The sequence below is a fragment of the Moschus berezovskii genome, chromosome X (genome assembly GCF_049115385.1).
Source record: "Moschus berezovskii isolate FMDL1 chromosome X, NW_MosBer_1.0, whole genome shotgun sequence".
Taxonomy (NCBI): Eukaryota; Metazoa; Chordata; class Mammalia; order Artiodactyla; family Moschidae; genus Moschus; species Moschus berezovskii.
Window position 1 is genome coordinate 43,247,270 of NC_142488.1, and position 72,089 is coordinate 43,319,358.

Sequence of the window (72,089 nt, forward strand, 5' to 3'; positions counted from 1 at the left end):
GTAGTGATGCTTCCTAAGGCCCACTTGACTTCGCATTCCAGGGTATCTGACTCTCGGTGAGTGATCACACCATCGTGGTTATCTGGGTCATGAAGATCTTTTCTGTATAGTTCTGTGTATTCTTGCCACCTCTTCTTAATATCTTTACCAAAATAATATCACCAAAATAAATGATAATGATACACTATAACCATTGAATAAAATAAGAATCTCCAAGTCCATATGTATATAAATGTATTAATAAGTAAGTAGGAGGGAAGAAAATTTTTTTAAAAAACAATAGAATGCCAGCTAATAAATGTGAAAGGAATAATAGAATTTAAAAAATCACCATTTGGGAACTTCCCTGGTGGTCCAATGGTTGAGTCTGCCTTCCAATGCTAATGACACTGGTTTGATCCCTGGTTGTGGAGCTAGGATCCCACATGCTGCAGGGTCACTGAGTCCAAGCACCACAAGTAGAGAAGCCCATGTGGCAATGAAGAGCTAGCACAGCAAAAAAAAAAAACAATCACCACGTGGCAACCATCACAGTAATAATTGATTCAGGCAAGAATCATCAATGGATGTTAAAATGACTGCGTGTGAGTTTGATGAATACAGGACATTTACATAGTCTCAAAGTATTTCTTATCCAATTACAGAGTAAATGTACAGTGGAGAAACCAAGTGAATATCACCCAAAATAGGACAAATTGACCTTTTGTATCTTTTGATAGGCTTCAATGAAGAGAGCACAGCATCACTTCTGAGGCATTTCTGCCCAAGATGAAAAAAAAAAAAAAAACTAAACTGAATCATGAGGGAACAACAGACAAATCCAAATTGATGGAAATTCTACAAAATAAACAGCCTTTCCTCTTCAAAGATGTCAAAGTGATGAAACACACACGCACACAGATGCTGAGAAACTGTTCTAGATTAAAGAGAGTAGAGAGATGTGCCAATTAAATGCAATATATAAACCTGGGTCAGAAAAATTTTTTTCTATGAAGGACATTATTGGAGAAATTGACCAAATTTGAATAAGGCCAGTAGGTAGATAATAGTGTTGTATTAATCCCCTGATTTTCAGAATTGTACTGTGGTTATATAAGCATTTACTTTATTTTTAGGATGAAAACTCTGAAGCATTTAGGGGCATATCTGCAATTTACCTTAAAAGTGTTCAGGAAATAAATGGAGAAAAGGGGTGGTGGGGGAGAGAGAGAGAGGGAGGATGAAGAGGGAGAAAATGATAAAGCAAACATAGGGAAAAATTTAACAGTTGGGAATATGAACACAGGGTATATGGGAGTTATTTGTACTCTTCTTTCAACTTTTCTGAAAGTCTTAAATGATTTAAAAATAATATTAGAAAAAAGAGAAAGAAATGAGGAACTAAAAAGATGACCGGATGCTCTGAACAGCCAATGAATCTGCCAACTGTGACCTCATGTGGCTGGGTGAGGTAGTTTAGGGGCTTTCGATGTTGGGATCTTTTAGCCTTTTCCCATGAGGCTCACTCTTCAGTTCTTCTGCCTTGGGGGAAGTGCACAGCCTCTGTGCACACATGCCCTTGAGCCCCAAGTTTTCAGGATGACCTGCTGTGCTAGTCTTTCTGCAGTCCCTGAAAACCCTTGGATTGACTCTCTTCAGGGAAGAAGCTTCTGATCTGTTGGAGCTTGGCCATCACCTGGCCAATACCTGGCTGTGAAGTGTTGGGGTGAGGGTAGAAAACTGGGATCCAATTGCTTCTTAAAATGGCCTTTTAAGACTCACCCATATTTCAGCCTTCTCCTTCACTTTCTGAGAGATCTAGAGCCATCAATTCCTCAACCTTTTGAGAGATTTTGTGATGTAAATTGAAGGGCTTCTCAAGTGGCGCTAGTGGTAAAGAACCCACCTGCTAATGCAGGAAACCTAAGAGTCACGGGTTCAATCCCTGGGTCGAGAAGTTCTCCTAGAGAGGGAAATGGCAACCCACTCCAGCACTCTTATCTGGAGAATCTCATGGACAAAGGAGCCTGGTGGGCTACAGGAGCCTGGGTGGCAAAGGAGCCTGGGTGGCAAAGAGTCAGACATGACTGAGCAACTGAGCACACATACACATGATGTAAATTGGGATGGTCATCAGCATCCTTTGCTGCCAGCTTAGGATTCTGTTCTTTTGGTCCTGCCAAGTTATTTGCTTTCCAGCTTTCAAAATTTTGTTTCTGTTTTTCTCCTCTCTCATTTCCCCCTGTGTGGTAATTTATACCTATTAAAAGCTCCAGTTACTCTCACTTTAGTAGGAGTTGCTTCCCTGGTGGCTCAGATGGTAAAGAATCCACCTGTGATGCAGGAGACCCAGGCTTGATCCCTGGGTCAGGAAGATCCCCTGGAGAAGAAAATGGCAACCCACTCGAGTATTCTTGCCTGGGAAATCCCGTAGACAGAGGAGCCTGGTGGGAAGTCCATAGCTTTACAAAGAGTTGGACACAACTGAGCAACTAACACACACTTCAGTTCAGTTCAGTTCAGTCCAGTCATTTAGTCGTGTCCGACTCTTTGTGCTGGGCCTCACTGTCCATCACCAACTCCCAGAGTTCACTACTTACCAAGTGTTTAATCCATGGTTTTTAACAATCTGTGCAGAAGTCATTCTGCATTCTTGGTTGCTTCCTTTGGATATTGTCCCAGAAGTGAAATTATTGGGTAGAATGTGCAGTCCTTTTGAGGCTCTTAATGAACATTGCCTAATTGCTTTTTGATAGGATTATATTTTCACCAAGTTCCCACGACTTGTCTCTTTTCCTGAAATTTTGCCTGCCTTGGGTAGCATTATTTTAAAAGCACCAAAAATGTGTGATTTTGACATGGGGAATATTAACTCATTTTTGGCACAGTTCCTCCTAAAGAATGATTTTTTTTTTTCAGAGAGAAGCTCCAGGTAAGGGCATGAAATGGAAAGGTGGATTTAGGTAAATGGCCGGGGGCTCGGGGTACTGTGTGTGGGGTGGGTGGAGGGAGATTTCAGCTCTCTTCATGAGGCACCAGGGTTTGTATGTAGAAGGAAAGGAATCAGAAGTGAACGTGTGAGCCCCAGGTCTCTACTGCCTTCCAGTGTGGTAGGGGCAGCCCTACTTCTAGTACAGGTATATTCATTCAGCTGGGCAAACTGAACAATGGAAATGGTGCAATGGTGCTTCTACTCAATGTGCATCACCCTGGAGTAAGCCCTAAATGGGAGACCTGTATCTTCTTTTTATTGATTTATTTATTTTTTTGAAGTATAATTGATTTACAATATTGTGCCAATCTCTGCTATACAACAAAGTGACTAAGTTATATACACATAGGTAATCTGAATCTTCCTTTTAATCCAGCTCAGTTTCCCTTCTGAGTTGGGACCATCTTGTCGCACATGTAATCCTTTTGTTTTGTCTTTTGTGTTATATTACACAGCCCCAGTATGCAAGGCAGTTTCTTCACCTAGTGCTAAACAATTTCTGCTTCACACACTGAGTTGTTTTTTTGGTTTTTTATTTTGGAATAATTTTAGACTTACAAAAATGTTCCCAAATCATATATAGAGTTCCCCCATCTGACATCCCTTAATGTTGACATCTTATATAACCATAGTACTATTGCTGCAACTAGGAAAGGAACACTGATAAAATACTATGTACTAATATAATTCAGTTCAGTTCAGTTCAGTTGCTCAGTCGTGTCTGACTCTTTGCGACCCCATGAACCACAGCACGCCAGGCCTCCTTGTCTATCACCAACTCCCGGAGTCTACCCAAAGCTATGTCCATCGAGTTGGTGATGCCATCCAACCATCTCATCCTCTGTCGTCCCCTTCTCCTCCTGCCGTCAATCTTTCCCAGCATCAGACTCTTTTCCAGTGAGTCAACTCGTCACATGAGGTGGCCAAAGTATTGGAGTTTCAGCTTTAGCATCAGTCCTTCCAATGAACACCCAGGACTGATTTCCTTTAGAATGGACTGGTTGGATCTCCTTGCAGTCCAAGGGACTCTCAAGAGTCTTCTCCAGCACAACAGTTCAAAAGCATCAATTCTTCGGCGATCAGCCTTCTTCATAGTCCAACTCTCACATCCATACATGACCACGGGAAAAACCATAGCCTTGACTAGACGGACCTTGGTTGGCGAAGTAATGTCTCTGCTTTTTAATATACTATCTAGATTTCTATCATTACTTATTTAAGATTCAGATAGTCCCAAATTTGGCTACAGGAGCCCCTTTGAGTTGGTTCCTGTGTCCTTTTAACATGCCCCCAATTTTTTTTAGCATGTCCTCCCTTTCTGGCAGCACAAGAGTATTACAGGCTCATCTTATACTTTCCCTATCTAGTCTCAGAATCAGCCATTTCTCCAAAGAGCTCTGGTTTCTCTTACTGAAGAAACCAAGACCTAGGCACTATGTACTGGAGTATCACTACTTATAGGCCATCTCAGAGAATAAAACTAGGAAATGTATTTCTATACACTTCTCTACACTCACATCTCTATCCCTATATCTATCCATCTGTGTATATATACCTAAAAAATCCTGAGTTCAGGGACTTCCCTGGTGGTTCAGGGGTTAAAACTCTATACTTGCACTGCAGGGGTCTTGACTTTGATCCTTGGTCAGGGAACTAAGATCCTACATGCCTTGATTTGTGGCCAGAAAAAAAAAATCGTGAGTTCATAGTGATACTTCCAATTCCAATCTAACATCACACTATTCAAAATTGGAAGGAGCACAAAATTCTGTATTTCCTGACTTGTAACTTTTTTCTCCAAGCAATACTTGCTCAAGACAAAGTAGTTTCAAAACTGCTAACCCAGATTCTCATAGGAAAAATATTCACTAACCAGAGCACAGTTTTTGTGAATGGATTTTCCCCCCTCTTTTTAAATTGAGGTAGAATTCACATACTGTAAAATTAACCATTTTAAAGTGTGTGTAGACTTCTGTTGTTTGTTGTCTTATGTAGTCAAAAGGCTTACTTTCCAAGTTACCTAGGTTAGTTTCTCCGTGTAGTTATTTTATTCTTTTTTTTAAAAAATACATTTGTGTCCACTTGTTATTCTTTGTATTTCATTTTAGTTCAACCCACATCCTGGCTGATCTTGATTCTTTATTTGTGGATTGTGTGAGGTATTCTCATGATTCTAAAAAAAAAAGGCACACTCAGAGAAGTTTCACTCCCTCTTCATCCCTTTGGCTCACTCCCATTCCTCTCTTCTTTCCACTCCATTGACATCCATTTCCTGTAGGGAACCAATCTCATTACCTTCTGGTTTATTCTTTATTTTATTTTATATCCACAGACACATACACACACGTGTGTGTGTGTATGTATATATATATTTTTTGCATCACAGGTGAGCAGACACATAAATGTTTTCTTGTATCTTTTTTCTTACATGAAAAGTAGCATTCTATAAACACACCTCTGTGCTTTTTTTCCCTCGCTTCATAGTATAGCTTGCAAATCACTCCATATCCGTTCCTAGAGATCTTCCTGATTCATTTGTAGAGCTGCATAGCACTCCTTTGTGTGGATGTGTGCTGTGGCGTATTCAACCACTCTCCCGTGGCATTGTTTTTGATATTTGCAATTATGAACAACGCTGCAATCAAAATAACATTGAGGCACTGAGTTTTGTGAGAGGGGCTGGCACAAGATCTGAAGGCAGATGATTCAGCTTCCAGAGCTGCCACTCTGTCTGCGGGGCCGCACTGCCTCCACAGGCAGCTCAGGCCTGAGATGATGCCCTGGTCACCCTAGTGGGCTGGGTCTTTTCCTTCTCCTTGTCTGCTTCTATGATGAGCTCCAATAGGTGGACCCCTGGTTGCTCAGTTCCCCTTTGCTGGCCTATTCCTCTAAGTTGCCTTCTTAGAGGGTCATTATATCTGCACATTTGGGGCCCCCTGCCTGGGTGTTAACCCTCCCTCACAACCCACAGTCACAACCACTTTTAAACAATGACACAAAGTTATTGCAGATAGACCAGAGTATACTTGTGTTTATGTGAGCTCAGCTGTGCCAATATTTGTGGACAACAGGCCTGAAGTGGGCAGAAAAGCCATATCACCATGCATAGATGGTGAGCCAGGAGCTTTCAATGGGCCAAGAGGGTACTTGAATTTCCTGAGCATGGATGGACTTCCCAAGGCCTCCCAAATTACCTGCTTGAGGAGGATTCCCTCCTGAGCCTGGTGGAGGGCCAGGCTGGGGAGGCGAGCGTATTGGTTTCCCAGCTGCCTTTCAAGATCAACCCAGAGTCTGGAGAGTGAGAGGGAAGAAAAATGACCCCTGTCACACTGTCTGGCAGCCTGCAGCACCCTCATGATTCCTCTGGTCTGGAGCAGAGCCTTGGGACAGAGGTCAAGATCCCTCCCAAGAGGCTACAGCACTCACTTCGGCTGTGTGAGGAGCCCTTTCTGCCAGGAAACCCTCTGCCCTTTCCTAAGGAAAGGCCATCAGATACAGTATGCCCATACGTGCCAGGCCCTTGAGAAATAATCAGTTATTTAAATGGGATAATAACCCTATAAAGGTAAATCTTTTCCTTACCATTCTATGGGTGAGAAAAGTGAGACTTGGAGAGGTTAAGCAACTTGCCCAAGGTTACGAGTAACCAGCAGAGTCGTGATTTGAAACGGGTCTGTCTGATTCCAGGGCTCTACTTTTTTCCAAAATGAACACAAATCCCACAACGTATTTATTTGAACTCTAGAGGAAACATTCAGGCTCCTGCAATTGCTTATCAGCAGAAGTCAGATGCTACACGGGAGGACTAGGAAAGCAGGAGACCTGAAAATTGTTGCCTTGAGCAAATCACTGAACCGGTTTCCTTGTTTGAACAGTATGACTTGCCCACAGGGCTGTGGGGATGCCGACCTGACAACTGCAGCCAATGGAGTCTGTTCTCCTAGGTCAGTTCCTTTGCCATGATAAGACTTCCCTGATGGCTCAGACAGTAAAGAATCTGCCTGCAGTGTAGGAGACCCAGGTTCAATCCCTGGGTCCGGAAGATCACCTGGAGGAGGAAATGGCAACCCATTTCAGTATTCTTGCCTGGAGAATTCCATGGACAGAGGAGCCTGGTGGGCTATAGGCCATGGGTACTCGACTGAGCGACTAACATTCACTCAGTTTGCCATGATGGTTACTAAATATTTTATATCACCTCTGGTTCCACAGATACTCCTTTTGCTTGTGGAGGTCAAGTGAGACCCCAGTAAATCCCAAGAACCCACCACACAGAGGTTAATCAGCATTCTCAGGCACTCAGAGCTGGCTGCGTGGGCAGGCAACATAGAGTTACACAGGACCTGCACTTAGTTTAACGCTCTGCTGGTGCCATCTTGCATTTCTCAGTGACAGGAGGCCCCATGTTTCCATTTTGCACTGGGCTCCACAAATTATGTAGCTGGTTCTGCAGGCAAAAAGACAGTGGCTGATGAAACCCAGAAAAATACTCTATTGTCTCCAATCAGATTCCAGTACAATGATTTTATTCTGACTGAAGTCTCTAAAGTGTTGACTCACTTGTCTCCTGGCTGTTGAGGGGAAAGAACTGTTCTTGAGGAAGTGGCTGTATCCTGTATATGTCCAGCATGCTGTCTTTGTCTGTTCTGGCTGCTATAACAATACCACAGACTGGGTGGTTTATAGCCAATAATTATTTCTCACAGTTCCGGTGGTTGGGAAGTCCAAGATCATGGTGCTAGCAGATTTGATGTCTGCTGAGAGCAAGCTTCTTGGTTCACAGCCAGGACCAGATCTTCCTGCTGTGTCCCTACAAGGCAGGAGTGATGGAGCTCTCTAGGGTCTCATTTATAATGGCACTCACCCCATTCATGAAGGCTCCACCCTCATGACCTATTAATAGTTAACTCCCCAAAACTCTACTCCCAAATACCATCACATTGGGAGTTAAGGTCTCAACCTATGAATTTTGGAGGGGGACACAAATAATCAGTTTAGAGCACATGGTGTATGAAAAACACCAGACAAAAAGGGTTGAAAAACATAGTCATTATTCTTAGCAAGAACATTTTCTGAGCACTTGCTCTGTGCTCAGCCTGGTGCTGGTTGTGAGAGGGAACACAAAGAGCTCTGTGCCACTGCCACCTTCAAGGAGTGCTCAGCTGGATGGGAAGGAGGGGCATATATCTCTCTGGAATACCCTTGGGATTAGCCTCATATGGGCACAGACTTGGGGTTCAGGGGTACAGAGGAGGGATTCAGAAAGGGCTTGATGGAGACTGGGCTGTCAGGAAAAGCTTAGGGTCCAGGTAGGACTCAGGTCTAGTTAAGATGCCTGGGGCTTAGTAAGTGGAGAAACAGAATGGTCCAAGCCTCACACCTGGATATGGACACATAATAACTCCCTCCTGGTGGGTCTGGCTTTTGAATCCATCAGAATAGACTGGAGTTGGGGAGTATTGCAAGTTGGGTTCTCTGCAAGCAGACATTAAGATGAGTTCAACACATGTGTTTGTCTCCTGTCGCTGCTATAACAATTATTCCAAAGTGGGTAGCTTAAAACAATAGAAATGTATCTTCTGAGAGTTCTGAAAACCAGAAGTTTAAGATCAGTTTCACTGGGCTAAAAAAGCAAGGTGTTGGGAAGGGTGGTCAATCACCCTCCAGACCAAGCCAGGAAGTAACTGTCTCAAAAATTCTCAGGCAGTCCAAACCTGCCCTTCCAGAAGCTTGTCTAGGCATCCTCATTGTCATGGTTGCCCCAGAGGTAGTAAAGGGAGACCCCCAACTGCATTGCAGTGTACCACAAAATATGACTTTCCTTGGCTCATCTTTAAATGTCAACAAAGAGACCAAAGTTGGGCAGGACAGAGGTTGAAGGGGACTTCCCAGGTGGCACTAGTGGTAAAGGACCTGCCTGCCAATGCAGAAGACTAAGAGACTTGGGTTTGATCCCCGGGTTAGGAAGATCCCCTGTAGAAGGAAATGGCAACCCACTACAGCATTCTTGCCTGGAGAATCCCATGTACGAAGGAGTCTGGCGGGCTACAGCCCATAGGCTTGCAAAGGGTCGGACACGACAGAAGCAACTTAGCATCCACACACAAGGCTGAAAGGGAAGGCAAGAGGAGCCTGGACTGATCACTGGAGTTCTGAAACTATCCGGCAAGTCACTCTGCCTCCCTGGGCCTCAGTTTCCACATCTGCTGCATGAAGCCTATTACGCCAGGCATTTTATCTTAAAGGTGGTGACTCAGAGGTAAAAAAGAGGAGGCCAACTGAGAGGTCTCTGAGGGTAGAGGGCAGGCAGGGAGACTGGGCAAAAGTCCAAGGAACCCCCGTTAATGTTTGTGGCCTGGGCAAGAGGATACATGGAAACCCACATACCACGTGGCTAATCATTTGAAAGGTATAAAACAACCAAGCTGCTGAATAAAATATATTCTGTTGGCTGACCTTGAAAAAGTATTTTTAGAATGACCCATAAGGCCAAGTTTGAATGAAAATTCTCAGACTCCTTAGAGTCCTGCCCTGAAGGAAGTTATGTAGAGAGACCTGGCCCTGATCCCCAGCTGTGGCTAGAAAGAATGTTCTACTCACAGACCTCCTGCTCCAGGGAGCTCAACTGGCTAAGTGCCCTGCACTGTGCTTTGAAATCCATCTTTGTGGTTGGGCTAAGGCCACACTTCCCATGGGCTGTTCCCTGCAGCAGGAATATAAGGGCCGTCCATCCTTGGGAAGCTCCTCTGATGACTGGCTTTACCTCAAGGACACCCTGACAGCCCTGCTGAATCTTATTTTGGTTGAGCAGAGGGGAGTCTGGGATGCTCTCACCTGATCTTCTTGCCTTCACTCAGGGGAGGGGGCATCAGCCTTCCAGCCTGGCCTCATGGTTCTCCCCACGGTCTTTGGCTCCACCCTCCTTTCCACACAGCCATCTTCCTCAATACAATCCTTGCCCACTTAATCCTGTCTTGACATCTGGTTCTCAGAGGATATGGACAAACATGTTGGCCCCCAGCCCAGCACTCTTCTCTTCTTACCCCTGCCTCCTTCCCACGCCATTAAGTGCCTCCTGTGCCCGTGTCCCCTTGGCCCTCAGTCTCCTCACCCCATGGTAGTATGAGGAGTGTGGCAGGAGGGCTAGCACCGGGGCCGAGTCTTTCCTCCATGTCACTCTTTTGACCTCCATGGCTCTGTCTCATTTGCTCTGCCTGTGCATGCATGCTTCTGGAACATTCTTTGTAACCAACTGGGTTGGGAGAAGGAAGTGTGTGTCCTAGGCCCTTCGTATCTCTGGCATTTTTCACTAACTCAAGAGTCTTGTGGAGAAGAGAGAAAATTGAGGCTCAAAGAGGCTGAGTGAGTGTCCACACCTGGGTCTTCCAATGCCCAACCCTGGGCTCTTCCATGATGTCCCAGCTAGGGGTGGAGGGGGCAGGTAGCAGTCATACCGCCCTGTGGCCCAGCTGTCCTCTGGTGGTTGGCATGTTCCTCTGTCTCTGGGACACCAAAGTGCCTTTCTCCCAGTGGCTAAAAGGGAGCAGCTTCTTTCAACCATGCAGTGAGCCGAGTGGGCAGTGGAAGTTCCAAGGAAGTGGGTCGGCAAGGCTCCAGCCCCTCAGAACTTATCATTATACTTGCAGTCTGGGTAGCGGTAGGCGAATCTGGGGTCACAGGTTCTCAGGGGTCTCAAGATGTCCTTCAGCCGGCTGGCGGCCCCGAGGACCTCCGGGTCTGGCCGGGTTCTGTCTGCGCAGCGAGTGAGCTCGGCATCAATCTGCTCCCGCACTGGGGATGGGAACTTGGCCTGGAGAAGCAGGGGCAACACCTGGCTGCACACCAGCACCAGGTTCTGCTTCTCAGGGATGGTGTCACAGGAGGGCAGCTCTGTCTGGCAGCCAGAGACCAGGCAGCTGAAGATGTCTTTATTGTCTCCTGCGCCGGAGGCTGCTTGGCTGCCTACACAAGAGATGGAAGATGTTATATACCCTATAGCCCCTGTTCCCTGGGGGGAGGCGCCCCTAATGAGAATTACTGGGCTACGTGATTCAGGCTCCTAGCATCTCCAGTCCCCAGGAGATTTAGGGTTCAGAGACACGACAGCCCCTGTTGAGAACCCCGGGGAGAGGGGGAGCTCCTTCTGCTAAAATAAGATGAGCTGGCCAGGGAAATGCACTTCTCCATACCAGAACTTGGCCTTCTCATTATAAAACTCTTGGAAGACTCTTGAGAGTTCCTTGGACTGCAAGAAAATCCAACCAGTCCATCCTAAAGGCAATCAGTCCTGAGCATTCATTGGAAGGACTGATGCTGAAGCTGAAACCCAATACTGTGGCCACCCGATGTGAAGAGTTGACTCATTTGAAAAGACCTTGATTCTGGGAAAGATTGAAGGCAGGAGGAGAAGGGGACAACAGAGAATGAGATGGTTGAATGGCATCACGGACTCAATGGACATGAGTTTGAGCAAGCTCTGGGAGTTGGTGAAGGACAGGGAAGCCTGGTATGCTGCAGTCCCTGGGGTTGCAAAGAGCTGGACATGACTGAGTGACTGAACAACAGGTGTAAGGCAGACATACATGCTGTGATTCTCCCATGATTACTACTGAATTAGGGAACACTGAGGAGATTCCTCAGACCAGTTCCATTTGCTCTTTTTAAACACAAAGTCAGGAGAAAGAACAGGTAATCCAGAATATGCCTTCAACCAATTGGAGTGGGACTGACATTCAGTGAGTCACATCACTGAATATTCTGGAATTACCCTCATTTCTTCTCATTTGATTCTTTTTATCCAAATCAGGAAAGGAGTAAGTGTGGCTTAATTGGTCTATCTTTGTAGGCCTTCTCATATAAATAAAATCAGAAATTTGAGATTAAAATCCTCTATCCTACTACAGGGCTCAGAATATCTGGTCGCCATTAAGGACTGGGATGTTCAAAAGGTTCTAGAACCCCTGCTGAACCTGTGCACATTATGAGAAACACAATTCACTCATACTCCTCAGCTGGTGCCATGCTTTTCAATTTGAAGACTCTTTGCGACCACATGGACTGCAGCCCACCAGGCTCCTCTGTCCATGGGATTCTCCAGGCAAGAATACTGGAGTGGGTTGCCATGCACTTCTTCAGGGGATATTTCCTACCCAGGGATCGAACCCAGGTCTCCTGCACAGCAGGCGGATTCTTTACCATCTGAGCCACCATGGAAACCCTTACACAAACAAAGGGTCCCAAATGGATTGTGAAATGTACCAGTGAATCTGCCAGATTGTTCAGATAAAGGCTAAAAGCATTGATGGGAGAGGCTCTGAAGGGGAGCTGGATGTGGGGTGGGGGGTTCTCCATGTGTGAGGCGGGGCTGGGCAGGTCCCCGCACCACACAGACCATGTTGGGCAATGGCAGTGCCCACAGAGGGTGCCGCTGGGGCCATACCTCCATGACCAACATGCAAATCTTCCTCTCCTGCATTAAAAAGGTCAAGTCCAACTCTGCTTTGGCACTGGAGCAGAGACTTAAAAGGGGGAAAGGGACCCTTCCTCTTCCCAAACCTGGGCTGCTCTCAATATGACACCCTGGTCAAGCCCAGTGATGTGATACCCTTCCTCCACCGCCCATCACCCCCACCAACTCCTGTCACCCTGACTTTCCCTCTGACAGTTGCTCAGCCAGACCCATGCTGGGTACCTTCCTGCCTGTCGATCACGCCGAGTGCACTGGCATCCCGGATGAACAGATGCCCGTTGCTGAAGATGCCAAACATGCCTGCATCCACGTGGGTGAAGTAGAAGAAGTAGTTCAAATCATTGCTCCTCAGAGATTCCAGGACACCCAGGAGCTGGTAGGCCAGGTCAGCCGCCTGGTCTGGCGGCGCACCATAGAATTCCTGCAGCGGACTGGTGCTGGTACTGACCAGAAATCTACCACAGGAGCCCAGGTACTTGGGAAGCGGCCAACCCTCAGCGCCCGGGAAGATCTGCCAAGCCAAGAGGAGGAAAGATGAGAGGATTAGAGAGAAAAAATTCCTGGAGGCAGCTCCCTCCTCTCTTTCTCTCTCACCAAGAGCACACAGAAAAGTCAGCCTTACATGGGTACCTACTGTCTCAAGACATCAGCAAAACATCTCTTAACCTTGTTTATACCTCTTGGAACACAGCAATTCCTTGCTGCCCCACCACCCCCCACCAGTTATTATTCTATTCTTGATGGAAGGATTTGTAAAAGGGAGCTCTTTCCATATGGTGGATTATATTTCAACATAGTTGCCCCAAGCGAGGTAAGAGTGCCGATGTGCTTGCCATGATTTTAGAGGGTATTCAGGTGTCAGGGGAGCTTCCCCAAAGGCTCAGTGGTAAAGAACCCGTCTTCAATGTAGGAGACACGGGAGACATTGGTTCGATCCCTGGCTCAGGAAGATCCCCTGGAGAAGTGCATGGCAACCCACTCCATTATTCTTTCCTAGGAGAATCCCATGGACAGAGGAGCCTGGTGGGCTACAGTCCGTGGGGTCACAAAAGAGCTGGACACGACTGAGTTCGCATGTATGCACTCAGACGTCAGGGGAATGTGTTTATTTTCAGAGTTGTATATTTGAAAAAATATGACTAGCATTTCAGATTTCACAGATACGTCTGCTTAGGAAGAGGCTATGGAGGGAAAAAGGGTCAACTTAAGACTGATTTAAAGAAATATATTTTAAAAAATAACAGTGCAGTTAGTAAGTTCTGGGATAGGGCAAAAATGATGAAGATGACCCTTGGGTAAAAAGTTTTGGGAACCACTGCACTGGCCCTGGGTGGATCTGCCTGGCTAGGATAATTACATATTCACAGAGACTCCACAACTGACTGGAATGTTCTGACAGCCTAACTGGTCCAGGGAAGCATAAAGCTCCAGCCAATTCCCTCTGTCTCCTTGTAGGGGCTCCTGGAGTATGAGATTGACATACACACTAGTGTATATATATATATATATATATATATATATATATATATATAATAGATATCCAACAAGGACTTGCTGTATAGCACAGGGAATGCTACTCAATATTTTGTAACAACATATAAAGGAAAAGGATCTAAAAAAGAAATACGTGTGTGTGTGTGTGCTCAGTCGTGCGTGTGTGCGTGTGTGTGTGCACTCAGTCGTGTCTGACTCTTTGCAACACCATAGTACTTCAGGCTCCTCTGTCTATGGAATTCTCCCGGCAAGAATACTGGAATGGGTTGCCATTTCCTACTCCAGGGGATCTTCCCGATCCAGGGATTGAACCTGCATGACTTGCATCTCCTGTATTGGCAGATGGATTCTTTACCACCGCGCCACCTGTCCATATATATATATGTAAGTGAATCACTTTGCCATATATTTGAAACTAACACAACATTATAAATTAACTATATCTCAATAAGGGGGAAAAAAGGAGGAGAGAATCCTGGCTTGTCTTTTTTTTCCTGACTATTTATTGAGGCAGCTATATCTAGGATGGTGTTTCTTTATGGGAGAAATGACAGAAACTATAAATACTTGGCACTTTTCCTCTTATTTTCCTTCTTTAAAAAAACAAAGTCATCCCCCTTTCTGATGATGTTCTGTGGCATCCTGCCATTTTAGCCCACTTGCCATGTTGTGAAACCTTTTCTTGTTTTCTCTGTCCACCGGGACCTCTCCCACTGTGTGCCACAGAGGAAGGTCCCCGGTCCCCTGGAAACGTCTAAATGTGTGGCCACGGAGTCATCCCTGTGTTGCAGGCTTGTCAGGAGCTAGGGCTGGAAGTAGTCAGATCGTCTGCCTCAACCACCAACAGCAGGACAACAAGAGAAGAAGACCTCTGAGGGTGCAGGAACCAGCAATTCCTTCTTCTCTTCTAGGATTTGAAATGCCAACATTACTAGGTGGTTTTTAGCAGAACGGGCATGGACTCTGACATCAGACAGCTCTGGGTTTGGGTTTCATTGCTGATACTGGCTAAGGTACTGTAACCAAGTCACTTCACTGCTCTGAGCTCCACTTACCTCATCTGAAAGAGGGGACAATAATAATATCCCTGTGGGGTTTGTCCTGAGCATTAAATGAGATCATGATGTACAGCATTCAACACAATGCCGAGAAATGAGTTGTTATTATGTACTTAGCCATCATCCTTTGGCCAATAATATATAATTACTGTATCATACATAAAAAGAATATATAATTATCTTATGTAATATCTCATAGTTATAATAACATATATATTATATATAATATTAGTATATATAATATATACTATATGATTATATAGAGGAAATAATTATATATTAGTATATTATATACTAATATATACTATATAATAGTATATATTATACTATATTAGTATAATCTGGATAAAATATATCATAAATATAATACAAATCATTATAATATAATATAATTAATTATAAGTATTAATATTAATACAGTACTATAAAAATTAAAATATAATAACATAATATCAATCATAATATCAATGTAATATATAATTATTATAATCATCAATATCACTATATTATGTAATAAATAACTATAATATACTTAATAAAAATACTAGTCATTATTAATTGTTATGGTGCTTATTCTTCCTCCACGCCCTCCTCTCCCTGCCCCTTCTCCCTCTCCTCTTCCTTCTCTTCTCCTCTTTCCCTTCCCTCTCCTCCTCTCCCACTGCCTCTTATTCTTCTTCCTTTTTCTTTTCCTCCTCTCCTCTCTCTTCCTCCCTCCTTAATCTGCTACTCCCTCCCATTCCCTAGTTTCCTCTGTGCCCATTAAGTAAGTGTCCTGATTCTTGGGATCGGGGAGAAATGGGTGTCCTATAGATGTTGACTTGTTAAAAACTGTATCACTGGACTGAAAGCTGCATGAAGGCAGGGACCAGCACATCTGCCTTGTTGACCAGTGTTCTAGAGCATCCTTAACTATTTGACCATTCCCTTTTTGACGGAGGTTTAGGTTACTTCCATCCTTTCATCTTTTCCAAGCACAGCTGCATAGCACACCTCTGAGTGGGTCATCCTTTGGTTTTCCCCCAACTCCCGAGCTTGCTCATACCTTTCTAATCTTTAAGACACCTGGTCAAAATTGCCCTCCTCCACAAAGCCCTTCAGGGCTTTCTCTGGCCATGAAATGTCCACTCCTAGCTGTGCCCCTCCCCCCTAGCTCCCACACTTCTTTCCTCTAAAACAACAACACATTTTTACTGAGTGCCACAGAGGTTCTATTATAAGATGGACTGGTGGCCCCAAGGTGTCCAGTGATCAGAGAAAGCTCAACCCAGGGCCTACCCCCTCATAGCCTGATGTGAATCCCCTCCCTGGACGGGCTTTCCAGGGCAGGGTCACTGCATACCTGTAGAAGGACAGGATGTGTGTTGACAGCTAGCGTGTAGAGGAGACGCAGCTTGTCCCGGTCCGTGAAGTGGTCCATGAAGATGCTGCCAGCGTCAACCACCTCTGCATAGCGCCGGACCACGCGATCCAGGAGTCGCTGTGATGGGCAGCGCAAGAGAGGGGTGGACAGGCCCTGCAGTGGGGCAGAAGAGATCCAGAGAGGAAGAAAATGTGCTGAGTGCTCGTGGGGAGCTGGCAGGACTGGGTATGGGCAGGCTCTGCTGTAGGGGAGATCCCTGGGTTGCGGGGGTCAAGTGGGCCTTGGGGTGGGAAAAAAGCCCTGGGGGGTATGGAGCAGAGTACCCTAGGCGGTGGAATGAGAGGGGCATGAGTGGGGTACATGGGTGAGAGCTGGCATTGAGGAGAAGGGACTGAGAGATCCTGGGGTCATATAACAGGGTGCTAGGCAGGAAGTGCATCCCTAGCAAACTCCTAGTAGGAGTTTCAGAGCCTCTGTGTCTCCACACACATTTTGCAACTCAGAAATTGGAAGTTTGCAGGCTTAGTGTTAGAAGGGTTGGATTCGGGATTTGAACCTGTTATGAACTGCATGTTTGCCCCTCTCTTGCACCTCATTCATGTGTTGTAACCCTAATCCCTAATGTGATGGTATTAGGAGGTGAGGCCTTTGAGAGGTAACTAGGTCATGAGGGTGGAACCCTCATGAATGGGATTAGTGACCTTATAAGAAGAGACCTGAGATAACTTGCTCCCTCTCTCTGTTCTCCATCACCATGAGGAGAACATGAGGAGATGGCTGTCTGCAAACGAGGAAGAGAGACTTCACCAGGAATCAATTGGTTAGCACCTTGAGTTTGGATTTCCCAGCCTCCAGAACTATGAGAAATACAATTTTGTTTTTAGCTCACCTAGTCTATGGTCTTCTGTTACAATACCACAAGCTAGGACAGAACCCAACCTGATAGATGCTAACATCCAGGCCTTTTCCCCCGTGGTAGGCCTTGCCCCTCCCTCAACCTGATAAGCTACCCAGGTGGAGACCATAGAAGATGATTTGAAGCTATGAGACAATCTCTTTGCTTCTGATAATCTTTTCGTACACAGCCTGAAATTCTGCCATTAAAGATAGCCATTGTTGGGGCAGGGGTGGTGGTTTGGGTTGTGTGTGTGCATGTGTGCTAAGTCGCTTTCAATTGTGTCCAAATCTGTGACCCTATGGACTGTAACCCACCAGACTCCTCTGTCCATGGGATTCTCCAGGCAAGAACACTGGAGTGGGTTACCATGCCTTCCTCCAGGGAATCTTCCAATCCAGGAATTGAACCCGTGTCTCTTATGTGTCCTGCATTGGCAGGCGGGTTCTTTACCACTGAGACACCTGAGAATCCTGGTGGTTAGGGTTAGAGGTAAGTAATTTCTTCTTCTCTTTTCCAAGACCTGATTTGCAAATAAAAAATACCTCTGGGAGAAGTATTGGCCATAAAACAATGATAATCAGTCAGTCAGTTTAGTCGCTCAGTCGTGTCCGACTCTTTGCGACCCCATGAATCACAGCACGCCAGGCCTCCCTGTCCATCACCAACTCCCGGAGTTCACTCAAACTCATGTCCATCGAGTCGGTGATGCCATCCAGCCATCTCATTCTCTGTCGTCCCCTTCTCCTCCCACCCCCAATCCCTCCCAGCATCAGACTCTTTTCCAGTGAGTCAACTCGTCGCATGAGGTGGCCAAAGTATTGGAGTTTCAGCTTTAGCATCAGTCCTTCCAATAAACAATGATAATAGTAGGTAATAATTATTGAGTGCTTACTATACAACAGGAGACGTTCTAAGACCGTCACAGGTAGTGTGTTATTTCATTTCCTTCTTCCAAGAACCTAATAAGGTAGGTACTACTATTGTTCCCATTTTGTGGATGGAAATACTGAGATTTAGAGAGATTAAGTGAGTTTCCTCAGGTCACACATACCTAGTATTTGTACTAAGACAGACAGTATACCAGGTGAGAGGTAAATAGGTGGGCCGGGTAGGACCTGCATCCTTATCTTTACTGGGGTTGTAACTCTGTATTTGAGTAAGCTCAAAGCACTCATTCATTCATTCACCTACCAATGTTTGCTGAGAATCCACCAAAGACCAGGCTGTATTCTAGGCACTGCGGATGTAAGGGGGACCACAGCAGACATTGCCCTTCCAGGCCTGTCAACTGGGCAGTTGACAGTAGTTAGTTTCTCAGTCATGTCCTACTCTCAGTGACCCCCATGGACTGTAGCCCGCCAGGCCCCTCTGTCCATGGAATTCTCCAGGCAACAATACTGGAGTGGGTTGCCATTTCCTTCTCCAGGGGATCTTCCTGACTCAGGGATTGAACCCGGGTCTCCTGCATTGCAGGCAGATTCTTTACTATCTGAGCCACCTAGTAGGGGAGACCGTCAAATGCCCAGCAGTTACTATATGGTGCAGGGAGTGCTAATGACCAGCCGGAGGTCAGGGAGCCGTGGGAGCCCATGGGTGCAGGGCTACACTAAAGCTTTTGGAGGCATTGGTACAAAATCCTTTGTTTTCGTGGGCCCCGTCCTCCAGCAGTTCAGTTCAGTTCAGTTCAGTTGCTCAGTTGTGTCCGACTCTTTGTGACCCCATGAATCACAGCACTCCAGGCCTCCCTGTCCATCACCAACTCCCGGAGTTTACCAAAACTCATGTCCATCGAGTTGGTGATGCCATCCAGCCATCTCATTCTCTGTCGTCCCCTTCTCCTCCTGCCCCCAATCCTTCCCAGCATCAGAGTCTTTTCCAATGAGTCAACTCGTCGCATGAGGTGGCCAAAGTATTGGAGCTTCAGCTTTAGCATCAGTCCTACCAATGAACACCCAGGACTGATCTCCTTTAGAATGGACTGGTTGGATCTCCTTGCAGTCCAAGGGACTCTCAAGAGTCTTCTCCAACACCACAGTTCAAAAGCATCAATTCTTTGGTGATCAGCTTTCTTCACAGTCCAACTCTCACATCCATATATAACCACTGGAAAAACCATAGCCTTGACTAGACGGACCTTTGTTGGCAAAGTAATGTCTCTGCTTTTTAATATGCTGTCTAGGTTGGTCATCACTTTCCTTCCAAGGAGTAAGTGTCTTTTAATTTCATGGCTGCATAAAAGATGCTTAAAATGATATTTTACAACTGCATTGGTATAAAGACAAATACATTAATATTATACATTCAAACATGTTCTTAGACCTAAAAGATTATTTTTCTTCTGATTTTGAAAGAAATCAAAACATTTTTGTGGGTCCGTCAAAGGCTTCTTGGAAGACAGTGAACTCTGAGTGGAGGCCTGAGGCAGTGTAGAGTGAGCCTGCAAAGAGGAGGGGCGGGTATCTGTGCAGAAGGAACAAGATGTGCACAAACCTTAGTGATGCTGTGACCACGTGGAATGAAGATTCCATTCTCGGAACTTCCAAGAATTTTTTTTCACACTTTAAAAACTTAAATAAATAAAACTTAAATAAAGTTTTAAAAGTGTGAAAAAAAATTCTTGGAAATTCCAAGAATGAAATCTTTATTTCAGTGGCATTGAAACATATATATTATCATATGTGAAACGAATTGCCAGTCCAGGTTCAATGCATGATACAGGATGCTCGGGGCTGGTGCACTGGGATGAACCAGAGGGATGGGATGGGGAGGTAGGTGGGAGGGGAGTTCAAGATGGGGAACATATGTACACCGGGGGCAGATTCATGTCAATGTATGGCAAAACCAATACAATAATGTAAATTAGTTAGCCTCCAATTAAAATAAATAAAAAAATAACAAAAAAACTTTATTTATTTAAAGAAATTCATTTTTTGAATTGAAAGATAATTGCTTTATAATATTGGGTTGATTTCTGCCATACAGCAATATGAATTAGCCATAGGTATATGGAGAGAATAGCATGGAAATACATACACTAACCTATGTAAAATAGATAGCCAGGGGAAATTTGCTGTATGACTCAGGGAACTCAAACTGGGGCTCTGTAACAACCTAGAGGGGTGGGAAAGGGTGGGAGATTGGAGGAAAGAAATTCATTAGCTTTTAAAAGTATTACCAAGAGAGAAAGGAAAACAGAAACGGTTTGGAGCAGAAGACAAGCCCCTTAGTAGTGTTTGGTGGGAAGGTGGGATTTTTGGTTCTCTAAAATTGAATGTTTATTGTTTTTATAAATGAAAAGGAAAGAACAAAACAGTTAAAGGTCCCCCAAAGCCCATGGTTGTTCTATTACCCACACCCCACTGACAAAAAGAGCCCCAGGAAAGAGCAGAAGACAAGAGAAACCAACAGTGGAGCCAGGTCCTGGATGGGGGTGATTTCCCTTGTGCAGAACACTCATAGAGTCACAAAGAGGAAAAGGCTCATTTTTACCAGAAAACGAGTAGAAAGGAATATGAGGGGGAAAGGGGGTAAATGAGGAATTTTAATGCATAGGGGAAGGGGGGTGATGGATTGTACAGTAAATAGAAACTTTTGAGAAAGGCCTTTAAAAGGAGTGGGCGTAGTTTTCCTTACTCTTTTTTCCTTTCCTGACTGTGGAAGTGATGGCTGGTGCTTGTGCAATCATCTTGGACCAGGGCATGCTAAAGGTCATGGAGCATCAAAATGAAAGTAGGCTGGATGCCTGACAATCACAGAGCCATTATATCTGCCCTGGACAGCCATGTATCCATTTCTTTTATGTAAAAGAGATGTATATTTTGATCTTGTTTAAGCCACTGTTACTTGGATTTTTCTCACATGCAGCTGAACCTAATCCTAAATATCATAGAAGAAAAGAATGGAGGTAGCAAGGTTGGTTAAGAAGGTGCAGTGGTCCAGTTGTGTGATGAGAGAATGAAAAGATTTGAAGGTATTTGTAGGTAGTAGAATTCACAACTCTTGGTGATTGGCTGAGTGGGAGAGGGAGGCCAAAGAAAAGGGAGGTGTCAGAGTTAGTAGTCAACATGAGGTTGGACCCCAGAGGTATTGTTTGTGGAGATGATTTTAAAACAGGTTCACAAACTCTTAGACATGCCTCCCATCCAAGTGGAGTCTAGTTCTCCTCCCCTGGAGTACGGACTGGCTTTGGTGACTCACTTCCAGTGACTGGAAAGTTGATGGGAGTGATGTTATATGGTTTCTGAGCCTTGGCCATAAAAGGAGATAAAACTTCTACTTGGCTCTCTCTTGTACCCAACCATCATGCTGTACAGAAACCCAGGCTACTTGGAAAAAAAGCAAGATCCTTAGCCCTCATTCAATGAGTACCTAGTAGACAGCCAGCCCAACTTGCCAACAAGTGACTGAGCCATGTTGGGAATGGCTCCTCCAATGCTGTATTGAGCATCCTAGATGATGCTGTGTGGGGCCTTGGGAATTTTCCTACCAAGTGCTACCCAAATTGAGTATTCATGAGGAAAACATGACTGCCGTTGTTTTAAGCCCCTAGTTTTGAAGTGGGTCATTATTCAGCAATAAATAACTGATATATTTGCTGCAAAGGTTCAGGGCCACTTCTAGAATTATCACCAAAAGAGGCTTTAAAACCACCTGGTACCCAATATCCCTTAAAGGTGGAGGCAGCTGCTTCCCAAGGTCCCACTCACAGAGTGGGGCTCTGTAAACTTCTGTTTGTTGTTTGGTGGCCAAGTGCAAGCCCACAATGATATTGGCCAATGGGAAACAGAAGTAGGACACTAAGTTCAGTTCAGTTCAGTTCAGTTGCTCAGTTGTGCCCGACTCTTTGTGACCCCATGAATCACAGCACGCCAGGCCTCCCTGTCCATCACCAACTCCCGCAGTTCACTCAAACTCATGTCCATCAAGTCAGTGATGCCATCCAGCCATCTCATTCTCTGTCGTCCCCATCTCCTCCCACCCCCCAATCCCTCCCAGCATCAGACTCTTTTCCAGTGAGTCACCTCATCGCATGAGGTGGCCAAAGTATTGGAGTTTCAGCTTTAGCATCAGTCCTTCCAATGAACACCCAGGATTGATCTCCTTTAAAATGGACTGGTTGGATCTCCTTGCAGTCCAAGGGACTCTCAAGAGTCTTCTCCAGCACCACAGTTCAAAAGCATCAATTCTTCGGCGATCAGCTTTCTTCACAGTCCAACTATCACATCCATACATGACCACGGGAAAAACCATAGCCTTGACTAGACGGACCTTGGTTGGCAAAGTAATGTCTCTGCTTTTTAATATATTATCAAGGTTGGTCATAACTTTCCTTCCAAGGAGTAAGCGTCTTTTAATTTCATGGCTGCAATCAGCATCTGCAGTGATTTTGGAGCCCAAAAAAATAAAGTTTGACACTGTTTCCACTGTTTTTCCATCTATTTCCCATGAAGTGACGGGACCAGATGCCATGATCTTTGTTTTCTGAATGTTGTGCTTCAAGCCAACCTTTTCACTCTCCTCTTTCACTTTCATCAAGAGGCTTTTTAGTACCTCTTCACTTTCTGCCATAAGGGTGGTGTCATCTGCATATCTGAGGTTATTGATATTTCTCCCAGCAAGCTTGATTCCAGCTTGTGCTTCTTCCAGCCCAGCGTTCCTCATGATGTACTCTGCATATAAGTTAAATAAGCAGGGTGACAATATACAGCCTTGATGTACTCATTTTCCTATTTGGAACCAGTCTGTTGTTCCATGTACAGTTCTGACTGTTGCTTCCTGACCTGCATACAGGTTTCTCAAGAGGCAGGTCAGGTGGTCTGGGATTCCCATCTCTTTCAGAATTTTCCACAGTTTATTGTGATCCACACAGTCAAAGGCTTTGGCATAGTCAAGGAAGCAGAAATAGATGCTCTCCTGGAAATTTCTTGCTTTCTCCATGATCCAGCGGATGTTGGCAATTTGATCTCTGGTGCCTCTGCCTTTTCTAAAACCTGCTTGAACATCTGGGAGTTCACGGTTCACATATTGTTGAAGCCTGGCTTGGAGAACTTTGAGCATGAATTTACTAGCGTGTGAGATGAGTGCAATTGTGCGGTAGTTTGAGCATTCTTTGGCATTCCCTTTCTTTGGGATTGGAGTGAAGACTGACCTTTTCCAGTCCTGTGGCCACTGCTGAGTTTTCCAGATTTGCTGGCATATTGAGTGCAGCACTTTCACAGCATCATCTTTCAAGATTTGAAATAGCTCAGACCACAGTCCCTAACAGTCTATAAAACAGTCAATGAAATAGAATGGGTGTATCATTGTGATGGTCAGTTTTATGTGTCAACTTGGCTAGGCTGTGTTTCCCAGTTAGTGAATCAAACTCTAATCTAGGTGTAGGTGTTGCTGAAGAAACTTTGTACAGGGGGTTAACATCTACAGTCAGTTGACTTAAAGGAGGTGAGATTATATTTGATAATGTGAATGGGCCTGATCCAAGAAGTTGAAAGGCCTTAAGGGCAAAACTAACATTTCCCTGAAAAGGAAGAAATTCCACTTGTGGACTATAATATCTGGTCCTGCACAAGGGTCTCCGGCCTGCTGGCCCGTCCTATGGATTTTGGACTTGCCAGTCTCCTCAATCTCATAAGCCAATTTCTTAAAATAAATCTGATTATATATATGTGTGTGCGTGTGTGCACAAATATATCCTATATGTCATATATAATTATATTATATATAATTAGTTTGTATAAAATTTATTATATTAATTAATAATTTATACATGGGGGTCTCAAAGAGTCAGACACGACTGAGCGACTGAACTGAACTGAACTGTATTAATATTGGTTAAAATTTATTAATATTGTATTTTGTATAATATACTATCATAATACAATATATGCATTACATATATATAATATATACACACACACATATTATACACCAGTGCCAAGGGAAAAGCACTTGCTCTCTGCGGAAACAATAGCAACTGAGAAGGAAATCTAGATTTGCTTTCACTTTTGAAGCTTCTAGCGAAATCTGAGTACACCAGAAGTAACTTCCCCAATGAGCTGTTTGATCTTCAGTTGGCTTAAATCCACATCCTTGCCTGTGCTTGCTCAACAAAATCACCAGCAATCAGCGGTTTGTACCAGAAAAAAATCATAAAAGCGACATTGCCAGACAAATGACTCTGTGACTCTGATGGAGGTCCTTAAAAAGTTAAAAGAGTTGTGCTTGTTGTTCCTCCCTAGGAGCCAGAGATAAGAGAGTCAAAGGAGCAGGAAGGAGGTTTCCTCAAGGCAGACCACGTCTTAGAAGTTATGTGGACCTTCAATAACCTTGCCAGAATTGCCCTAGGACTTAAGTTCCAAGCCAAGGTTGGTGGGACACAGTTCGGGAAAGGAGGGTAACACTTTCTGGAAGTTCTAAGTGTCAGGCCATATGGCAAGCCTTTTCACAGACATTATTCCGGCATACGAGGACTCTTAGCCTTTATTTCTCTCTTGCTCTGTGATGCTCCTGGAAATTTAAAGTGATTGATTTTGAAAAGAGCTTAAAGGATTTGTTGGACATGCAGTAACATTGATTTTTGCAGCTTGGGCTGGTCAGTGCAAATGGTAGACTGCATTATCAAGGGATCTGGTAAAATATTCCCATTTTTCAGATGAGAATACTAAGGTAAGGAACAAGAAAGGGAAGTAGCTTGTTAAAGACCATGTTGCTTATAGGTGCATATTATCCTCAAGTTCATTTCCCATATTAATGATCTCACTTGGTTCTGGATGGTTTTTAGCTGTTTCTCCAAAGTAAATGCTACTTGAAAAGCAAAGATTTACAAAGCAACCTAAGTGTCCATCAACAGATGAATGGATAAAGTGGTGTGTGTGACACAATGTAATACTACTCAGCCATAAAAGAAGAATGAAATTTTGCCATTTGCAGCCACATGGAGGAACTTGGAGGGCATTGTGTGCTAAGTCCCTTCAGTCGTGTCCAACTCTGTGTGACCCTATGGACTGCAGCCCCCCAGGCTCCTCTGTTCATGGGATTCTCCAGACAAGAATACTGGAGTGGGTTGCCACGCCCTCCTCCAGGGGATCTTCCCAACCCAGGGATACAACCTGTGTCTCTTACATCTCCTGCATTAGCAGGTGGATTCTTTACCACTAATGCCACCTAGGAAGCCCTTGGAAGGCATTATACTAAGTGAAATAAGTCAGTCAGAGAAAGACAAATACTATATGATTTGTCACTTACATGTGGAATCTAAAAAAAAAAAAATAACAAAATAGTGAATATGAAAAAAAATATGAAAAAAGACACATATAGAGAGCAAACTAGTGGTTACCAGTGGGGAGAGGGAAGTAGGGAGCGGCAATACAGGGGTTGGGGATTAAGAGTGTACAAACTATTATGCATAAAATAAGCTACAAGGGTACATTGTATACACCACAGGGAATATCGCCAATATTATTTTTTTGAAAAAGCCAAAAATTTACCACCACGGAATACACTTGTTCTGATGGAAATAAATGTGTAGAAGAACACTAGCTGCTCTTAGAAAGAAAAATCTAAGACAAGAAGTTGGCTTCCCTTTAAAATCGGAAGTCAGCGAGTTACAGTCACAGTGCTAACTAAAGGCACAATTTAATTCAGGAATCTGAGCTTCTTTCCAAGGACACATACAACTGACTAATGGAGAGCTTCATGTTGAAATGAGAGTTGATTTTCACTTCTCAGATAGGATCTGTTCTTTGGCCCTAAGGCTTTAAAGAACGTAAAAATAAGACAAATAAAAATTATGTTTGCAAATTATGGCACGCATCTGAAGATATCAGATGTGCTGACTCCAATCACTTTATTCCCCTCCTTACTCTTTCCAAGGAATAGAACACAGGCGGTGCCCATGCTGTCTGTAGAGAATGGTCAGCCTGTGTACTTTTTTCCATGTACCAAGAGGATAGATATTTCCAAAGTTCACCATCTCGAGCATGTTCATTGTGAGATACTCAAACACTATGGAAGTATACAGTGTGAAAGTAAAACAAAAAATCATATTGCTGCTCACAGAGGCCACCATTTTTCTGTGTGGGTATGTATGAATACACACATGTAGTGATGCCAGGAAAAAACAAAGATCTGAAGTTAGCTTTTCCAGTGAGAAGGTTTCTCTGGCCAGCTCAGTTTGGAAAGCTGAGGGAAATCTTGAACAAATGAGTTTTTACATTCAGTGAATTTATTTTTGTCAAGCTCCTAGCACCCAGGGAGAAGAGAAAGTTCTAGGGCTAATAAACGCGTGAGTTGTCTTTCTGGTTGCATGACTCAACACTTTTCACATGATTTAGTTGTTAAATATGCTTGTGAAGCAGGGTTAGGTTAATTATGTATCAGAGTTAATCAGTGTGTCTTGATTAGAACAATGACAATTCAATAACTGTATCAGTTGTGGATAATTAAGCCGAAAGTTGCTTGAACATTTCTTCAAGCTGCTTGTATTCAAAACCATAAAAATCCCTGTTTGGTCTATGATATTAAGAGAAACAGCTCATGGTTCTTTTCCTACTCCAGTAGATGGATTTTTTTCTCCCACCTTTTATTAAAGCGCTTCCTGTTTTTTTAAATCTGAAACACAGACTTGATGTGAGGTTTCTTGATTTGCCAACTTTTCATTCTACAGATGCTGGCCACCACAGTGATTATCTTGGAGAAACCATATGGATGATTTTCAAAGTTAAAGCATCCAAAAATGTCCTCATAAAACAATCTTTTATGTTACTTTATGACACAGCTTGTCTCAGCCGCTGTTATTGGTACTGGAGGAGGGAGGGAATTTTGTACAATAGATGGTCCCCAAATCATTTCAGTTTTGCTTTGAAATCCATAAGCTATGGTAGCTTTACAATAGGCCCCTTCCCCCACGCACACCACCCCCGCCCCGCCCCAAGAAGCTTCTCTCTGTTACAGATCAATTTAGGTTCCCTGCAGTTTAGTCCCTGAAGGAAAGCTAGTCACAAAGGGTAGAAGCAAGGACAGGGAATCAGCCAAGAGTGGATCCAGAATTTGGAGTTTACCTTGGATCACCTCAGAGTGGATAACATACCTCGGAGGGGTGACTAGATGTTAAAACAACATTAAATCAAAAACTAAACAGACTTGGTTGGGCGGGGCAAGGGCTATAAAACAGTTCCCTTGCACAGGAACGCCTGTCTCTGACAGCTCTCATTTCCACAGAAAACAGAGCCTCTAGTTCCGCAACATCCTTTCTTTGGGTGGGGTTTCTGTTTGTTTAGATTCTTGATACTCCACAGAGTTTCTGGGTTGAGCCCTGATGGAATGTTTGAGAAGTTCTGTTTAAATCAATGGAGAGGATTCCCAGGAGAGGAGTAATGCAGATTCCCCACTGGGATCCCCCTTGGGTAGTTAAGTGGCTTTATCCTGTCTCCTGCTTCTAGCAGCGCCTCCTGGTGGATCTTCTTCATAGCTAACCTCTCCAGGCCGCTGCCTGCTTCCCCCTCATTTCATCCTGGAATCCATTGGCCTGGGTAGGGGTCTTTGCCTGGATAGGTGGCAACCCAACTGCAAAGGTGACAAACTGGATTCAGTACCAACTTTGAGAGGCAGTGGGATTTCCCAGGTGACACTAGTGGTAAAGAACCTGCCTGCCAATTCAGGAGATATAAGAGACGCAGGTTCAGTCCCTGGTTTGGGAAGATCCCGTGGAGAAGGGAATGGCAACACACTCCAGTATTCTTGCCTGGAGAATTCCATGGACAGAGGAGCCTGGAGGGCTACAGTCCATGGGGTTGCAAAGAGTCGGACACAACTGAAGCAACTTAGCACATGCACATGACAAAATATTTACAAACATGTTTTTTAGAGGCAAGTTACCTCTAATGCCGCTCTGTCATTTAACAACCACATGACCTGGACAAATTTCTTCAAATGATCTATGCCTTAGTTTCCTCATGTGTAACTGAGGGATAATAATTAAGGGGACTCTGACTTATCTTCTAAACCCGGATATTTTTGAGATTGAAAGGGATGATACTTATTATTAGATCAGGACAGCTGGCATGTGCTGGGACTGTCTCTGGCAAACCTGAATGTATGGTTACTCTAATAATTATGGTACCCACCTCATCGGGGTGTTGGGAAGGTCAAATCTTTGTGAAAAGTGTCTGACACATGGGAAGGGCTCTATGACTGTTTGCTATCATTTACCCCAAAGATAGGACCTTTCCCAGTTTTCTCACTTCTGTTAGTGACCCTTCTCCCAGTCTTCCAGGTTAGAATATCTGGAGCTGTTTTTGACTTTCTTATCTTAACGGCTGATCTCTTTCATCTTTGATTCACCATGTCAAGTTGTGCTGTCATCAATGTGACCTCCAACACGTATTATGTTGTGTCTGTTTGTGACCTCAGTCACCTCTCCCCCAGCTCGTGCTCCTCCTGGGCTTAGCTGGCCCAAGGGTATGCCTTTAGGCAAATCTCTTTCCCTTTCTGAGGCTGTTTCCTCATCTCTCATGAGGGTATGATGGTTGTTGTTGTTCAGTCGCTAAGTCGTGTCCAACTCTTTGCCACCCCATAAACTGCAACACACCAGGATTCCCTGTTCTTTACCATCTCCTGAAGTTTGCTCAAACTCATGTCCCTTGAGTTGGTGATGCCATCCAACCATCTCATCCTTGGTCACCCGCTTCTCCTCCTGCCCTCAATCTTATCCCAGCATCAGGGTCTTTTCTAATGAGTCGGTTCTGCTCATCAGGTGGTCAAAGTATTGGAGCCTCAGCTTTAGCATCAGTCCTTCCAATGAATATTCAGGGTTGATTTCCTTTAGGATTTACTGGTTTGATCTCCTTACAGTCCAAGGAACTCTCAAGACTCTTCTCCAACACCATAGTTCAAAAACATCAATTGTTTGGCACTCAGCTTTCTTTATGGTCCAGATACATCACTCCATTGCCTGACTCTAACTGGCTCTCTGGACATTGTAGATACCTGATATGACTTTCCTGAAAGCATGATAAACATCTCATTTTGTTTTACATGAGGTGGAGTGCTTTGTAAACATCAGTCAGTTCAGTTCAGTTCAGTCGCTCAGTCGTGTCCGACTCTCCGCGACCCCATGAATCACGGCACGCCAGGCCTCCCTGTCCATCACCAACTCCCGGAGTTCACTCAAACTCATGTCCACAGAGTCGGTGATGCCATCCAGCCATCTCATTCTCCGTCGTCCCCTTCTCCTCCCGCCCCCAACCTTTCCCAGCATCAGAGACTTTTCCAGTGAATCAACTCGTCGCATGAGGTGGCCAAAGTATTGGAGTTTCAGCTTCAGCATCAGTCCCTCCAATGAACATCCAGGATTGATCTCCTTTAGAATGGACTGGTTGGATCTCCTTGCAGTATAAGGGACTCTCAAGAGTCTTCTCCAACACCACAGTTCAAAAGCATCGATTCTTCGGCGATCAGCTTTCTTCACAGTCCAACTCTCACATCCATACATGACCACGGGAAAAACCATTGCCTTGACTAGACGGACCTTGGTTGGCAAAGTAATGTCTCTGCTTTTTAATATACTATCAAGGTTGGTCATAACTTTCCTTCCAAGGAGCAAGCGTCTTTTAATTTCATGGCTGCAATCAGCATCTGCAGTGATTTTGGAGCCCAAAAAAACAAAGTCTGACACTGTTTCCACTGTTTTTCCATCTGTTTCCCATGAAGTGATGGGACCAGATGCCATGATCTTTGTTTTCTGAATGTTGAGCTTCAAGCCAACCTTTTCACTCTCCTCTTTCACTTTCATCAAGAGGCTTTTGAGTTCCTCTTCACTTTCTGCCATAAGGGTAGTGTCATCTGCATATCTGAGGTTATTGATATTTCTCCCAGCAATCTTGATTCCAGCTTGTGCTTCTTCCAGCCCAGCGTTCCTCATGATGTACTCTGCATATAAGTTAAATAAGCAAGGTGACAATATACAACCTTGACGTACACCTTTTCCTATTTGGAACCAGTCTGTTGTTCCATGTCCAGTTCTAACTGTTGCTTCCTGACCTGCATACAGGTTTCTCAAGAGGCAGGTCAGGTGGTCTGGGATTCCCATCTCTTTCAGAATGTTCCACAGTTTATTGTGATCCACACAGTCAAAGGCTTTGGCATAGTCAATGAAGCAGAAATAGATGTTTTTCTGAAACTCTCTTGCTTTCTCCATGATCCAGCGGATGTTGGCAATTTGATCTCTGGTGCCTCTGCCTTTTCTAAAACCTGCTTGAACATCTGGGAGTTCACGGTTCACATACTGCTGAAGCCTGGCTTGGAGAAATTTGAGCATGACTTTACTAGCGTGTGAGATGAGTGCAATTGTGCGGTAGTTTGAGCATTCTTTGGCATTGCCTTTCTTTGGGATTGGAATGAAGACTGACCTCTTCCAGTCCTGTGGCCACTGCTGAGTTTTCCAAATCTGCTGGCATATTGAGTGCAGCACTTTCACAGCATCATCTTTCAAGATTTGAAATAGCTCAACTGGAATTCCATCACCTCCACTAGCTTTGTTCGTAGTGATGCTTTCTAAGGCCCACTTGACTTCACATTCCAAGATGTCTGGCTCTAGGTCAGTGATCACATTATCGTGACTATCTTGGTCGTGAAGGTCTTTTTTGTACAGTTCTTCTGTGTATTCCTGCCACCTCTTCTTAATATCTTCTGCTTCTGTTAGGTCCATACCATTTCTGTCCTTTATCGAGCCCATCTTTGCATGAAATGTTCCCTTGGAATCTCTAATTTTCTTGAAGAGGTCTCTTGTTTTTCCTATTCTGTTGTTTTCCTCTATTTCTTTGCATTGATCACTGAGGAAGGCTTTCTTATCTCTCCTTGCTATTCTTTGGAACTCTGCATTCAGATGCTTATATCTTTCCTTTTCTCCTTTGCTTTTCGCCTCTCTTCTTTTTACAGCTATTTGTAAGGCCTCCTCAGACAGCCATTTCGCTCTTTTGCATTTCTTTTCCATGGGGATGGTCTTGGTCCCTGTCTCCTGTACAATGTCACGAACCTCCGTCCAGAGTTCATCAGGCACTCTATCAATCAGATCTAGTCCCTTAAATCTATTTCTCACTTCCACTGCATAATCATTAGGGATTTGATTGAGGTCATATCTGAATGGTCTAGTGGTTTTCCCTACTTTCTTCAATTTAAGTCTGAACTTCGCAATAAGGAGTTCATGATCTGAGCCACAGTCAGCTCCTGGTCTTGTTTTCGCTAACTGTATACAGCTTCTCCATCTTTGGTTGCAAAGAATATAATCAATCTGATTTCGGTATTTGTAAACATAAGGTAGTGTTATCAGTTCCAGAGATCAACGGGGTCAATGGTAATATTCCCCTTCCCTAAATTTCACAATAAGTTGGATCTCTGAGTAGGAAACAAGGTAGTCTTTGGAGGGTCAAACAAATGAACTCCATGCTGTGACTATGGTTGACCCAGGACTGTCTTTAAATTTGAAAAAAACAGTTGGGAACCCCAAGAAACCCTGATGAGGGAGCTATGGAAGGAACTTCAGAGAGAAGGGTTGGGGAATGAGTGTTATCATCTTGTCCCCTATTTGGAGTTGCCAAGCAGACATAGGGATTGGTTACACTGGGCACTCAGACAGGAAATCCAAGGGTCGGAAGTTGGCTTTGTGGTTGGGGGAAGAGGGTGCACAGCCCGTGGCCTCCTGCAACCCCTGGGCAGGTGACCAGGCCACTAAAGATCACTTGGCTGAGTCTCCTCTCAGATCAGCACCCACCTAACAGGCTTCTGACTACGAGCTGTCTTCCACTGAGGAACCCTACTTAGTGGTGGAGTCAGGATTTGAACTCAGGCCTGAGTTCCAGGTCAGATGGTACTGCTTTCTTGCATTGAAACTCAGCCTCTCCTCCCTACTTTCTTCACCAGCAGCTGTGTTCTGGGGGTCCTGTCCTATTTCTGCCACACAGCCTCACTGACCTCACTCCCTTGCCTGTCCACCCCACACACCACTTTTAGGTTCCATTCATGGAAAGAGCCACTGTCTTTAAATCACTTTTCTTTAGAAAGGCCAATTTTCAAACCCTGTACCAGACCTCCTGAGTCAGCAGCTCTGGGGCTAGGACCCAGCAATGCCTGTGTTAACCAGGGGACTCTGATGCTTGCTCAAGTGTGAGAACCACCGTCTTACAGAATAAAATGTAGCCTCCCACCCCCCTGCCCCAGACCTACCATTACAACATCCACCCACTGCTATTGACACATACTATAATCATGGGTTGTGACATTTGCCACTTTCCACAGTTACATCTTATTCTCACTTTCATGGCTTTGCCCAGACACTCTTCATTTATTCTCCGGCAAATCTGCCCTAGTCAGGGCTACCTCCTCTTGCTTATTGTCCCTTACTATGTCTCTTACTGTCAAACCCTTGGCAGCCAGAGGCTCCCTTGGTGGCGATCATGGCCTCTTCTTCTATGAGGTAGTCAACACCTTGAGTGACCCTGCTGGTAGAAGTGGTAACTAGCTTTTTCCTCTTATAAGAGTCTATCTCTTTCTTCCCACCTCATCCTCCATCTTCCTGCATTCCAGGGTCCCAGAGGCTTTGCCACTGAAGTCTTCGTGGCCTGCTCCAAGATTTTCACTGTGGCAGATGAAATAATCATTGTGGCAGGCAATTCAGCTGATATTTGGGACAGGCAGGGCAGCTGACACAGAGTAAACCACATTATTTCATGGTTTGTCATTTTGATTCAGGTATGCCAAGGTTGGTCATAATTCTCCACTAGGCCATTTCATTTTATAGGTTGCAGTTTTTTTGTTTCTCTCTTTCTTTTTAAATCAAAAGATAGGAAGCCAAGTGCTTCTGACAACTCATTTGTGCATGCCAACTTGCAGAAATTTCCACTGAAGCTCAGTGGCTTCTGCTGTGCAAAGGTCCAGTGGTTCAGGAAGCCCAGATAGAGTTCTGATTATCAGGAAAACCTTCAAACCAGCCTCAAGCTTGCCTGGGGGAGGGATTACCGGGCTAGTTTTTAGCCCCAGCTGCTCTTCTCAGTGGGGAGAGGTTAATAGAAACTCAATGAAATGGAAGTCCTGGTGTGTGTATATATGTGTGTGTGTGTGTGTTTGCTTAGTCACTCAGTTGTGTCAGATTCTTTGTGACCTCATGGACTGTAGCCTACCAGGCTCCTCTGTCCATGGGGATTCTCCAAGCAAGAATACTTGCCCTGCCCTCCTCTAGGTGATCTTCCCAACCCAGGGATAAAACCCAAGTCTCCCACATTGCAGGCGGATTCTTAACCATCTGAGCCACCAGGAAAGTCCAAGAATACGAGTGGGTAGTCTATCCCTTCTCCAGGGAATCCTCCTGACCCAGGAGTCAAACTGGATTCTCCTGCATTACAGGAAGATTCGCCTATTCCCAGGTGGTGCTAGTAGTAAAGAACCTGCCTGCCAATGCAGGAGAGGTAAGAGATGCAGGTTCGATTCCTGGGTTTGGAAGATCCCCTGGAGAAGGAAATGGCAACCTACTCCAGTATTCATGCCGAGAGAATCCCCATGGACAGAGGAGCCTGGTGGGCTATAGTCCACGGGTTCACAAAGAGTTGGATATGACTGAAGTGACTTAGCACGTACCTCTGTTGAGGTTGTACCACCTATATCAGTCAGAGTTCAATCAGAGAAGCAGAATCACTAGATTTTTTTAAAACAGGATTTGAACTTACAGAATTGTACAAGTAGGTTAAATAGTCTCTGTAAGGCAGTTGTTCTCCTATATGATACTGGAGCTTGAAGTCCATAGGCGGGCACTTGAAAAGGAAAGACAGATGCAAAATGGGGGACGATCAAGGACAGGTTGAATCCATAAGCACAAGATGGATGGAGCTCATGAGGATGGACTGAAATCCATGTCAGTTCTTATTGCCCTTGAGTTTGATGGTGTCGAGACCTGAAGGAGCTGGGGCCCTTTGGTGTGGAGCTATCCCTACCCTGGAGTCAGAGAACCTGAAGGAGGAACCAAGAGAAAGCAGAGCTGCAGGCCTGGCTGCTGCCTCACCCCAGTGAGGGGAGCCGGGACAACAATGTGTGTGAGCCACAGAATGGCCACTATTGCCCTTTCACTCTCTCAAACTCCTAATAGAATCTCTGTAGTCTACTCTAACCAGAAACATGAGAGAAGAGATCTCTGGGAAATGTAGTTCAGCTTATAGGGGTTGGGTGGTGGCTCAGATGGTAAAGAATCTGCCTGCAATGCAGGAGCCCCGGGTTCAATCCTTGGGTCAGGAAGATCCCCTGGAGAAGGGAATGGTAACCCACTCCAGTATTCTTGCCTGGGGAATCCCATGGACAGACCATGGAGTCTCAGAGAGTGGGGCATGACTGAACGACTTTTGCTTGGTCACATTGATACATTCCAAAGGCACCACATCACCGTTGGCTTCTTTGCTTCTCTCTTGGTGACTTTTCTTCAACCTTACTGAAATATTTCACTGGATCCCAACCATCCTAAATGTATTTGGTATATTACCTTCTCTTTGAGGTGCTGTCCTCAGAAGTGCTTGGGCCAGCCTATCAGACAAGCCTCTGGAGGGACCACTCCTCCTCCTTCTCTGCAAGAGGCCCACCATCTATTTCTGCCTTGTATGCTTTGGGTCAAAATGCCTCAGCTGTCTCTCTTCCAAGATAACTATGGTGAGATCAAACCCTAGAGAAGCTAATAGATAACTGTGTCACCATCCCTCCTCACCCAAATGAGGTAGACATTTTTGTATCAAGAGACATATTCCAAGGAGTAGGAACCATGGGACTTTCAGGCTTGTTAACACCTGAGTCATGCCAGGAAAGATGCTGTCTTGGGGAAAGACTCGACTTTCCGAGACTCTGAAATCTGATGGCCTCCAGAGTTGGTCAACTGGGGAGTTAGCACAGGTGTGGGTTGAGAGTCACCCTGAAGCCATGAATAATGATTGGTGAATGAGGTCTTGCTCATTCACTCATTTGGTCACTCCTTCATTCCCCAAAGATTTATGAAGTATCTACTCCATGTCAGACATGTGTGAGGGAAGACACTGATGAATAAGATGCAGTCCCTAACCTCAAGTGGCCCTCTGTCTGGTTGAAGAGGCAAAAACAGAATGAAAGAGAGAAAGAAGGCGGGGTGGAGGAAAGAAGGAAGGAAAGAAGAAAAGAAAGAAAAAGAAAGAAAGAAAAGAGAAAAAACTCCATGCCATGTACTCTATAGATAGTGCTTTTCTGGTCTGCTATAACTGTGTTATTAAGTCAGACTCTCCACTGACTCCCATAACTGGCTTGGTTCCTTTCACATGTGCTAGGCTGAAAGTCACAGGTATTTCCCAGGCTTTCTTCAGCCTTGAAACAGTGTCCAAACTGCCAAAGCTTTTTAGAATAAGGTGAGATTTTCAAAAGAAAGGAAGATGGCTTTCATAGTTATATTTGGATTTGGATATATGAATGCAATAGCACTAGCTTTTTCCTCTCCTGGAAATCATTTTGAGATTTCTAGTTCTGGCCATGACAGAGTAAGTGGTATCAGGCTTACCCTTGTGATGGAAATAGCTCTAACACCTGGGCAAAATATGTAAGACAACTGTGGGCATTGGACCATGACCAACATAGGCAGTGATCCTTGAGAGAAAGGATGTATATGAGCTGAGCCCCATGTCTCTCTGTCTTTTCCCCTGAGGACACTTTCCAAGCTGCACTGCAGGGTCCTGCTAGGTAGAAGAACCAGCAAGCAGGATTTGAGGCTACTTGAGTAGCTAGAATCTGGGGGGCAAGGTCTTATACAGGAAAAGTTACAGAGAAGGAACACCTAAAAAGTATGTGAAAGTTTTCCTTCAGATCTTTGGCCAACTCCTAAACTGCATAGGAGCAGGGTGGGACTCTAGGGCCACATTAGATGGCTGTATCACTGAGCAGAGTTTACAGGCTGCATGGTGCTGGAGAGGTGGGAGTTGGGGCTAGACTTCTCAGTGGGCACCCTGGTCTTTTGACTGGACCTCAAAAAGTCCACATTCTAGTAGTAAGGCTCATGTTCTATCAGCAAGGACTATGTCCTAGGAGTAAGGACGAAACTGAAAGAGACCTGCTGTAACAAAGTCCCAAACCCAATCTCTACAGAATTACGGCAGCAGTTCTTGACTAGGGGCAATTTTATTCCCCAAGGGACATTTGACTGCATCTGGAAACAATTTGGATTGTCACTGCTGGGAGTTGTGATGCTACTGGTACCAAGTGGGTGAGGGCTGTGGATGCTGCTAAACATCTTACAATGTACAGAACAGACCCCACCCTATCCTCCCAGTCTCAAGAGTCAATAGTGACAAGATTGGGAAACCCTGGATTTAGGTGATCAGTTTCATTGGCTGCTAGAACAAAGCTCAGTAGTCTTTAGGAGAAGATAACATAATTTAGAGCCTCTTCCATGTGTTATCCTTAAAATCCAGCATATAATGAAAAATTACCCAAAAAGCACACTTAGTTCATTGTATTACAGTTATTATATACTTCACTTCTATTAGACTGTGAGATTTAAGAGTAAGAAACACACCAGTACCCTGTTCCCCTCCATCCCATTCCAATGGTGAAAGTGCAAGTCACTCAGTCATGTCCAACTCTTTGTGACCCCATGGATTATATAGTCCATGGAATTCGCTAGGCCAGAATACTAGAGTGGGTAGCCTTTCCCCGATAATCAAGAAAAAGGAGGGGGTTTCCTGGTGGTCTAGTGGTTAAGAATCTGCCTTGCAATGCAAGCGACATGAGTTCAATCCCTGGTCTGAGAAGATTCCACATGCCACAGAGCAACTCTCAAGCCCTCGAGCTACAGCTACTGAGCCCACATGCTGCAACTACTGAAGCCTGAATGCCTAGAGCCTGTGCTCTGCAACAAGAGAGTCCACTGCAAGGAGAAGCCCATGCACCGCAACAAAGAGGAGCTTCCACTTGCTGCAACTAGAAAAAAGCCCATGCATCAATGAAGACCCTTCTCAGTTAAAAATAAAACAAAGAAAAAGAAAACAACCAATAAAAGCAGAAGTAGAACTAGAGTTAATCTAGATATTAAAGTTAGCAAGTATAGAAGTCAAAGTAGCTATGATTAAGATTTCAAGAAAATAGAGGAAAAGACAGACAGCAATAATGAAAGGGAGAGAATTTCAATAGAGAATTGGAATCTATGAAAAAAAGTTAAATTGGCGTTTAGAAATACAAGATACAGTGTCTGAAATTAGGAAGTTACTGTCTAGATTTAACCCCAAACTGGGCAGAGCAGAACATAAAATTAGTGAGCTATGTATGAGAGATAATATATGAAAACTTCAGAAGTAAATGGGGGAATACCTTTGTGGCCATGGGATTAATTATCATTTAAAATAATTAATAAACTGGACTTCATTTAAATTAAGAATGTCAATTTATCAAAAGGTACCATTAGGACAGTAAAAAGGCAAGCCATGGGCTGGGAGAAGATATTTGTGATATATATAGCCAACAAAAAGTCTTGTATCCAGAATATAAATGTAACTTTCACAATGAGACAGACAACCCAATAAAAAAATGGACAAACAACATATGCCAACACTTTACAACAGATGAAATCAGAGTAGCCGATAAGTATATGAAAAGGATCTTTATACTGTAAGTTATGAGAAAAATACAAATTCAGCTCACACAATGAGATATTGGTAGACACTCACCAAGATGACTAAAGTGAAAAACTAACAATATCAAATGTGATGAAGATATGGAACCATGGAACTCTGTCTTCCATAGCTTATAGGAAGAAATCAGTACAACTACTTTGGGAAATGGTTGGGTGGTATTGACTAAATCTGTCCATAGGTACACAATATAACCCAAAAATATCCCTTCCGTATGCCTGTGTTCACCAACTGACATAGATAAGACTGTTTGCAGAAGTTTTAATTTACAATAACCCAAACTAAATACAACACAGATGTTCATCAACATTAGAATGAATAAACTGACTTCATCATACAATGGACTAGTCTACTGCAATGAAAAACAAGCTGCTGATTCATGCAACAGTATGGTTAAATAGCTTGAAACATGTTGAGGATGTACTGTGTGAGTCCATTTAAATGAAGTTCAAAACCAGGTAAAACTGATTTATGGTGATTTAGTTCAGAATGGTTACTGTTGGGAAGGGGTGGGGTGATCGACTGTTCCATTTTTCCTGGAACTGAGGAGTTTCTCAGAATGTGAGACTTTCAGGGCTGAAACAAGTCTAGTGTCAAGAAAATCAGATGGTTGGTCACCCTAGAGGCTGTCTTTTTAGGGAAGGGACATGAAAGAGCCTTCTGAGGGGCTGGAAGTGTTCAGTATCTTGATGTGGACAGTGGTTACAGGAATGAACACATGTGTAAAAATTTATCTAGCTCTACATGTTATATATGCACATTTAAGTGCATAGGTTATACTTTGAAAAACTTAGAAAAGAACTCTATTTTTCAAAGTATTAAGTGAAAATAAACTATAGACCAGGGCCATGGGGAGAATTTTGGTGGATAACAAAATGAAAGCCCAATGTTCATAACGTTTGCCTGTCTTCTTTGACAGGTATTTGGCCTTTGATCTGAAAAGGGTGGAGCAAAACAGTGGTGAACAGGAATGGGGTGCCAGAATGTGTAAAGGAAGCTTTCATTGATTGAAATGAGTCTTCCCACCTGGAAGATTCACAGAAGCCTTGCAAACAATATTGCTGAATCTCAGGCAGTGAAAGGGGAAAACAGAAAAGGCATGAGAATTCTCATATTCAAAGGAGCAAGAGGATAGATTTTGCAAAGTACTGCATGATAGGAAATATTCTTAAGACAAGGTATTAATAGAATGATTTGTGTGCCTCTAGAAGAGGAAGGTGCAATACTTTGGCCACCTCATGCGACGAGTTGACTCACTGGAAAAGACTCTGATGCTGGGAAAGGTTGGGGGCGGGAGGAGAAGGGGACGACGGAGAATGAGATGGCTGGATGGCATCACCGACTCTGTGGACATGAGTTTGAGTGAACTCCGGGAGTTGGTGATGGACAGGGAGGCCTGGCGTGCTGTGATTCATGGGGTCGTGGAGAGTCGGACACGACTGAGCGACTGAACTGAACAGAAGAGGAAGAGATGATCTAAAGTCATACTGGGGAATCATTTAACAGAATTATTCCAGAATAGCTCTTCTTTCTTTGACCTGGTCTTTGGCATTTCTACTTTTTAAAATGTATGGAATGTTTCTGTGGCTTAATAAATGGTTTTTAGAATGTAACACATGTATCAATTACTTCTACCAATTTTTTCAAGCAAATATCTTTATAGATTATATATTATATAATATGTAGATAACCAATCCCCAGGACTCTGAGACAAGCTACACTCTATCAAAAGCATTTGCTCCAGAGTAGGTTGCGATAATGATAGGAATAGCTAGATAGCCAGGAAAGATATCATAGAAAGAAGAAAGGATGGCTTGATTGATTTAAGAAGGGGTTTGGTTGGCTAACATCTAAGTTCAGGAAAAGCTGAGGACCCTGGGAAGATGAAGTCTGCTCTGATGGTCTGTCTTTTTGACTGTCCAGGCTTCAGTAATGCTTTGTTTGGGGACTGCCCCTATTCTGCATTTGAGACTCCTGGGGAAGGAGCCACTGGCAGCTCATGTCTGCTTTTCCTGAGTCTTCTCTTGCCTCCGTTTTTCTTTCCAAACCTGTCTGTGTCAAGGGAAACCTTTCACTGCCTCCTTTTCATTCATGAGATCAAGAATAATTTAGGAGTCTTTTTCGAGGATGGGTTGGATACTCTATGAGTCCTGTTTCTTTTTTTTAAAATTATTTATTTTTGACATGTACACACTGCTATATTTATTTATTTATGGCTCACCAGGGCTTCCCTGGTGGCTCAGATGTCAGAATCTGCCTGCAGTGTGGGAGACCCGGGTTCAATCCATGAGTCCGGAAGATCCCTGGAGAAGGCAATGGCAGTCCACTCCAGTATTCTTGCCTGGAGAATTCCATGAACAGAGGAGGCCGGTGGGCTACAGTCCATGGGGTTGCAAAGAGTCGGACACGACTGACCAATAACACATACACACACTGCTGAGTTATCAGGCTTCATCGCATATGCTTTGTCTCCCCCACTGGGGTGTTATCTCTCATAGCACAGGGGCCTTGTCTAGACAGCCTTATACCCTCCTAGGGTCTAGGATATGTCCTGCACATACCCCTTCAATATTTTTTAATAAAATTTAAACAAAAAATTTTTTATCATTTATTTAGCAGTTATCTGTAAAACTATATTCTGATTAAATGGTTAACACGCACTTTGGTTACTTTATTTCTCTTAAAGTATGTGTATGGTGGTTTAGTCGCTAAGTCGTGTCCAACTCTTGCGACCCCAGCCCACCAGGCTTCTCTGTCCATGGAATCTTCCAGATAAGAATACTGCTGTTTCTTTCTCTAGTGGATCTTCCCAACCCAGAGATTGAACTTGGGTCTCCTGCACTGCAGGCAGAGTCTTTACTGACTGAACCCCCTGTGCCTCTTGCGTCTCCTACATCTGCAGGCAGGTTGTTTACCACTAGCGCAACCTGGGAAACCCATCTCTTATTGTATTTATGTAAAAGAAAGGAATTGAGATCAGGGAAGTAAAATTGCCAGGCATCTTGCTTTAAACAAAGCTTCCTGAACACTCTGTACCACCATCTAGTGGGAGAAAAAAACTCCACTTCCAACCTGACAAGAAACAGGGTTAGCATATAGAACAATGTCCAGAGTGGATGGCAGTCGAGGGGAGGCGGACCTGATGGAGGAACTGTGTTTTCCTCTGATTAGTCACGTGCTTGAGGGTGGTTGTTTCCTGGTGCTTGGCGTGACAGCAGAGGAAGCCTTCTTTGTGGTTTTGTGAACAAGCACATCATGATAAACTCTGGGTGCTGTCCTTGGCCATGGCTCTATTTGTAGGCTAGTAATTTAGGCTGTGGGATATTCCCGTCAGAACAATGCAGGTTTTGGAGGAGAAAAGTCATGGTTTTATTAGCGTAAGTGCCACAGACACACACCCACACATGTTGCATTGTTTCACCCTTTTGCTGATTCCTGGTCCAGTCCAGCCTCCTTGGCAGCCCTTAGCTGCAGTGTATTGTCTATGGCTCAAGAGAGGGTTCTTGGTATTAATACAAAATTGCACTTGGCATCTGATGGTGAGCACTGGATGTTTTCATCCAAGTTGACTTTTCTAAGCAATGCCAACAGTCCAGGTTCTGAGGGCCCTGCACCAGTCAGATCCCTCCTGCCTTCAATTTTCTTTTATTTCTTTGTTTCTCCTTCCTTGCCTGCCTTGCTAGTTTTCTGAGCCAACCCATCAGTTTCTTGTGGCTCCTTTTGTCTCCTCCAAACACACATCAGCACATCCACACTCAAATATGCACACTTGAGGGTCCTGGCCTAGATACCTGGTGGAAAGTGGCTCTTGAGGAATTCAGAGAAAGCACACTGAAGCCATGTGCCGAATGACCTTGCCAATAGGCAGAGTTGTCATCAGGCCATTTAATATAGAGTTGAAGGATGAGGCAAGTCTCCCTACCATCCATTCTACAATCTCTCTCCACTTGACTCCTGAAACTCCTATGTGAAAAAGAGAAATACTATAATTTCTAAATTAAAAATCAGGACTTCAAGTCTGACCAAGTATCAGAAAAAGAGGCCAAGTCTGGGATGAATCGGCAGTTACATAGATGTCCCCTCATAGTCCAGCTGAAATCATGACAGAGGCTGCTTGCATGGAACACTATTGAGGAGAATTCCAGGGCCACATCTGGATTGTGTGGGGGAAATAATGCAGGGAGGTATTAGGAAGGTCTGAGATTGTCATGGCATGGGCTAGTGGGAGCATCATAATATTGACTTTACATACAACTGGTTTCCCAGAGGGCTACAGTGAAATGCTATTAGCTGTTAATATCCTGGCATGAATTAAATTATTAATGTCACCTGTCAGGGCTCTAAGGGAATGGAGTCAGAGGATTGGTGAAGTTTTTTTAATGGCTTATTCTTCCTTTTTTTATTAAGGTAAAATTTGTATCACACAAAATCCATCATTTGGACCACTTTAAGGTGAACAATTCAGTTGGTTTTAGTTGTACAAACATCACCACTATCTAACTCCAGAAATTTTCATCAGCCCAAGAGATACCGTGTATCTATTAAAGAGTCACTCTTAATTCTCTTCTCCTCTCAGCCTGTGGCAATGACTACAATATGGATGGGCTTCCAAGGTGGGGATAATGGTAAAGAACCCACCTGCCAATGCAGGAGATGTAAGAGATGTGGGTTTGACCCCTAGGTGGGGAAGATCCCCTAGAGAAGGAAATGGCAACCCATTCCAGTATTCTTGCCTGAACACTTCCATGGACAGAGGAGCCTAGTGGGCTATAGTCTGTGGAGTTGCAAAGAGTTGGACCCAACTGAGCAACTAACACTTTTACTTTCAGGACTCAACCACAGTTTCCAGTCCCCAGAGATCTTCTGCTTTTACCACAGCATCTGTACTCATCAAGGTAGGTGACACTAGATGTACCTGGCAGGTTGCTCTGGACTTTCTAGGCCCCCTAGGATAATCTCCACTGCATTATGAAGTGTCTAGAAATGAAAAGAGGGAATCTTCCTTAGTTCAAAGCCCAAGACCAGTTTAGTCACTTTCTGTGGACTCCCAAATGTATCTTATGCACCAGGAAGTTCTATCCTTTGGTACATGGTCCAGGTCCCAGGTGGAGATAGTCTGGGGCCGGTGACTTGGGAGAACTGTGCCTGTCAGCAAGGGAACAGACAACAATGAGAGCAGGAAGAAGTGATGGGATTTTCAAGGGGTTCTGAAACAATTCCTTGTGTATCTTGTTTTACTCTTCCTGGGGACTCCTATTTGTTCCTGAGAACATATTTGAGGCAAAGCCCAGGAGGTCTCGTATTAGTCCTTTCCATGTGGCCAGCCTGAGAATGACAGATGGTGGGTAGCCCAGGCCACTGCAGGGAGGGTGTGTCTGCAGGCAGAGGGTGTGTCTGCAGGTGCACAAGGAGGCACAAGGCCATTACACTTAGGGTGTGTGCCATGGTGTGGGCTTTGATATCTGTCCTCTGCTTTCTGTTTCTGCCCAGTGTCGAGTAGCTCCCATAAGGTTCTTCCCACCTGAGTCGCCAATTCCTATCTCCCACACCAACTCCAAGACCCTTAGGCTGGGTCCTGCTACCACCTCCCCAGCCTGGGAATAGCTTGACTTCCTCTGGATTATTTTCTCCCCATTCCAGGCCAGTAAGATTTGTAAAGCACAGAGTACAAAAGGACCACGTGTAAAGTTCAGTGTCAGATGATGGCCATGTTACCAGCAGCTTGATTCCTCTTGATTTCTAAGCAGTTTCCACACAACCATAAGGCAAAGTCTCATGGTCCTGCCACGTGGTTAAGATATCTAGGGGTCAGCGATTCTGCTTTGTTCTGGGTGACTCATCTTGAACACACCAAAGGGAATGTCTGTTAGTGCTCAAAAATTACCTGGGCAGCCTTATGTGCCCATTTGAAGGAGCTAGTGGTCTGGGGAGTTCGAGAAACAATCTTGGCACGACCCTGAGTGGTGCCAAATCCTCCAGCCTCATCATGGCAGGAAGATTGAGGTGAGTTCTTCTTTCTCATGTTTGCTAAAGGTGAGTGGCTCCTCAATCTTTTGAGGTGGCATTGTCTGCCCTAAGGGGCTGGGCTGGATGTGCGTGGAGGTACATGACTATGTTGGTTTGGATAAAAATCAGATGATACCAGCAATAACAGTGCAGGAGGGGACAAACCCAGGGTAAGATGTCACCGGCAATGTACCAAAGCTCTGAAGGCAGCCTACTCGTGGGAGTGGGTGGGAACTCTCAAATGGGAGGAGGAAGCTGCGTGACTGGAGTCTGCTTTCGCAGTGACTTAGGTTTGGTTCTTCTTTATGGTGGGAGATGAAAAAGGAAGCTGATTTTCAAAGTAGAGTCTCTGGATCATGAAAGAGGATGTATATGGAAGCTTCTAAGACAGTCACATGGAGTATAGAGAATAGACTGATGGACATGGGCAGGGGAAGGAAAGAGAAGGTAAGATGAATGGAAAGAGTTATCATGGAAGCTTATACACTACCATATGTAAGATAGACAATGGAAATTTGCTGTATGACTCATGGAACTCAAATCAGGGCTCTGTAACAACCTAGAGGGGTGGGAAAGGATGGGAGGTGGGAGGGAGGTTCAAGAGGGAGGGAACATAGGTATACCTGTGGCTAATTCATGTTGATGTATGGCAGAAACCAATGCAATATTGTAAAGCAATTATCCTTCAATTAAAAATAAAATCGTTATGAATATTCCAAAAAAAGAACAGTGACAGTTTAGGGGTTAGCAAACATTGTAGGCGAGCTAAGCCCTTTTGGGGGAGGGGGCAAGGTTGGTGAGGGTCATCCCGTCAGATGTTCAGACCAGAGATGGCAGCTAGGAACTCTTTCCCAAGAGTCCCTCAGGGTCACATCAGAGAGAATGGAGAATGACAATGAGAGGAGTCCCTACAACTAAACCACTTTGTGAAGTTGCTAAATCGTGTCTGACTCTTTGTGACCCCATGGACTGTAGTCTGCCAGTCTCCTCTGTCCATGGGATTTTCCAGGCAAGAATACTGGAGTGGTTACCATTTCCTTCTCCAGTGGATCTTCCTGACCCAGGGATTAATCCTGGGTCTCCTGCACTGCAGTCAGACTCTTTACTTTCTGAGCCACCAGGAAACCTCTTTAGTTCCTGTCTTGTCACAAGCCACATTGTTTCATGACACTGTTTTGTTCCACTTTAGACAAACTACAATTCCTTTTGCCCAGACAAACTGAGATGTGAGCTGGCAATGGTACTCTCCGTTCTCCTGTCCCCCACAGCCAGGACACTCACCCGCACCAGGTCTGGTGTGAGTCGCTTGGCCTGCAGCCATTTCTGGAACCTCCCTGTCTTCCGCAGGACACGCTCAATACTGCAGGTCTTGGGGGCAGCTGCGGAGGCACAGATTCTCCTGTCTGAGATCTTGTTTTGCTGTTTGCTGACCAGCCTTGAGATCTCCACTGGGCGCCAGGTTTTGAAATCATCTGAGTAATTTGCAGAGTAAGAAGGCAAGTCGTCAAGAGGTGGTCCGAGGGGTAAGGCCAGCCTGTTGTCAAACCTGAAAAAGGATCAGCCACTTTCAGATCAGCCTGGGAGCTGGAGAGAAGGAACTAGGCAGGGACCAGTCACACTGCCAGAGCCAGCAGAGCCCGGGGACAGGGACATAGGGGCCCATGTCTGTTCGGATCCATTTCTTCTCCTTAGACTGGGGTGCTCCAGGCTCTTTCTGTCAAAAGACTATTTTTGTTTTCTCACGCTTAAGGAAATTTATATGTGATGTCAGAAAAGGTGAGGGATCTGCATACCGGACACAAACTTTATCTTCTTCACTTAACTAGCTTTCTGTGAAGGCAGCAGTTTTACACATGTTGGTACCTTTGATTCTCCTCATGTCCCATCCCCACTTTACAGATGGGGAAGCAGGCTTACAGAGCTTAAGTGCCTTGCCCAAGGTCAGATAATATGTGGCTAAGCAGGGGTGCAAACCCAGGGCTCTCTGTCAGCAAAACCCATGATCTTTCTCCTTTGCTACCCTGGTTCTAGTTGCGGCATGCGGAATCTAATTCTCTGGCCCCTTGCATTGGGAGTGCAGGGTCTTAACCACTGGACCACCAGAGAAGATCTGAAACCATAGTTCTTGAAGAAGCTTATTGTCCTGCACTGGGGAGAGCACTACCCACTTCATATCCAACCCCAAACGGCCCCATCAATTTTTCTTTCAGTCCAGAGATTTAAGTTAGTGGTCCCAGCCAAGTGTCAGGGAACAGTGGCTGTTAAAGGGTTAGCAGACTCAAAGCTATCTGGGATCCAGGAGGTGTGTGATTCCACACAATAGTGCTAGATGCTCCCCAGGGGAGAGACACTGGCCTATTACCATTTGCTGATTTTCTACCCACCCCACAGTGACCCGTTTCTCCAGTCATCTTTCTAGCTGTGTGCCAACATTTCCATCGGGAAAGAACGCTAAATCTTCTTCTCATTCATGTATGAAAAATCACTAAAAACATTGTGAATCTTCATTATTATTGAGGGTTATACTGCAAATGAAAATTAGGTGTTTATGTTATATATTTAATTTCTTTTTTTTAAAAAATTATTATTTTATTGAAGTATAGTTGAGTTATAATGTTGTGCTAATTTCTACTGTATAGCAAAGTGATTCAGTTACATGTATATATACATACTTTCCCATATTCTTTTCCATTATGGTTTATCACAGGATATTGAGTATAGTTCTCTGTGTTACACAGAAGGACCTCATTTTTAATTTAATTTCAATAAGAATCTTTAAATTCTTCATTTATTCTTTAAATTCTTATTATTGGGCATTACTGGGCCAGCTCATGATAGTGAGTTTTCGAGGAACTAGCTCCACACCCTGCATTGTATTTTTTTTCTCACTTATATGACACAGTTACTCTAAGAGACTGCAAACTTTTCTAAGAAGATGCTCTAAGAAACTGTCAGTCAATACCTTCTGCCATACTGGACTGTTCAAACTTCAATGGAAATAGGCACAAAGAATTCTGTTCCAGGACATTGCCACAAATCTGTTTAAAAAGACCAAATGCCAAAAACTTGCAAGGAATCAATTTTACTGGCATTTTTAGGACAATCATGGGAATTGATAGGATAATCATGGGAGGATAAGGAAGGGCCTAGGGCCTTGAGGCAGGCCTGTCTGTTTCCCATAGCTGCTCTTGTTCATGCGGATTCAAACCACTTCTCCCCAAGGGCCTGTAACTAAGGGTCTACAACCAGGTGGCTCTTTTAGATAACAATAATAGAAATACACATTTATGAATCACTTTAGCAATCACTTTGCTAAACACTTTGTGTGCCATAATTCAGTTATACCTTTCAACAAACCTGTGAGGTCAGTGTTGCTGTTATCATGTAGATAAGGAAACTGAGGCACAGAACTGTTAAGTGCTTTACTCCAAGTCACACAGCCAAGAACTGGAGGAAGTAGCTTTCAAGGGTCCAGAGCTTGTACTCTGAACCACTTTGCTGTTACTTAGTCCTTTATCATTGGAGAAGGAAATGGCAACCTACTCCAGTGTTCTTGCCTGGAGAATCCCAGCGATGGGGGAGCCTGGTGGGCTTCCGTCTATGGGGTCGCACAGAGTCGGACACGACTGAAGTGACTTAGCAGCAGCAGCATGAATTTGCAGACCATTTAGCAAAGAAGAAATACAAAAGGCCAAGAAGTCTGAAAAAAGGGCTCAACTCAGAATATACAAAGCAAAAATAATAGTAATAGTAAACATTTCTGAGTGTGCAAGAAGTAAACTCTATAAGAAGAAGTCTCCTTTTATATATATATACATATATGTCTCAAAATTCTAAAAATTCACTATATTTTTTGACTCAGAAATTTTACCTTTTAGAATTTGTTATAGGAATTAATTACTGACATGCATAAAAGTCTAACCACAAGGAGGTTCAACATAGCACTGTTTTTAATAACATAAAGTGCAAAAAACCCTAGTTGTCCCACCACAGTGATTTAGTTAAATATGTTAGGATTGACTGATACAATTGAATACCATGAAACTGCTAAAAATCAAATTGTGGGGAATAGTTAATGTGGAAAAATTTTCCCGATATATTGTTAAATAAAAGTTTCCAAAAGAGTGCATAATATGCTCACATTTTTGTTGAAAAAATTTTAATCCACACTTAGCAAAAAGGTAGTAAGGGTCATACACCAAAATGTTAATGAAGCGGTGATCCTTGGTGAGGAATTGTCTGAGATCTTTGTGTTTTCTTTAATCGATATTTCCTGGAGATTCTAAAATAAAGATATATCCGTTTTAAAATACGGAAATAACTATTTACAATGTAGAGAAAAGGACTATAAACAAGTCTACATTTCCAGACCCATTCACTGGCCTCAGTTTCCTTGCATTGAGAATGTGACTTCTCAACGTGAAGCGTTCCAGACCCCAACCTGCCCTGCCTGGTGATTTCCTGCTTGGATCTGCACACTTCCCTTTCAGGCAGGCACATGTGGAAAATGAATTCTGAGGGAGCTGAAGTAATATCCTGAACTCAAACTGGAACACAAACCTATTTGGGGAAATGCTTCCTGAATTTGGCCATTACTTGCCTGATGAGAAAAGCCTCATTTCTTTCCACTTGGTGAAGAGTCGACTGTAAGATTCATATATTCTTGCTTACTTATCTGGAGGAGGAGGTGAATCTGGAGCTCTTCCTCAGGTGAATCCCTTAATTTCCCTCCCTCCTATCTTAAAATATGTCCATATTTTCAATGCCTTCTTTTTCGAAGGAATCAGTCCCACCCACTTCCCCTGTGTTACTGGTTTTATTCATCCCATTTCTTAGGTGGGAATTCTTGAGTTCATTTTCCACATCTCCATCTTTCTTTCCTCTCACACTGAGTTGATCAACAAAATAAGTCTCCAGCTAAATTGACTTGCATCCTTCCTGCCTGGCTTTGTTCTCAATGATCTTTCTCTTGGATGAGGAGAACTGGTCTGCATCACCTGGTCATTCTGCACACTGCTTTCCAGAAGATCTTTGCAAAATACTGGCCTCATCTTGTCCCTACCCTATGTAACACCCTCACCATTTCCTGCTACACAACTCCTGCAAGTGGAAGAAAGTCTTTCAATTTTTCAACATTCAAAATGCCTTAAAAATGATAATAGGATATGTATATACACAACACACACATGTGTGTGTGTGCGCTCAGTCGTGTCTGACTCTTTGAGACCCCATGGACTATAGCCCGCCAGGCTCCTCTGTCCATGGGATTTTTCCAAGCAAGAATACTGGAGTGGGTTTCCATTTCCTCCTCCAGGGAATCTTTCCAGTGGAGGGCTCGAAACTGCATCTCCTGTGTCTCCTGCTTGGCAGGCATTTTCTTTACCACTGAGCCACCTGGGAAACCCATATATATGCACTACCATATATAAAATAGATCACTAATGAGGATCTGCTGTGTAGCACAAAGAACTCTACTCAGTGTTCTGTAATAACCTATATGGGAAAAGAATCTAAAAAAGAATGAATGTATGTGTATAGATAACGGATTCACTTTTCTATATGCCTGAAACTAACATTATATTGTAAATCAGCTGCACTCCAATAAAAATGTTTAAAAAACAGTCTACTAGGAAAAGTTCATTTCAACTCCCTGTGATATCGGCCATCTCACAAAAGAAGTTCAACATTTTTATTGGTATTTTCTGTTTGTTATTTCTGTTTAGTAACTTCATGGAATACTCAAGTTTTGGTTAATATAGATTGAACATAAAATTATTTTCAGTTAATGCCTTCTGCCTGGTCACCAAATCTTACAAGGCAGGGGCAGAGCCTTGGGGGAGAGCATAAGAGAAGAGGTCTATTACAAAGGGCCTTTGGTATTGAAAAGGCTGGAGACCACTGGCTCACAGGTTAGGGTCCCAATTCCTTGGTATGGCATTCAGGGCCCCCTGCCCCTTGCAACCTCCTCCTTGTGCCATACCTCCACAAGGGCCCCATGCTCCAGCCACGAAGGCACACCTCCGGGCCTTTGCTTGAGCTGATCCTTCTACCTTAAGCTGCTCTCCTCCCACTTAATTTCAGCACATCATCCTTCATGGCTGTGCTCAGAAGCCCTTCTCTAGTCCCCATTTGGAATTAATATTCTTTCCCTGGAGTTCCCCAAGGCCCTTTACACTTCACTTCTGGCCTGCATCAGATCAGGCCTTACTGCTATTTGTAACACTGTTCCCTACCTCCTGAACCCCCTGGGAGGGCAAGGACCAGAGTTATAGCAATGTCATTATAGCACGTCCTAGGCCTTGGCCATAGTAAAGGTTCATTGAACATGAGTTGACAGGGTTGAATTCCAGAGCATGGTACCGTTCTCTGGGGAGAGCCATGTGCATGAGATTTATTAAACTTAGGTTTTCGTCTGATCAAGGCAACAGCTCACAACAGAAAACTCATTCAGAAACTTTGGAGCAAACTGCTTTGGTTTGAGTCCCAGATATGCCACTTGTTAGGTGGTGACCTTGAGCCAGTCACTGAGCCTTGCTAGGTTTCTGTTCACTATCTGAATCATGGGTGTGAATCGCTAACTCCCAGGATTGTTTTGAGGCTAAAATAACAGTAGCTTAAAAACATTCGTCACATAGTAAGCTTTCTATAAATTTTATTTCCCTGCTACTATGAGAAATGAACTTGGTAAACTCAATAGTCCCGGGCTACTTCATTCACGGAAAAGAAAACTTTAAAACTTTACACTCCCACTTCCAAAGGGAATGTTGGATTTAGCATTTAGAGCTGGAATTAGGCTTCACACCTTCCCTCCTCTCCATCCCAACCTTAACCCATTACCACTATAATTAAATGACTTTGCTTCAGCTCGCACACAAAAACTGCACCCTGACTTGTTTTCAAGAAATTCCTGGACCTCATCGCATGAAGGGAACAACATTTTGCCCCTCAGAGTTATCCAACTGAGATTCTGACCTTATTTCTTCTTTAAAGAACTTCTTGCAAATAGATGTCCCGATGCAGGCGTTACATTTATCAAGACCGAGGAAAGTCCTTCCCAAATTGTAGCTCGTTCGGACTCGGGACACCGGAGAAGGAGAGGGAGAAGTTGGCGAGGAGACAGAGTAGCTCAGGCCGGAGACCCACAGCAGCAAGAACGGCCAGCCCAGGTGGAGGGTGGCAGCTTTGGGCCCCAGCCGGGGCTCCATCGCAGGCTCAGGATTCCAGCTGCACCCACTTAGGGCTGCGCAGAGGCAAGTCTTGGCAAAAGAAAAGGGGCTGGCTTTAGGGCGCTGACCCCATCCCAGCTTCACAGGTTTCTACTGGAGGATGCTAAGGACCTTGGAGCTAATGAGGCTGGGGAGGAGGTGAGGAAGTCCGTGGAGGATGCTGATAAAACCGTTTCCAGAGTTACTCTTCCTCTGCCCCCGGGCGGCTGCTACAGGCTGGGGAGGGGCTGAAGGGCAGATTTCGGGATGGACAATGGCCAGGGCCTCCCTATGCAGTTCTTTTGACAAACACAGGATATCCTGGCTGTGCAGGAAAGGTCCAGGCAGGATGTATGTCCGACCTGGTTTCCACCTGGGAGTTTTAAAGGATCCTGAAGGCCTCCACCCTCCACTGTTTTAATTCTGGGTGTATCTGTCCCTATGGATCACACACACACACACACACACACACACACCCCAACCCCTCCCCGGCCCCCTGCCATGGATAATGCAGCCTGCCCCTTCACCAGCCATATTTGGCTGTGAAAGAACTAGAAGTCAGTTCACCAGCCATTAAGCAGCACATTTTGATTTGAAAGGTGAAGCCTTTTTACCGCCTAGGGCAGGGGTCCCCAAACTTTTTGGCACCAGGGACTGTTTCGTGGAAGACAAATTTCCCGTGGACAATGGGTGTCGGGGGATGGTTTGGGGATGATTCGAGCACATCACATTTATTGCGCAGTTTATTTCTATTAGTATTACATTGTGCTATATAATGAAATAATTATACAGCTCACTGTAATGGGAGCCCTGAGCTTGTTTTCCAAGCTTAGGCAGTGACAAGAGTGATGGGGAGTAGCTGTAAATATGGGTGATGCTTGGCTCGCTCACCCGCTGCTCACCTCCTGCTGTGCGGCCCAGATCCTAACAGGCCGTGGACCAGTTCTGGTCAATGGCTAAGGGTTGGGGACCCCTGGCTTAGGAAACAGAAAAATTCAATAGAGTTTATGCTTCAGCTCCTCTTGCCTATCTGAGAAGAAAAGAGGGGAAAGGACCTGATGGCCTCTGGTGTGATGGGGAAAGCACCAGAAAGATCCTTGTGGCTGTACCCAGCTGTGTCTACCCTTCTCCCCACTTACCTGAAAATCCCTTTTCCTTTAGCTCAGTTGGTAAAGAATCCGCCTGCAATGCAGGAGAGCCCCGTTCAATTCCTGGGTAGGGAAGATCCACTGGAGAAGGGATAGGCTACTTACTCCAGTGTTCTTGGGCTTCCCTGGTGGCTCAGCTGGTAAAGAATCTGCCTGCAGTGCAGTTCAATCCCTGGGTTGGGAAGATTCCCTGGCAAAGAGTATGTCAACCCACTCCAGTATCCTGGCCTGGAGAATTCCATGGACTGTATAGTCCATGGGGTTGCAAAGAGTTGGACATAACTGAGTGACTTTTACTCCCTTCTTAGTGGCCAGGCTGACTTGGTGGGACTGGATGCTCCAGGATGGCCTTCCTCCTGACACTAAGATAAGGTCCAGAGCATGAGGTAGATGGCCATGCTAATTAAGGCAGGCTTGGGTTGAGAGAGGGGAAAAGGGAGACAAGAGGAGGCTGGGGATGGCCTCTGAAGAACTGGGGAGTTTTACTAAAGATTGGTAGGAAGAGCAGGGTGAGGGCAGTTCTCTGATGGTTATGCATGTGCTTATTAGCTAACTGTATATCCTCCTCAATGAAATGTCATTTTTGTTTTTTCTGTTGTTGTGAAGTTGTGAGAATTCTTTATATATTCTAGACACTAGTTCTGTGTTGGTTAGGTGGCTTGCAAATATTTTGTCCCAGGTGGTAACTTGTCTTTCATCTTAACAAGGTCTTTTGCATTTATAAAAAGTACAGAAATACCAAAAAATGGAACAGGGCTAAATACAGATCCCTGGAGAAAGTGCTAGAAATGATGTTCTAGATTCAATGTGATTTAACAAAACATATATTACACCAGGTTTCTCTGGTGGCTCAGTGGTAAAGAATCCACCTGCAATGCAGGAGACATGGGTTTGATCCTTGGATGGGGAAGATCCTCTAGAGAAGGGAATGGCTACCCACTCCAGTATTCTTGCTGGGATAATCCCATGGACAGAGGAGCCTGAAGGGCTACAGTCCACGGGGTCGCAAAGACATGAGCAACTGAGCGCACATTCGTATTGTACTTACTGTTGCGTCAAGGCTTTAGTTTAGGTCCTGCAGATGGTATCAGCAACAGGGGGGCCAAGAGTTCAGGAAAGTTGGTCATGGATAGTACAGCAGCAGCTTGCTACACCAGGGGCTTGATTCAGCTCCTGATATCAGGCACTGATTAGAGTTACCAGCTGTTCCAGTGTGCCCAGGGCTGTCCTGATATTAGTCCTGAAATCTCAGGTAACCCATTAATCTTGGGAAAACTCAAATGATTGATCAACCTAGTACTGGTAGACCTCCCGTAAGAGGTATATGAGATGACATTTCAGGTGTGCCATTTGCCTATTAGACTAAAAGATAACATTAAAGGTTGGAGGTCTTGAGAGACACTTTGGAAGCAGACCTATAGATATCACACACACACACACGCAGAGGTTTTTAAAAATTTACTTAACTTTAACATTTTCTCATTCATTAAATATTCTTCTATGAGACCATACTCTATTCCACTATATAGGTATAGCACAATTATTTAACAAATCCCTTGTTTTTGACACTTTGGTTGCTGATGGGTAGGATTTTGACAGCAGAAATTCCTCAGAATGATGAAAAACAGATTTTTTTCCCTCACTTCAAAAATGCCATGGATTGTAATATCTACTATCAATTGAAGTAGCAACTTTTTAGAGGAAAAATATAAGAAACATGATATCAAGTATCCATTTAAAAATGATCGAGATTTGCCATATAACTTTAAGTATCTGCTACTTCCCTTTTACGAATCCTGACCAAATTTTGAAAGTGTTTTTCACATTTGGAGTCTGAACATTTTCCTGAGTTGCTGTTTTCATGGACTCACTGCTTTTCATAATGTTCACATGATTCTCAGTCTCTTTCGTACATTTAATTCAGTGACATGGCAAGTATAGCAGGTAAGATTTTCAGTCTATATGTTAAGATGTGAAGACATATAACTTTACATTTTATAATTCAACCTGATTTCTACTTTGAGCTTTCCATTCTGGATTGCTAGAAAAAGTTATCATGGTTATTTCTTGAGTTCTTCCCTTCTCTTCTGGATCATATGGCTAAGGGTCGGACACAACTGAGCGACTTCACTTTCACTTTACACTTTCACACATTGGAGAAGGAAATGGCAACCCACTCCAGTGTTCTTGCCTGGAGAATCCCAGGGACGGGGGAGCCTGGTGGGCTTCCGTCTAAGGGGTCACACAGAGTCGGATACGACTGAAGTGACTTAGCAGCAGCAGCAGCATGGCAGTTCTATTTCCAGTTTTTTGAGGAATCTCCACACTGTTCTCCATAGTGGCTGCACTAGTTTGCATTCCCACCAACAGTGTAAGAGGGTTCCCTTTTCTCCACACCCTCTCCAGCATTTATTGCATGTAGACCATTTTCTTTCTGGAATTTTGCCACTCCCTTACTCGGGTTCAATCCCTGAGTCAGGATGATCCCTTAGAGAAGGGTATGGCTACCCATTCTTGCCTGGAGAATTCCATGGACAGAGGAGCCTGGCAGGCTACAGTTCAAGCGGACACAAAGAGTCGAATACAACTGAGCGGCTGACAGTTTCACTTTTTCACTTTACCCTTTTGTTCCTAGTACCACCAGGAAGTAGAGCCAAGATTCCCTCTCTTTTAGGCCATATTTGCTTTCTTCCCTGCCATATTCTCCCTCCGAGCAAATGAGAAAGGGACTAACTCTCTGTTTCAACTGGTAAGGGGTGGGAGGGGAAGAAAGAGGAAAGGACAAGGGTAACAAAACACAGGTTACTGTCTTCAAATGATTTCTGTCATGCAAAATATAACAGATTGGGCTTTCATGACTTATTTGGTGGAACCATAATTTCACTTTTCCCCCTAATTGAGTTATTTGTCACTAGAAGTTAAAGATCTTCTCTTAAAAGTCTACCAGATCCTGTGACAGATAGAGTCTTCAGAACCTGGCAACAGTTCTTCATGACATATGCTCCACCAGGGCAGAGATCTTCCCCTCTTTTGCCTCAAGCATCCAGAGCAGTTTATAGCATATGCTGCCTCATTTTAAGTAAAAATGAGGTATCCAAAGTTAATATACAGCTGCAATGACAATTAGATGAACCAATCCCTTTTACACATTGCGAAATTCTCAGTCACAGGCAGCAAGGAGCCTATCATCACTTCTGCCTTAATTCTGAGCCTGACAGTTTTGTATAGTCTTGAATATAAGGTGCTTCCTAATTTCAGAAACGTTGAAAATTTTTTCTTATTTTTAAATGTGTGACTCAGGGTTGAAGAAATCTGCAAGGTAGCCAACAGCCAGCAGGAAGCACAGTAAGAGCAGTACTTTGATTTGTTTAATCCCAGGGGTGGGAGTGAGTGAGTGAAAGTCACTCAGTCATGTCCGCCTCTTTGCGACCCCATGGACTATACAGTCCATGGAATTCTCCAGGCCAGAATACTGGAGTGGGTAGCTGTTCCCTTCTCTAGGGGATCTTCCCAACCCAGGGATGGAAACCAGGTCTCCCGCATTGCAGGGGGATTCTTTACCGGCTGAGTCATTAGGGGGTGGGACACATGGGCAAAGGGTAAGATGAGGAGCATAAATGAAGGACCCCACTGAAGAGGCCCTGGCTAGCAAGCCAATGATTTGGATTGGCATGGCAGGTCAATGTGAATGGTGTGGGATGGATTAATGTATGAACAACACTGGGCAGGCCATGACACGGAGTTGATTTGAAGAAATAGTGCCTAAGGCCAAGGAATGAAAGCAAAGGGATGAATGTGAGAGGTCATAAGAGCTATAGTCTTCGTGACTTGGAAATTGAGTCAATGAAGAGAATAACGGAGAAGGAAGAAGTCACGGAATTTCAGAGTTTTCATACCTGGATGTCTGTGAAAATATAATATTCTTGACAGATGTCACGAATGAGGAAGAAGAGTTGGTGTTGGAAGACAAAAATCCTGGTTTTGGATCTTTGAATTTAAAACATTAACTGCCTATGTGTGTCTTATTAATTGATCTCAATGGGCATGATTGCTTTAGAATATCAGAATGTGCCCAACTAAATTATTGCCCAGTTCCCATATTTCCATCTTGATGATAAAGCTATGGCTTTAGATTTCAATAAATATCTTTCTGAAATCTGGTTATACTGTATTGTTAACATTCTCCTGATGTATGTGTGTCAGATTAGTGATGTAAAAAACAGTAAATGAGGGGATTTCCTGGTATTCCAGTGATTAGGACCTTGTGCTTTCACTGCTGAGGACCTGAGTTCAATCCCTGGTAAGAGAACTAAGTTTCTGCAAGCTGTGTAGCACTGAAAAAAAAAACCCAATAAAAGAAAAAAAAACCCCAAAACATTGTATATATGTACACATCTTCTTTATCCATTCCTCTGTCAATGGACATTTAGGTTGCTTCCATGTCTTGGCTATGGTAAATAGTGCTACGATGAACATTGGGGTGCGTGTATCTTTTCAGGCCATGTTTTCCCCTGGATATATGCCCAGGAGTGGGATTGCAGCATCATATGGCAACTGTATTTTTATTTTTTTAAAGTAACCTCCATACTGTTCTCCATAGTGGCTGTACCATTTTACATTTCCACCAATAGTGTAGGGAGTTTGAAATCGATATTTACACACTGCTATATTTAAAATGGGCTTCCCTGGTGGCTCAGTGGTAAAGAATCTGCCTGCCAATGCAGGAGACTCAGGTTTGATTCCTGGATCAGGAAGATCTCCTGGAGAAGGAAATGGCAACCCATTCCAATATTCTTGCCTGAGAAATCTGATGGACAGAGGAGCCTGGCGGGCTACTGTCCATGGATGGCAAAAGAGTTAGACATGACCTAGTGAATAAACAATATTTAAAATGGATAGCCAACAAGGACCTACTGTATAGCACAGGGGACTCTGCTCAATGTTACATGGCAGCCTGGATGAGAGAAGAGGTTGAGGGAGAATGGATACAAGTATATATATGTATGGTTGAGTTGCTCTGCTCTGCACCTGGAACTATCATAGCATTGTTAATTGGCTATACTGCAATATAAAATAAAATTTTTTTAAGAATAAAAATCAGTAGAAACAAGTAACAATAACAACAACAACAAAACAGTGAGATGAGCTATTATGGTATTTTTAACTTATTTATTTATTTTAATTGGAGGCTAATTACTTTACAATAGTGTAGTGGTTTTTGCCATATATTGACATGAATCAGCCATGGGTGGAGGTATTTTCCTGATGAACCCTATTGGCCTTTCAGTTCAGTTTAGTTCAGTTCAGTCGCCCAGTCGTGTCCAACTCTCTGCGACCCCATGAATCACAGCACGCCAGGCCTCCCTGTCCATCACCAACTCCCGGAGTTCACTCAAACTCATGTCCACAGAGCCGGTGATGCCATCCAGCCATCTCATTCTCGGTCGTCCCCTTCTCCTCCCGCCCCCAACATTTTCCAGCATCAGAGTCTTTTCCAGTGAGTCAACTTGTCACATGAGGTGGCCAAAGTATTGGAGTTTCAGCTGTAGCATCAGTCCTTCCAGTGAACACCCAGGATTGATCTCCTTTAGAATGGACTGGTTGAATCTCCTTGCAGTCCAAGGGACTCTCAAGAGTCTTCTCCAACACCACAGTTCAAAAGCATCAATTCTTCGGCGATCAGCCTTCTTCACAGTCCAACTCTCACATCCATACATGACCACGGGAAAAACCATTGCCTTGACTAGACGGACCTTTGTTGGCAAAGTAATGTCTCTGCTTTTTAATATACTATCTAGGTTGGTCATAACTTTCCTTCCAAGGAGTAAGCGTCTTTTAATTTCATGGCTGCAATCAGCATCTGCAGTGATTTTGGAGCCCCCCCAAAATAAAGTCTGACACTGTTTCCACTGTTTTCCCATCTATTTCCCATGAAGTGATGGGACCAGATGCCATGATCTTTGTTTTGTGAATGTTGAGCTTCAAGCCAACCTTTTCACTCTCCTCTTTCACTTTCATCAAGAGGCTTTTTAGTTCCTCTTCACTTTATTGGCCTTTACTGATCTCCATTGCCTGTTGTTAAGTGCTCACAAACAGTAGTTTTGCTCAGTAGTCCAGTCTAGACTTTCTAGAGGCCACCCTAAAAAAAAAAACCCCAGTATATCTGAATATATTTGATCTCCTGGCATCTCCCTTAGTCAACACTGTGGCAGCTGTGGAGATGTACTGCTCCATCTCTTTTCATGGAAGAGGGTGCAGATCCACGCTGAAGAGTGCAGTTAGCTGATGCTCTCCAACTGTTGTGCTGTGCTTAGTCGTTCAGTCGAGTCTGACTCTTTGTGACCTCATGGACTGTAGCTGGCCAGGCTCCTCTGTTCATGGGGATTCTCCAGGCAAGAATACTGGAGTGGGTAGCCATGCCCTCCTCCAGGGGATCTTCCCGACCCAGGGATTTAACCCACCAACTGTTAGCACTTCAGAATCCAGCTCAACTTTTGAGCTGAGGCTACACTGTTTCTGGGCAACCCCTAGTCAATGACTGAGCACAGTGAAGGTAGTAAGGTCTGGCTGCCCCTGCCCATCAGAATTCCTTTTAAAGGGGAAATCTGTGCTCCAGGACTCCCTGTTGGGTGGCTGAGGCCTTGTCAGAGATGCATTATGGTTTGAGGTGCTCCCTGCCCCAAATTGCCTCCTCTCCCCTTATCTTTCCCTTCAGGCGTCTGCAAATCTATAAACCTCATGCACTCTCAGCTGCTTCTCAGAGTCTGCTTCCTGGAGGGCCCAAATGACACAAACGTGATTCTTCTATGCTCTCCTGACATTGGTCTTAGGATCAAATGTCTAAGTTTTTTATTTTTTTTGGGGGGGGGGGCGGAGAACAAAAATAATTTGTTTAACATGAAGTTCCAAGGAAGAGATCTCATAATTCCCTCAGCATTCTTGGGCTTTGATTCTTTTCTCAAAATTCTTTCTAAAATTGTTTCCCTTGATATAAAAGATGACAACTTAATGGTGTTCAGCTTTCTCTCTGTCAGCACCATCTGCTCTATACGTTTGTGTTTCTGCTCTGGATGACCATCGTTAAAAATGTTTTCCCCTTAGCATGTTAACCATCCCTAGTTCCCCACTTTAAGATTTTCCTGACTAAGACTTCAAAATCACTAATAGTACCTTACAGTGTGGAGACTTCTGTAGTTTAATAAAGCACTATCACATGTATTATTTCACTAGATTGTTATAAGAAACTTATGAAGGCTGCAAAGCTAATAATTATTATAGATGAGGAAACTGAAGTTTAGAGTTGTTGGAGAAAACTCTTGAGAGTCCCTTGGACTGCAAGGAAATCCAACCAGTCCATTCTAAAGGAAATCAATCCTGGGTGTTCATTGGAAGGACTGATGCTGAAGCTGAAACTCCAATACTTTGGCCACCTCATGCGAAGAGTTGACTCACTGGAAAAGACTCTGATGCTGGGAGGGATTGGGGGCGGGAGGAGAAGGGGACGACAGAGAATGAGATGGCTGGATGGCATCACTGACTCGATGGACATGAGTTTGAGTGAACTCCGGGAGTTGGTGATGGACAGGGAGGCCTGGCGTGCTGTGATTCATGGGGTTGCAAAGAGTCGTACACGACTGAGCGACTGAACTGAACTGAACTGAACTGAATGGACAACTAGGGGTTCCCAGGTGGCGCTAGTGGTAAAGAACCCACCTGCCACTGCAGAAGATATAAGAGACCCAGGCTCCATCCCTGGGTAGGGAAGATCCCCTGGAAGAGGGCACAGCAACCCACTCCAATATTCTTGCCTGGAGAATCCCATGGACAGAGGAGCCTGATGGGCTGCAGTCCATAGGGTCGCGCACAGTCGGACATGACTGAAGTGACTCAGCACGCACACACGCACGCCCACAGTGGACAACCAAGGTCACACAGCTAGTACCTACCAGACCTGAAGCTTGAACTCAGTTCCTCTGAAGCGTAACACAGTGTAGCAGCTGCTCTATGACAAAGCCTCTTAAGATGTGGTTTAAGTTTGTCCTGATGGTTTCAGGGAGTCTAACTTGCATTCCTAAATGTGCAGAAGCAGCACTGGGTTTTCAGAAGGCTTTCCACCTTGCCCACATACCCAAAGAACATGGCATCCTTCTGAATCCATCATGTGGGATGCCATCTTTGCTCTACTCATCAGGGACCTGAATTGCTGGCGCCTGTGACTATCTGTATATTATCATAAAGTGTCAGCAACTTCAGATGTCCAGGGCTCACCCTAGGAGAGGCTGCAGCCATTGGGCTTTTTGGCTGTTGTTTCTCTTCCTGCTTCACTCTGTGTTGTTTTTCTCCATTCACCATCACCCTCGTGAGGCTGGTTTTAATTTCTCTCTGCTTTCTTATTCTGGCTTCCTTTTTGGATGTTTTCCTTTCATCTTGCAAAAAAAACCAAAAAAAAAAAAAAACCCCAAAACCAAAAAACAGAACCCTACTTCCTCTTTAGTAAATTAGCTCCTAGAAGATGTTTCTCAAACCCTGCCACCTCTCCTGAAACCAGGCAATCAGGTATTCTTTTTTATATATCTGTAGTATTCCCATTTCACTTTTCACTTTCACACATTGGAGAAGGAAATGGCAACCCACTCCAGTGTTCTTGCCTGGAGAATCCCAGGGACGGGGGAGCCTGGTGGGCTTCCATCTATGGGGTCACACAGAGTCGGACACGACTGAAGTGACTTAGCAGCAGCAGCAGCAGCAGCAGTATTCCCATTGGTCAGTGGCTCAGGCAGGAAGGCAAACCTAGATATCACCATCAGGCTGTTGGAAGCCATTCTACATTGCCTGTAACCCTTGCAGCAAGATAAATGGTTATCTTTTATGACTTCTGTGAAAGCTCTGCCCTGAACAGCTCATGAAGCTGACCTTTTGAAATTTAGGTTCTTAAAGAGTTCCAATCACTTTCTGCTTTCAATGTGTACTTTGACGCTGGACACTTGCTTCTTTACCCAACGGAAAAGAAAGAGAAGGAACACTTGAAGGAGCCTAGGTTACTTTTTCAAATATCCTGTCCTTTTTTTCCAAGTATTCAAAGCAATACATCTTCTTAATAGAAACTTAGTGGATGAAAAAAATTAAATGTTAATGGTTCTGGGAATGAACTTTAACATTTTGTCATACCATACTTGCTTTTTAACTTAAAAATACACTGAAATAATTTTCTGTGTCATTATTTTTCTTAAAGGAGAATTTTCCATGGATATATGATATGTGCCATAATTTATTGAACCAGTCCCTGTTATTAAGACATCTGTTAGAAATTATGCAGGATTTAATTTTTCAAGTGGCAAAGTTCCAAAACAGCCTTTGGTTTTATTCCTGAAATCTTTGGGAAGGTTGATCAGATAGGGTATTTTTAACTGCAAGCAACAGAATTTTCCTAATGTTGTTGTTCAGTCACTCAGTCATGTCCGACTCTTTGTGACCCCATGAACTGCAGCACACCAGGTTGCCCTGTCCTTCATCATCTCCCGGAGCTTGCTCAAACTCATGCCCATTGAGTTGTTGATGCCATCCAACCATCTCGTCCCCTGAAATTTGTCTAAATACCACAAAATCTATTACCTCATGTAAAAAGTCCAGTGATTTAGTGGGCTCCAGAAGCTCAAACACATCAAAGAGACAGGATCTTCAGTGGTTAGGACTCTGCCCTTTCATTGTTGAGGGCCCCGGGTTCAATCCCTGGTCAGGGAGCTAAGATCCCACAAGCCACATAGTGTGGCCAATAAATAAATAATTAAAAAAGAGACAAGATCTTGCCATCTCTCCACTTTGCATGTTAAGTGAGTCAGTTTTCCCTCCAGGTTGGCTTCCCTGGTCATAAATCGATGGCTGCAGTTTGGGGCATTCACATTCAGACATATCAACTCCCAGTGGAAGAACAGGAGACATCTCTTAGAGCAAGAAATTGTTTCCCAGAATCCTCCAATCCTCCCTTCAGATCTCATTGGCTGGCACTGGATCACAAGCTACCTCATCACTGGGAAGGGGACTGAATTTACCATGTAGGAGTTCATTTTCTTGCAGGGTAGACAGCTAAAGTAAAACAAGGTGTTGTTAGTGGGGGAAGAAAATGGGGAAATGAATGGCTAGCAGTGTCTTGGCTTGGGTTCCCCAGAAACAAACTCTGAAACAAGGCTTTGAGGATTGAGAGGTGATCTCAGGAAATACTGGTTGGGGAGGAGGGAGCAAAGATAGGGAAATGAAAGAAGCCAAAAAAGAGTATATTGCCTAGTTAACTACCACTGTGGACAACTGAGGTTCAGTCCTGCTGGGGAATTCTGGGAGATAGTGGAGAGCACACACGTTAGAGTTACTCCAACTGAGGATCAGAGAGCGGGGGTGTTTATAGACCAACTCTCAGCCGCCATTGATTGAGGGCTGCTCTCGGGGATATTAACTCTATGGTAGTTCCAGCCTGCCTCATACAGGCTGTCAATAGTCAGAGGAAGATCTCAGGCAACGTGCTGCAGTGTTTGAATTTGGATGCCATCAGTCAGGATGGGAATGAGGGAAGCACTGAGGGCAGGTGGACTGGACATCCACAGTTTCCAACTGCTGGTGAGAAGCCAGCAGTGTGTCCTACCGTGGGCACCTTGGGAATTGCTTTGGGGAAGCCTCTCATCCTCTAATCTCAGGGCTGGTTAATAGAGCAGGAAGAATCACAGAATCATCTTAGAGCTGGAAGTAATCATAGCAATTATCTGACGTCTAGGTTCTAGACTAGTTTAACTTCCTTTGCTATTTTAGCTGGAGCCAAAAAAGGTCTACTGATGAACTTGGAATAAACAAGTGGCAGATCCTGGGGTAGGAATGCTGACAGGACTAGTGTTTGGGGCACTCGGCAGAGCAGGAGTATTAATCTGGGGACAAGCAATTCAAATATTGAAGTTGTTATTATGGAACCATTCAGAATTCTGTTATGCTTCCTTGTATTTATTTTACAATTTAAGTTGAGTTTATTTTGAATTAGAGCATATATATATGGAGTGGGGCATATAATATTTTTAGGGCTTTGTGCTTCTTCTGAAATTCCTGTTCTAGACTTAAACCGAGGGATCTGGGCTCAGTCTATTGAGCACCACCCTACATATACCAGGCTGCTCCCCTCAGGGGAAGGACTTTCACCGCTCTGCCCCAGGCTGCTGTCAATGTCAAGTTCAAACGGGCCTGGGGCCACCTTGATCTTCTGAGAACGTTGTCCTCCAGGTTGACTCAGCATCAGGAATTGAGCTGCTCCATAAAGAAGAATGAAATAATGTCATTTGCAGCAACACAGATGGACCTAGAGATTATATTAAGTGAAATAAGTCAAAGACAAGTATAATATGATATCACCTATATGTGGAATCTAAAATATAACACAAATGTACTTATCTAGGACACAGAAACAGACTCACATACATAGAGAACAGACTTTTGGTTGTTGAAGGAGAGAGAGGTGGGGAGGGATGGACAGGGAGTTTGGGGTTAGCAGATGCAAACTGATATACATAAAATGAATGAACAAGGTCATTCTGTATAGCACAGGGAACTATAGTCAATATCCTGGGATAAATCATAATGAAAAAGAATATGTATATATAGGCTTCCCTGGTGGCTCAGTTGGTAAAGAATCTGCCTGCAATTTAGGAGACATTGGTTCGATCCCTGGGTCAAGAAGGTCTCTTGGAGAAGGGAATGGCTACCCACACCAGTATTCTTATCTGGAGAATTCCATGGACAGAGGAGCCTTGTGGGGCTACAGTCAATGGGGCACTGGGTCACAAAGAATATATATATATATATATATATATATACACATACATATAATCACTTAGTTGTTCAGCAGACATTAACACAACATTGTAAATTAACTATACTTCAATAAAATAAATGATTAAAAAGAAAGTGGAACTTCTGAGTGGGAAGATACATGTGAATGACCCTCAGTGTTTCTTGAAGTGTGTTCTATGAAAAAGCACATCGTAAGAATGCTCATAGGTTTTATAAGAACAATAGCTTCTCTGATTGCATAAATGTGGTTTTTGTTGCTGTTGTGTTTTTTGTTGTGGTTTTGTTGCTGCAGGGCTTTTTAGAGCTCTTGAAATGTCAAAACATTCTATGAAATTCCAAGAGAAAGCAATAGTATGCAGTTTTGTGCAAGCTTTAGAACAAGGAACACTTTCTAGCAGAAACTTTCAAAGCTCATGTTCCTCACATCCCCTCAGACATGCTAAGATGATCTCTACCTAACCAGTCTTCCTGTGAAAGTCTTAGGTTGCCTGAGTCCTCCTATAATAGGAAAAGCTCAGGATGAGGAATTGAGGCTTGGGCTATGTTTTCTTTCCCAGTGGGACATGGTATTATTGATGTCATAAAGTACATTTGTAGTTAGTTTTCCAAGAGCGGCTGAGGGTTTTTGTCAATCCAGCTATAGCTGCTTACTCTGCTTGTTTTGTGATCAAAACCAGATGATCTGTACCAGGCAAAATGTGAAACCATATGAGCCATAGTGGTTATATTCCAACCATTGGAACAAACTTCAGTGGCCCCTGAGGACCTGGGAGTGGGGACCATCCTTCCGGCTTCTTTTTTCAATGGTGTTTCCTAACTGTCTTCTCTTGGAAAAGGCTGCTGTGGTCTGCGTGAGATCAATCAATTAGTGCCTTCTATTTGCGAGGTCTTTTGCTTAGCAAAGAGTTGATAGCCAAGAGGCAGAGTCTGCCAATTTGCCAAGGATGGTTGAAATACGATCCCTAACAGCAGACGAGCAGGCTTTTCTTTAGTGCTTCAGAAGTCTTCTCATTCCCAAACCATTTTCAAATGACAATTTCCTTTCCTTTCTTGTGACACAGTCAAAAGAGGCTGCTTTTGGCTGTGGTGGAGCAAATCCGAGTTCTGTGCCTTGACTCTTTGTTGGAAGAGAAGGACTTGGAGTGAATTGGGCTGCCCTAGCCAGACCCTTCGGAGAAGGCAATGGCAAGCCACTCCAGTACTCTTGCCTAGAAAATCCCATGGATGGAGGAGCCTGGTAGGCTGCAGTCTGTGGGGTCGCTAAGGGTCGGACATGACTGAGCGACTTCACTTTCACTTTTCACTTTAACACATTGGAGAAGGAAATGGCAACCCACTCCAGTGTTCTTGCCTGGAGAATCCCAGGGGCGGGGGAGCCTGGTGGGCTTCCGTCTATGGGGTCACACAGAGTCGGACACGACTGAAGTGACTAAGCAGCAGCAGCAGCAGCAGCAGCAGCAGCAGCAGCAGCCAGACCCTTATAGGCCTGAACTAACAGATACACGAACTATGTGGGGGGGGGTGTCCCCTGGCTAAGATCACAAGTACATGCTCCCCACGTGGCTTATTATCATCTATAGATTTGGCTGATGGAGGAGGAAATGGTCCTGAAAGAGGAAATGGCAACCCACTCCAGTATTCTTGCCAGGAGAGTTGCATGGACAGAGGAGCCTGCTGGCTAGTCAGTGGTCAAGAAGAGTTGGACAAGATAGAGCAACTAACATGCATGCATGCATAGCTGGAAAAAACTTTGTACTCTGTGGCACATCCATTAGTCATGGGCATTAAACTTGGCAAAAAGATTCTACAACGTAAGAGAAGGGAGATGTGGCGTTTCATTAGGCAACTTTGGTTCTTTTTTTTGTGTGTGATGTACAACATGATGATTTGACTTCATGCATCATGGAATGGTTACCACAATAGGTTTAGTGAACATCCATCATCTCATATACATACAATATCAAAGAAATAGAAAAAAACTTTTTTTCCTTGTGGTGAGAACGCTTATGATTTACTTTCTTAATAACTTTTATATATAATGTACCATAGTGTTAATTACCTTTATCTTGTGTATATTACATTCCTAGTACTTATTTATCTTATTACTGGATGTTTGTACTTTTTGACTACCTTCATCCAATTCCCTCCCCCCACTATCTTCTGTCTCCAATAGCCACAAATCTAATCTCTTTTTCTATGAGGTTGTTTGTTCTTGAAGTATATTGACCTACAACACTATGTTAGTTCCTGGTACACACATGCTGACTTGGTATTTCTATACATTTCAAAATGACTACCATGATAAGTCTAGTTGTCATCTGTCACCACACAAAAATATTGCATAATAATTGACTATATTTCCCACATTGTTCATTTCATACTGTGACATTTATTTTGTAACTGAAAGTTTGTTCATCTTAATTTCCCTCACTTATTTAACTCCTCCTCTGGCAACTACCTGTTTGTTCTCTGTATCTATAATTATTTCTGTTTAGTTATGTTTGTTCATTTCATTTTTTAGATTCCACATATAAGTGAAATCACACAGTATTTGTCTTTCTGTGTCTGACTTAACTTCACTTAGCGTAATACCCTTGAGAGCCATCCGTGTTGTTGCAAATGACAAGATTTCATGATTTTTAAAGGCTGAGTAATATTCAGTTGTATATATATACAACTGCTTTATCCATTCATCTACTGATGTACACTCAGTATGCTTCCATATTTTGGTTTTTGTAAATAATGCTGTAATAAACATAGTGGTGCATATATCTTTTCAAAATAATGTTTGCCCTTTCTTCAAAGAAACACACAGAAGTGGAATTGTTGAATCATATGGTAGTTCTACTTTTAATTTCTTGACAAATGTCTATATTGTTTTCTATAGTGGCCACACAAATTTATATTCCCACCAATAGTGAATGGAGTTTTTCTTTTCTCCACATCATTGCCAACATTTGTTATTTCTTGTAGTTTTGATAATAGCCATTCTGACAGGTGTGAGGTGATATATCATTGTGGTTTTGATTTGCATTTTCCTGATAATTAGTGATGTCAAGCATCTTTCACGTGTCTGTTGGCTATCTCTATGTCTTCTTTAGAAAGCCGTCTATTCAGTCCCTCTGTCCATTTTTGCTTGTTTGTTTGGGGTTTTTTTTTTTTTTTGCTGATTCAATTTCATTTGGTAGTAATTTGTCTGTTCATAGTTTCAATTTCAGGGGCTTCCCAGGTGGCTCAGTGGGTAAGGAATCTGCCTGCAATGCAGGAGACGCAAGAGACTTGAGTTCGATCCCTGGGTGGGGAAGATCCCCTGGAGGAGGGCATGGCAACCCACTCTAGAATTCTTGCCTGGAGAATCCCATGGACAGAGGAGCCTGGCAGGTTACAGTCCATGGGGTTGCAAAGAGTCAGACATGACTGAAGCAACTGAGCATGCACATTTTCTATTTCTTCCTGGTTCAGTCTTGGGAGGTTGTACATTTCTAGGAATTTGTCCCTTATAGCCAATCATTACCCCCAACCTCCACTGCCACAGAGCTGGTGGGGCCCACGTGGGCTCTTGGTATGCATCACGGTGTGGGCTGTGGCAGTCTCAGCTCTGTTGGAGATCAGGACCATCCTGATATATTATTTGTGTAAGTGCCAGCACTGGCCACTCCTGCCCTGCCCAGACACTGTCCTGGGTGAGAGTCTCCTCGGTGTCCCACGGCTGAGCTCTCTCCCTGGTTGTGGCAGCTCTCACTCCAGTGCAGAGCTGGGAGGTGAAGTAAGTTGCCTGGAGTGTTTGCTTGGCTCATGCTGAGGCACACCCCAGAGCAGCCACAGGAAACTGGGCAGTCACTGGAGCAGTCTTCAATCCGCCTTTTCCCTCTGCCTCATGAGCAAGCCAACACTGCATGCTCCTCATAAGTGGAGTCCAGTCTTCCCTCAGCCCTCCAGCTAGCCAAGGGAGCTTGTCTCTCTTGTGTAGGACCCTGGAACTGAGATGCCCAGTATGCGGCTCAAGCTGCATACTCTCCGGGGGAGAGTCTCCACCTGTGTCATTTCCCTTTTCTTCTGAGTCTCCTCCCAGGGGCAGAAGCTCTAACCCAATCGTTTTATTCCCTTCCTACTTGATTACATATGTACTTTTCTTACAACCTTGATTATACGGGACTCTTTTTGCCAGTTTCTAGTTAGTTTTCTGTTAGAACTGTTCCACACATTGATGTATTTTTGATGCGTTAGTGGGGGAGAGGAGGTGAGTTTCACACGCTCCTACTCTGACATATTGATCAATCCCTCAACAATAAGCTTTATTTAGTGAAACATGTGATTAATTTATATGTAGCTCAGCTGGTAGAGAATCCACCTGCAATGCAGGAGACCCCAGTTTGATTCCTGAGTCTGAAAGATCCCCTGGAGAAGAGCTAGGCTACACACTCCAGTATTCTTGGGCTTCCCTGGTGGCTCAGACAGTAAAAAATCCGCCTGCAATGTGGGAGACCTGGGTTCGATCCTAGGGTTGGGAAGATCCCCTAGCGAAGAGCATGGCAACCCACTCCAGTATTCTTGCCTGGAGAACCCCATGTACAGAGGAGCCTGGAGGGCTACAGTCCATGGGGTTGCGAAGAGTTGGGCATGACTGAGTGACTAAGCGTGTATATATGTATGGGTCACAATGTACGTGTCTTTCTTAATCAGAGTCAAGGTTGAAAAAGTTGAGAAACACAGTTTTAGGATGTCAGCTCAAAAGCACGAGGGACACTTGTGAGGATGACAGGAGATGATTCAGGCAAAGTGCCAAGAGTTCAACACACACAGCTGTTGTCAGGATGGGCTACAGAATTTGTGGGGCCAAGTGCAAAATGAAAATGTGTGACATCTTGTTCAAAAAGCAGGAAAAATGAACCACTAAAGGTACCAAAATATAAAGACTTTTCTTTTCATGTTCCTTTTATTTTCTATTTAAAATTGTGCTCCTTTGGGCATGGGCTTCCCTGGTGGCTCAGATGGTAAAGAACCTGCCTGCAATGTGGGATATCTGAGTTTGGGAAGATCCCCTGGAGGAGGGCATGGCAACCCACTCATTTTTTTGCCTGGAGAAACCCATGGACAGAAGAACCTGGCAAGCTATGAGGTCGCAAAGAGTCGGACACGACTGAGTGACTAACACTTTCCCTTTCCCTTGGGCATGCACCTTGTGGGTCAAATGGAGACCTGAAGGGTTTGTGAACAGTGACCCTGGGGCTGTGCCCTGAGACTGGGTGCTTGTGGCTCTCCAGCTTCTAGGTTCCCTCCACTTTCCAGCTGTGAGACTGACAAGCAGTGCAGTGACCTGGAGAAGTCTATCCAGGCAGCTCTTCTTCCAAGGGCCCACTGGCGCAAACCACAGCAGATGAATAATAATGACTCCCAAAGGGCTTCCCAGGTGGCGCTTGTGGTAAATAATCCACCGGCCAATGCAGCTTAGACTTAAGAGACACAGGTACGATCCCTGGGTTGGGAACATCCCCTGAAAGAGGGCCTGGCAACCCGCTCCAGTATTCTTGCCTGGAGAATCCCATGGACAGAGGAGCCTGGCGAGCAACAGTCCATAGGGTCGCACAGAATCGGAGACACACACACACACACACAAAGGACTGAAACTTCTGTACCTAGGCCTGCTCAGTATCTGGATTGGTGATGGCTAAGAGGCTTAGTCTCCCAACGCCCCTCCCTGAGTCATACACAATATGTGCCAAGGAGCTGTTAGCCCTGGCAGGGACCACAGCCACCACGCCCCACCCAGAGATGCCACAGGGCACATATACAGGGCTGCATGCCTCTGCTTAGGTCTTTGCTGGGAGCAGAGTGCAGTGGTAATCCTGGGTGGCTGGGGTTGGGGTGGGAGCAATCCCTAGGCCTCTGGCGCATGCTCCATTATCCCATCTGACGTCACTTAGGAAACACCGATGCAAAGATAAGATTATTAAGAATGTCAAGACGGTGACCACAGAGCATTGATCTCCAAGTGTGAGGCTGGATCAGGGCTCCCCAAACTCATCCCCGGGTTTGATGGTTCACGAGGAGGGCTCACAGGACTCAGCATATGGTTGTACTCATGTCTACGATTTATCACAGTGAAAAGACACAAAGCGTAATCAGCACAGGGAAAAGGTGTGTGGGGCAAAGTCCAGGGGAGAGACCCGGGGCAAATTTCCAAGAGCTCTCTCCTAGTGGAGTCATAAACGAGTTGTGACAACACATGTGAAATATCCCTAACCATGAGAGCTTATTAGAGACTCAACATTCAGTGTTTTTATTGAGGGCTGTTCGTATAGGCACCCCTTGTTTGGCACATCGCCAAATGCCACATTCTCAGAAGGCAAGCAGGTGTTCAACATAAACCTTCATGTTTGCGCAAACAGTCTAGGCACAGTCAACCACCCTTATCAGTTCTGGGAATGGTGGGAGCTCTCCTGATGTCCAAGTTCCCAGTCTCCAGCCAAGAGCCAACTTTGCTAGCAGGCCTCTCCAAGGATAAGCAGTCAACCTGCTGTGTTAACTCTTTGACACAGGAAGCCTTCTGAATGTCGGCTCTGCACAACCTCACAGAAGCTGGCCCTAGATGCTCTCTGTCTGCTGCTGTAAAGAGGCCTTGCTCCAGGAAAGGACACAGCAGAGGAGTACAGCCTGCCCTCTGAGGATAGAAGTCCTCAGGGTCAGTGGCTGTGAGCGCAGGGAGCTTCGGTTACTTGGCTACTGTGCCCTCTAGTGTTGGGTGGAAATCAGGGTGAAAGTGCCCATTTTCACATTCTGTCTCTTCACTGACAGTCTCGCCTTGACCAAGCGTTAGTCAGGCAGGCTCTTCTGAATCCTCTCCCCAACTAGATCTTGACTTTTGGGCTTGTTTGTTCCTTTCTACATTGTCTAATTTTTAGCAAGTATCCCTAGTCAATTTAGCCAGAATATTCCATCCTTCAAACCTGATTATGCTCCATATCTGATTGGTTTCCTCATACCACCCGCCCAGGTGATGTCTGATCACTCTGACCTGACCTATTAGGATTCTTAGTAATTTTCCATCCTCTAGCCCTTCCCTTCACCCCCATCATGAACCTGCCCCTGCTCCTTGGCTATAAATTCACTCTTTCTTTGTTGTATTCAGGGTTGAGCCCAAATCTCTCTCCCTCACTGCAAAATCTCATTGCAGTGGGCCCTACAGCTCTAGCAATGGTCTTGAGTAAAGTCACGTTCTGTAACTGTCATACCCTCTGTTTAACCTAACCCCTACCAACTCAGTGTCAGCATGGGAAGAGACAGGAGGAAAATACAATTAAAAAAATCAAAAGTGATAGCAATTACTTGTATTGGGAGACTAAGCAGACACTACTTCTCTTACTAAGAAGTTCACCTTCTAGAATTCAAAGAGAATAAAAGCTTGAAAGTCTATGCGTGTTAGTTAACCACTGCTGCATAACAAACCACTCTGAAACATAACAAGTGGCTTAATACACCAACCATTTACATGGAGCTCACAGGTCTGTAACTTGGTCTGGGTTCAGCTGGGCAGATTCTTCTGTTGGTCTCAGGTGGGCTCCCTCACAACTCTATAGTTGGCTCCCCATCAACTAGTGGTTCTGCTTCTAGGGTTTGGATGGCAGTGGTTGTGGCAATAGGGCTCACTGGGTCATGCGTCTATCAGGCCAGGGCATGTTTACATAGAGGCAGGTAGGTTTTCAAGAAAAGCAGGAGATGGCAAGTGCCAACTCACAAATGCTTTTGAAGGCTCTCCTTGTGTCACATATACCAATATTCCATTGGCCAAAGAAAGTCGAGGTGCCAACCCAGATGCAGTAGGTGGAAAAATAGATGCAAGGATCTGTAATGTACCTTTCAAGGGTATGGATGCTGGGAACAGATAATTTCATAGCCTTCTTTCTGATCTATACACTATGCTATCCATTCATTGGAACCCCATTTTAGGAAACAGAAATGAGTTACAACTGATTAAATTGGAT

At 44.2% G+C, this 72,089-nt stretch overlaps 1 protein-coding gene across 1 annotated transcript; it reads right to left on the reverse strand.

Annotated features, from left to right (window-relative positions):
- Positions 1-2,964: 2,964 nt before the first annotated feature.
- DIPK2B (divergent protein kinase domain 2B) lies at positions 2,965-51,302 on the reverse strand. The gene is made up of 5 exons (XM_055438401.2): positions 50,904-51,302; positions 45,213-45,477; positions 16,335-16,508; positions 12,663-12,951; positions 2,965-10,933 (listed from the first exon to the last, which is right to left on the reverse strand). The coding sequence occupies exons 1-5, from the start codon at positions 51,134-51,136 to the stop codon at positions 10,593-10,595; spliced, it is 1,302 nt and encodes a 433-aa protein (XP_055294376.2). The 5' UTR covers positions 51,137-51,302; the 3' UTR covers positions 2,965-10,592.
- Between the last annotated feature and the right edge of the window lie 20,787 nt (positions 51,303-72,089).

Excerpts from the sequence above, each read along its gene's own strand:
- DIPK2B (XM_055438401.2), bottom strand. The coding sequence starts at position 51,136 with ATGGAGCCCCGGCTGGGGCCCAAAGCTGCCACCCTCCACCTGGGCTGG. Across the intron at positions 45,478-50,903 it reads TTCTTTAAAGAAGAAATAAG|GTTTGACAACAGGCTGGCCT; the intron begins GTCAGAATCTCA and ends ATCCTTTTTCAG. Across the intron at positions 12,952-16,334 it reads CACATCCTGTCCTTCTACAG|ATCTTCCCGGGCGCTGAGGG; the intron begins GTATGCAGTGAC and ends TTGGCTTGGCAG.